The sequence below is a fragment of the Thermobia domestica genome, chromosome 4 (genome assembly GCF_964235325.1).
Source record: "Thermobia domestica chromosome 4, izTheDome1.hap1.1, whole genome shotgun sequence".
Classification (NCBI taxonomy): domain Eukaryota; kingdom Metazoa; phylum Arthropoda; class Insecta; order Zygentoma; family Lepismatidae; genus Thermobia; species Thermobia domestica.
In genome coordinates this window covers 16,021,901-16,093,989 of record NC_137457.1, presented here as the reverse complement: position 1 = coordinate 16,093,989, position 72,089 = coordinate 16,021,901, and the positions used below count along the sequence as shown (strand labels likewise).

General features: G+C 36.8%; 4 protein-coding genes across 6 annotated transcripts; 2 read left to right on the top strand and 2 right to left on the bottom strand.

The window, feature by feature from the left end:
* Positions 1–4,770: 4,770 nt before the first annotated feature.
* LOC145683638 (uncharacterized) lies at positions 4,771–7,650 on the top strand. The gene is made up of 2 exons (XM_081754977.1): positions 4,771–5,319; positions 6,511–7,650. Exons 1-2 carry the CDS (start codon positions 4,771–4,773, stop codon positions 7,648–7,650), a joined length of 1,689 nt encoding a protein of 562 aa, XP_081611103.1.
* A 2,902-nt stretch (positions 7,651–10,552) lies between these two features.
* On the bottom strand, positions 10,553–11,239 carry LOC145683637 (uncharacterized). The gene has a single exon (XM_081754976.1). The coding sequence runs from the start codon at positions 11,237–11,239 to the stop codon at positions 10,553–10,555; it is 687 nt and encodes a 228-aa protein (XP_081611102.1).
* Positions 11,240–11,271: 32 nt separating this feature from the next.
* LOC145683636 (zinc finger MYM-type protein 1-like) lies at positions 11,272–12,201 on the bottom strand. The gene has a single exon (XM_081754975.1). It carries the CDS (start codon positions 12,199–12,201, stop codon positions 11,272–11,274), a length of 930 nt encoding a protein of 309 aa, XP_081611101.1.
* Positions 12,202–30,603: 18,402 nt separating this feature from the next.
* Positions 30,604–69,786, top strand: LOC145683750 (uncharacterized). 3 transcript variants are annotated; one of them, XM_081755289.1, is made up of 4 exons: positions 30,614–30,710; positions 51,827–51,979; positions 55,440–57,125; positions 63,840–69,786. In XM_081755289.1, exons 3-4 carry the CDS (start codon positions 55,696–55,698, stop codon positions 65,908–65,910), a joined length of 3,501 nt encoding a protein of 1,166 aa, XP_081611415.1. In that variant the 5' UTR covers positions 30,614–30,710; positions 51,827–51,979; positions 55,440–55,695; the 3' UTR covers positions 65,911–69,786. The 3 variants fall into 3 exon arrangements, with proteins under 3 accessions (XP_081611414.1, XP_081611415.1, XP_081611417.1); XM_081755288.1 differs by lacking the exon at positions 51,827–51,979 and having other exon boundaries at positions 30,604–30,710; XM_081755291.1 differs by lacking the exons at positions 30,614–30,710; positions 51,827–51,979 and adding an exon at positions 30,774–30,921.
* Positions 69,787–72,089: the final 2,303 nt, after the last annotated feature.

The following is a 72,089-nucleotide window of genomic DNA, read 5'->3' as shown; positions in this document are numbered from 1 at the left end:
CTAACTAACTCTATGGCCTATGGAACCCGGAGGTTCAGTGCCGCGTTCACAAAAGCTCTCCACTGACTTCTATCCTTAGCTAATTGGATCCAGTTTCTACTTTGTATTCCTATCTCTGCGAGATCCATCTTAATATTATCCTCCCATCTGCGCCTAGGTCTTCCTAATGGTCGTTTTCCTATGGGTCTACCAGTCAAGACTTTGAAAGCGTTTCTACTTTCTTCCATTCTAGCTACATGACCTGCCCACCTAAGCCTCCTAGACTTGACGACCCTAACAATGTTGGGTAAACCGTATAAACTATGTAGTTCCTCGTTATGAAGCTTCCGCCATTCCCCATTCTCGTTCCTCTTGGGTCCGAATATTCTTCTCAGGATCCTGTTCTCAAATACTTTCAGTCTATGTTCTTCCCTCAGAGTAAGCGACCATGTTTCGCAACCATACAGAACAACAGGCATGATTATCGTTTTATATATTTTAAGCTTCAAATTTCTCGACAGAATTCGCGACGACAAGAGATTTTGAACCGAATAGTAACACGAATTCCCTGCTTTTAGTCGACATTTAATTTCTTCGTGAATATGATTTTCGTCTGTTAATATTGATCCTAAATATTTGAAAGTATCCACTTTATCAAAAGTATTATTTAATATTTTAACGCCTCCACAATTTGCCGTATTACGGTCCCGACGCACTTCCATGTATTTAGTTTTCTGTGCATTTACTTCTAAACCCATGTCCCTGCAAGCGTTTAATAATATCTCTGCATTTATTTCTACTGTTCTCCTATCATCCCCTATTAAATTTACATCATCAGCATATGCCATAATCTGGTGAATGCCGTTCAACTCTAGGCCCTGGTTGCTATCTTTGATTTTCCTTATGGCGTATTCCAGCACAAAGTTAAATAATAATGGCGACAACGCATCTCCTTGTTTCAGGCCATTTTCGACGTGGAAGCTCGTGGACAAAAATTAACCTACCCGGACTTTACTTTGGGATTCACTTAAACATATCTTAATTAATCTAATTAACTTTCTCGGTATTCCAAGCTCTGTAAGAACGTTGTATAATGTTTCTCTCCTAACCGAGTCGTAAGCCTTTCTAAAATCAATAAATAGTTGATGTACCGGGGTATTGTATTCCCACTTCTTTTCGAGTATTTGGCGAATGGTAAATATTTGGTCGATAGTTGATCGATTTCTTCTAAATCCGCACTGATAATCTCCAATAACTGAATATTGCACTCAATTCATATAGTGCTATTTGCAAAACATGTAATTTTCATTGCGGTTGGCAACACTGTTAACCCTACTGGTGGTCTCCATTTGTTCCCTATTGTGGCAAGTCTCTTTCTATACATCACTTGTCAGCATTGTATTTTGCCCTGCCCCCCTTTTTTTTGCGGAATTTGCACTTTTCCCCCTTGTCCAACCTTGCTGTTTCCCGAACTTCCACCCCTTATATTTCTTGAACCTATTTCTATGGGCAGCTAATTTTTTGGAAATGCTCATCTCTGTTACAGCTCTTTCAATTGGCATAGGCCATATCTTTCACTGCAACTATCATTTTCGGAAGGTTCCCTTGTAAGTTAACTTTTGTCAATTTTGAGATATTGGTTCTAATAAGTTCCATTTTAGCATCTCCGTATAATGAACTGAGTTTCATGGCAAAACTCCATAACTGAAATTAATTATTATCAAAAGAAAACAGCGTTGTTTTCCAAAATGTCCATAGTCAACAATATTCTCTGAAGTTATTTTGGATAAGCTTGCATATGTGCATTATTTTTATTCATATTAGTTTCATTTTTTTTTTTTTTTTTTTTTTGTATATAGTTTAGTGGTTTTAGTGAATTCTTTGTGATTCTTTTAGTGATTTTTCTGATGAGTTTTAGTGAGTTGTGTTTGCATTGGCTGGCAACAGTGCCTTCAGTGTGCTATTCAAGTTGTGTCTGAGCATTCGACAACGTGTTGTGAAGTGCAACTAGGCAAGCACATTCATTAATAGTTTAGAAAAACATATTTATTCATAGTCTTTAGAGAAACACATGTTCATTCATAGACAAGATTTACATGTTCTTAACAGTGTTTTAGAGTGCTACTCAGTTTATGTGTGATCGAAGACAAAGTATGATGGTTAGCAAGCAACATGTGGTTTAGCTAGCAGCAAGCAACAATTACTGCAGAAAGAAGTTAAGTAATTCATTGTACTAATATTTAAGTATTATATCAGTATATTAACATATGAACAAAGCATGTTATATTTATCATATTAACACATGTACCTTTAAATAAGAATTGAAGCAAGTAACAGCTAAAATATTCGTCAAGTCTTATTTCTCGATCTTCATGATATCTGGGTGAATCAGTAAAATGGGTTTAATTATACAGCTTTGGATGTGATATGTGTGATTTGTAAATAAAGTACATAAACATATCACGCCTTCATACATCATCATTTTTTTTGGTCCTCCGTCCACCGGATGTCAGAACGAGAAACGTGACTTTGCATTGTTTGTTCTCGTGTGTGTTTGTGTGGGTGCTGCTGTCATAAGCAGGACAGAGCTGTTCATATCAGTATAGTGGTGTGTGTGCATTCAACCCAGCTGAATTCAAGGTTACACGTTTGTATGTCACTCAGAAGTGAAAAGTAAAATATATTGTCAGCGGTTTGTGTAGTTAAAAAAGAAGGACTGAAACAATGGCAGAAGTGCAGTTGGGTCAATTAATTAAGAAACGTGCTTCGGTCAAAGGTCAGGCAACAAGAATACAGACATTTCTTCAAAAACTACAGAATGAAAATAAACCTAGCATACAAGAAGCAAGAACGAGGTTAGTTGCACTTGAAGGGGTTTTTATTAAGTTTGATGAGATACAGTCAGAAATAGAGCTCTTGGATGAGACGGGTGAACAAGAAACGCACAGAATTACATTCGAGGAACTGTATTATGATTCAAAGGTTAAGCTACAAGAATTTATTGATAGTTTTGAACAAAAAACGGGTTCAGGGACAGCAAATAACAAAGCTGGAAATTCTAGTAGTAGTTCAGTACAATTGCCTAAAATTTCCTTGCCCACATTTTGCGGTAAATACGAGGAGTGGTCGCCCTTTAAGGACATTTTCATTTCCCTTATTCACAATAACGAATCATTAAGTACAGTTTGTAAGTTTCAATATTTGCGCACATCACTCAAGGGAGAAGCGTTTACATTAATAGCAAATCTGCCAACGGTAGAAGTAAATTACGAAATTGCATGGAAGCTTCTTGTTGAACGCTACGAAAACAAACGGTTGATAGCTTCGACATATGTACGAGGGTTGCTCAATATCAAGCCAGTAATGAAAGAAAACGCTAAAGACATTAGACAATTTGTAAATACTGCACGTAGTAATTTTCAAGCCCTTGAAGCATTGAATTTGGACAAACCTTTGCATGACGTACTCCTAACACAACATTTAGTAGAAAAACTTGATTCGGCAAGCAAAAGGGAATGGGAAGCTGAGCAAAGTAGTGACTCCTTTCCATCGTTATCGGAATTATTTTCATTTTTAGAAGGTCGTTGTCAAATGTTAGAAAACATTCGTCCTACTCAATCTGAAAGTACTTATCACAACAAAAGTGTAGATTCCAAAGCAAAAAGAAAGAATAACAGTCAAGTGAATGCGTTTGTTACTGTGCTTCCAAATGCATGTAATATTTGTCGTAGCAAAGAAACGCATGCTGTTTTTCGCTGCCCAGAATTTCTGAGTGCTACCATTAATCAAAGAAAGGAGCTCGTGAAGCAAAATAAACTATGTTTTAATTGCTTAGGTAATAAACATCAAGTAAAGGCATGCAAATCAAGTACTTGTAAGAAATGTAATTTTAAGCATAATACACTGTTGCATGAAGATACTGCTCAGGAGGCTACTAACAAAGACAGTTCAAGCAAAACAAATAACAATAATACTAATGTACCTAAAGTTAAGGAACAGAACCAGGTTAAAGTTCAACCACAGGACTCTTATTGCTCATTTAAGATTAATTATGGTCAGCAAGTCTTATTAGCAACAGCGTTAGTTAACGTAACAGACACTAAAGGTCGTTTTCAACAATGCAGAGTGTTATTAGATGCAGCGTCTCAATCGAATTTTGTAAGCGAAGCTTTAGTTCATAGATTAGGTCTCAAGAAAACGAAAAATCGTGTTCCCATTAGAGGTATCAATTCTGTAACTTCCGAAGCTCAGTACAGTGTTGAAGTTCATATTTATTCAAGAACATGTGATTTTAATGCAGTGGTCGATTGTTTAGTATTGCCAAACATTACAGGTTGCATACCTTCTAAGGATATTGATTACAGTAATTGGAACTTGCCAAAGGATATTTGCTTAGCCGATCCAAATTTTCATCGCTCGTCGTCAGTAGACATGCTTATAGGTGCGGGGTTATTCTACAGTCTCCTTGAGCCAGGCCAGAAGACAAGGAAAGGACATTATCCAGTTTTGCAGGAAACGAAGCTAGGATACGTTGTCGTCGGAAATATGCCTTCAATACCCGAAGAAGCCAACCAGTCGGTAATTTCATGTTTTGCTCAGATGGAGACAGACTTGGATACACAATTGAGAAAATTCTGGGAACTCGAAGATATTCAGACTAAGATTTACACGCCGGAAGAAGAAAATTGTGAGAAGCATTTTTTACAAAATACAACCAGAAATGGAGACGGAAGATTTATTGTCAAATTACCAAAGAAGGAAGAGAATGCACCTTTAGGAGAGTCTTACAACATGGCACTACAAAGATTTAAGCAGCTTGAAAGAAGATTGCTACAAAATCCTGAGTTTCATAAACAATATGCCGCCTTCATGGATGAGTATTTAAGTTTGGGTCACATGCGAAAAGTTACAGAAGAAGACGTGAACAGCAGCAGCAGTTGTTATCTTCCACATCATCCTGTATTCAAGATGGACAGTACAACAACTAAATTAAGAGTGGTTTTTGATGCAAGTGCAAAAACGTCTAATGGCAAATCATTGAATGACATTCTTCAAGTTGGGCCAATTGTTCAAGATGACTTGTACTCCATTATTTTAAGGTTTCGGTTGTACCCAGTTGCATTTACAGCAGACTTAGAGAAAATGTACCGCCAAATATTAATTCATGATGAGGACAAGTGTTTACAACGCATCCTTTGGAGAAACTCAGTAGAAGAACCGATCCAGTCGTATGAGTTACAAACAGTCACGTACGGGACATCGTCAGTATCCTTCTTGGCAACAAGATGTCTGAAGCAAATAGCGGAGGAAAATTCCAAGGAATTTCCAGAAGCAGCAGAAGTAATAAAACACAATTTCTACATTGATGATGTGTTAAAATCAGTACCAAACGTGTCAAAGGCCTTAGAACTACAGAAGGATCTTATTAATATTTTAAGCAGAGCAGGTTTCAAGCTTTGTAAATGGAGTTCTAACAAAGAAGAAATACTTCAAGGAGTTCCCGAAGACTTCAGGGAAAAACAACAGCCAATCATACTTGGTCAGCAAGACGGTGTTAAGACTTTAGGAATAGCATGGATTCCATTAACAGACAAACTTATAATTTCGAACAAAATTTGTAAAAATGGAACTGCAGTAGAAAGTAATGTTGCAATGACAAAAAGACAAGTCGTCAGCATAGTGTCATCTATCTTCGATCCATTAGGTCTAATCGCTCCAATTGTCATCAAATACAAGAATTTCTTACAGAAGTTGTGGAAGACAGGGATGGATTGGAATGACCCATTAGACACAGTCCTACAAGTTGAGTGGAATCAATTAATGTCTTGGTTACCTGCGATGGCGAAGATACAAATTACAAGAAACGTAATGTCTTCGGAGAACGTTAAGGAAATTCAATTACATGGTTTTTGCGATGCAAGTGAAGAAAATTTTGGAGCAGTAGTGTACATCAGGGCTACAGACGAACAAGGAAACATTGAAGTCAATTTACTTTGTTCAAAGTCGAAGGTTGCACCACTGAAGAAGCAAACGTTGCCTAGATTGGAATTATGTGGAGCACTGTTACTTTCGAAGCTAATAGACAAAACGCTATCCATATTGAATATAGAGGTCAGTGGTATACACCTGTGGACAGACTCGACGATAGTTTTGTCATGGATCAAATCACCTCCCAATCGTTGGAAGACATTTGTATCCAACAGGGTCGCTCAAATTCAGAGAATCACATCAATCAATCAATGGCACCACGTGCCTAGTAAAGAAAATGCGGCAGACATAGTTAGTCGAGGAGCGGATCCCAATACTCTTATTCAGTCTCGAGAATGGTGGCATGGTCCAGAGTTTCTTCACACAGCGGAATGGCCATGTCAAGAACAAAATGAGCCGGCTAATATTCCAGAAGAGAAGAAAGTCATGATAAGTTTGGTGGCAGTTCATGAAACAAGCTTTATGAAAAGATATTCATCGTTAAACAAAATGTTGAGAGTAGTAGCATATTGTTTGCGATTCAAACATAATTGTCTTTCCAAGAAATTAGAAAGAAAAACCGATAGTCTTGACGCTTCGGAACTTCGTTTAGCGTTACACAGATGTATCAAGATAGTACAACATACTACCTATCATCAAGAAATATTGAACTTGCAGCAACAAATGGAAGTTTCAACAAAATGGCCAATCAAGGATCTTTTTCCATTTCTGGACACGGAAGGAATGCTAAGAGTAGGAGGAAGATTGGAACATTCAAACTTGGAGTACGACAACAAGCACCAATTCATCCTACCTGCAGGTCATCATTTCACCCATCTGATAGTCAAAGAAGAACATAAAAGGTTGCTTCATGCAGGACCACAGCTTCTTATTGCATCTTTGCGTACCAGATATTGGATTCCAAGAGCTAAGAAGATGGTCAAGGCAATAGTACACAATTGTTTGGTTTGTTTCAAGTGGAGATCAACAAGGTCATCACAGTTAATGGGACACTTACCCAAGGAAAGAGTAAATGAAGCAAGACCATTTGTACACGTGGGAGTGGACTACGCAGGATTCTTTTATGTCAAGCCCACAATTCGCAGCAAAATTCAAATGAAGGTATATGCAGCGTTGTTCATCTGTTTAGCCACTAGAGCAGTTCACATAGAAATAGTTTCAGACTTAACTTCTCAAGCTTTCATCGCAGCATTGAAGAGATTTATTGCTAGGCAAGGAAAATGCTTATCTATCTGTAGCGACAATGGTTCAAACTTTGTTGGCGCCAATCGAGAATTGCAACAATTTTTTGAATCCAAGACTAACCGAAAGGACATCCTGGAATACTCAGCTCAAGAAGGTTTAGAATGGAAATTCATTCCTGCCAGATCTCCTCACATGGGGTCATGGGAAAATTCAATAAAATCCATGAAGTACCACCTACGGCGTGTAGCAGGAACTGCAAGTCTGACATACGAAGATTTGAACACGTTACTTATTCAAATTGAAGCCATTCTAAATTCAAGACCATTGACAGCCATTTCCAACGATCCTACAGATCCAATATATCTCAGTCCAGGACATTTTTTAATGGGAGATACACTTCTCAGCCTTCCGGAACCAGATCTACTAGACGTGCCTATCAACAGACTAGGAAGATGGCAACGGATTCAACAAATGAAGCAGCATATTTGGAAACGTTGATCAAGGGATTACCTCAACCAGTTACACCAAAGAAGAAAATGGAAGTCAGCTCAGCCTAATCTACAACCGGGCATGGTCGTATTGTTAAAAGAAGACAATGTTCCTCCTCAAGTGTGGAAGTTAGGTGTGATTGAAGAAGTTCATCCGGGCAGTGATAATTTAGTGCGAGTGGCAACTGTGAAGTGTAAAAGTGGCATTTTTCGGCGTAGTGTTGCTAAGCTAATTCCTTTACCCCTAGAATATTAATTGATTGTGTCCAATCAAGGAGGGGGAGGATGGATAAGCTTGCATATGTGCATTATTTTTATTCATATTAGTTTCATTTTTTTTATATATAGTTTAGTGGTTTTAGTGAATTCTTTGTGATTCTTTTAGTGATTTTTCTGGTGAGTTTTAGTGAGTTGTGTTTGCATTGGCTGGCAACAGTGCCTTCAGTGTGCTATTCAAGTTGTGTCTGAGCATTCGACAACGTGTTGTGAAGTGCAACTAGGCAAGCACATTCATTAATAGTTTAGAAAAACATATTTATTCATAGTCTTTAGAGAAACACATGTTCATTCATAGACAAGATTTACATGTTCTTAACAGTGTTTTAGAGTGCTACTCAGTTTATGTGTGATCGAAGACAAAGTATGATGGTTAGCAAGCAACATGTGGTTTAGCTAGCAGCAAGCAACAATTACTGCAGAAAGAAGTTAAGTAATTCATTGTACTAATATTTAAGTATTATATCAGTATATTAACATATGAACAAAGCATGTTATATTTATCATATTAACACATGTACCTTTAAATAAGAATTGAAGCAAGTAACAGCTAAAATATTCGTCAAGTCTTATTTCTCGATCTTCATGATATCTGGGTGAATCAGTAAAATGGGTTTAATTATACAGTTCATTAGCTTTGGATGTGATATGTGTGATTTGTAAATAAAGTACATAAACATATCACGCCTTCATACATCATCATATTTTCTTACTTATGCCTAAAAACACTTACTCTAAAAACTAAAAAAAAAACTAAAAACACTAAAAACACTTGAAACTCCTGCTAAAGGTGATAATTTCACCGTTATCTTACGAAAAGTACGCAATTACAATTTACTTTTATGTAGATTACTTTTCTTTCACAGAAACAGAATGATGGAGAAACACACAAAAAATCGTCTCCTGAAACACTTACTTTTTCGATTTAGGCTCCTTTGGAATTTACCTCTTCAACTAGTGAGTGCGGACCCTTATTGACGCTAGTAACTCTTTCCAAATTGTGGAACTGCGCAAAGATACATGTATAAAATTATATTTAAAACAATCTCCAAGCTCTAAATTGGAAGCTTTGAATGCCTTGCTGTGCTTTCGTTATTCTATATTTGTCACAAACGTGTTCCTTTTTAGTTTTGAAGTACATACAAATGCTCTCAGTCACCAAAAATTAAAAAAAGCAACTGTAAATGTGGAACAGGAAAAAATGTTTGTCTACAGTTTCTAGAACAACAAAACCATAATAGAGCACTGCAAAAGATGCAAACCCTCTCCAATTTTGATTCAAAGTGACTGTGGCAGTGGCGTATTTACGATTTTCTTTCGGGGGGGGCTTTGCTAACTTTCGGGGAGGGCTTTGCCTGAAAATGTGAAAATTCTGCAAGATATTTCATATACTTTACTATAGTAAGTAAGATTTCGGGGGGGCTTAAGCCCGGAAGCCCCCCCCCTAAATACGCCACTGGACTGTGAACACATAAATAATGTGATTAACAATCCAATTATTAATGTTTAGGGATGTGACAACATTTAGAAACAGTATAGCAATGGAAAAGCAACGAATTTGCCTCTAAATGGCAATATTATGCATTTAGCAGAAACGTTATCTGAGCTGTCTACAGCTTATAAATCTAAACATGCTCAAAAGGTATCAAGTATTAATTACAATAATGAAAAAGAAAGTAGGGTCTAAGTAGTATCTTATACGCGAACATAAAAGTTATTCACAGAATATACACATAAATAAACAATCTTCTTCAGTACATCCACTTCTTACTCGTTCCGTTTCTTCTTCGCCATGGCGTCTAAAAATCTTTGCGGTGTGTTTCAGCCAGTTCTTGATACTGTCTTTGATGTCCTTTTCAGGTAGGCTTGGGGAGATCTTTCTAATAGAACCTGTCGAAGAAAATGAAATATGCATGTAGCCATTGTTCCATGTAACAACGAAATAGTTGGAGTGCAAAATCATGGTGTTGATCATCTTCACCTTACCCTGATCATAAAATGTAATCACTTTAAAAACATTGCAATTCTACAAACAATCGCGAAGCCTCTGGTCCCTTAATAACATTTTAGGCACACAAGCTTTCATTTATATAAAATAGGTTGGTAACACTGACAATCGGATGCTCGGCCACGGTGATACTCAAAATATGCTAGCACTCTATTAAATAACATTTATGTCAAGTTTAGTACTGCTATGTTGAATGGAAGTTATGAAAACATAATTCTATATAAAATGTTGGCAAGACAGTAAAGTACGTTGTTTTATGGATTGTGGAGCCACTCAGTAGTTTTGTATTGTACCAAATAATGTCCATGTCAAGTTTTACGAAGCTAGGTATAACTGAATGGAAGAATTTGAAGAATCAATATAAAACAAAATGGCGTGCCAACACTGAACTCAGAGGCAGCCTTAGTAGTATGCGGGGCCCCGGGCGGGGTGGCTCGGTAGGCGAAGTTCCCCCTCTAGAAGCCGGGAAACAGGTGAAAGTTTTGAGGGGGTAAGGGGTTCTTATGGCATGGGGGTCGATATAACTTACGATATTAATGATTCGGAAACATTTTACATGCATGCAAGAGCAACAAACTAGAACACATAATAAAACTATCACTGACTTACGAAGCAGCTGCTTTGACGGTCACAGACGGAAGTCCACTTTTCTGGCTTTTCGCTGTGCAAAATCGTTGATAAGGTCCTCGTAGTCCATTGTTAAGGCAACTTCCTTTTCGATGGACAAAATAGCTAAACCGCACAATCTGCTTTGCGACATTGTTGATCGTAGATAGTTTTTGATAAGTTTCAACTTCGGAAAGCTTCTTTCCGCGCTGGAAACTGTCACAGGAATTGTCAACATAAATATGTATAACATAACGATGTTGGGAAATGAATCTCGAATGGGCCATACGTACTGAAGACACTCTTGGGCGACATTAATGTTATCAGGAAGAATTTCTCGAAAAATCTTCAATTCTGCGCACAAGTCAATTCCGTCCAAATCGCGTGAATCTTCTGCGCGTAACATGTTGTCCAAATCCATGCAGCACTTTAACAAATAATCGTCGTTCAATAACCGCAAACCCTTCAAGTTGTATAGAAATCCAAAGATTGAAGCATACTCTTCCAGTTGTTCGAATCTTTTTTCCACTGAGGTAAGTGCTTGACCCACTATCCATAAGAAATATCCTGTTCTGAAGGACTCCTCCGGCGAAGATGTTTTATCGTCGTTACCCTCATAATCGAATTGTTTTTTCTTGTATCTCACTCTTCGTTCCTTGAATTTCTGAGCTACGTTCATTTCGGTCGCAATTTCCTTTGCTGCGATCATAGTATAGGAAAATCCGGTTTCCCGGTACTTTCTCAAGAAAGTAACAAGGCTTTGATTTGCTGTATTGCCACATCGAGCTGCATGTCAGCTGATTGCAAAGTTTTGCTGACAGCATTCACAGCAAATAAAATGTCATACCACATGATTAAGCTCAGAATAAACTCGAAGCTTTCGAGCTCATAATTTGCAAGACATTCGGCTTCACTTTTTACTAGCGGATCATTGGCGGTATCTGCGACAGTCAACAGTGTCTCCCTGACTTCTTTCGTCTGATAACACAGCGCTTTCACACTTTCCAGGCGGCACTCCCACCGCGTTTCTGAAAGTGATTTTGTAGTCATGAAAGGCACGGTTTCTCCCAAAATTTTCCACCTTTCAGCCGAGGCAGCAAAGCATTTATATATTCTCTGTATGACACCAAAAAACGTCACTGCTTGGGAGTTGCATTTAGCCATGTCTCCTAAAACAAGGTTCAAATTATGGCAGCCACACGGAGTGTAAAATGCTCGACTGTTCATGCGAAGAATGTGCGCTTGAACTCCTTGGTGTTTTCCCTTCATATTCGCACCAAAGTCGTACCCCTGGCCACGACAATCGGCGATGTCCAGACCGAGGTTCGCCAGTGCGGCAAGAAGAGCTTCAGACAACCCCTTTCCTGTTGCGTTGTCCACATCCAGAAATTCGATGTAGTGCTCCACCACCTTCACTTCCGGATCTGATACGTCCAGAAAACGCAATATTAGGGACATCTGCTCTTTGTGGCCAACATCAGGCATGCAGTCAAGGATGACGGCAAAATATTTAGCAAGTTTCACTTTATCAATAATTTTCCCCTTTACTTCTGACGCCATCAGGTCGATAAGCTCGTTTTGGATCCTATGCCCGAGGTAATGGTCGTGAGCCTCGTCGTTCTTAATTCGGCGGAGATGTTCTTGCATGGTTGGATCGAATTTGGCCAGCATCTCAACTAAGTCTAAAAACTAACCATTGTTCGGTGCATAAAGTTTCTCCGTTCTCCCACAAAATGCGCTGTTGTTTTCGGCAAGGTACTGTACAATCGCTAGAATTCTTGTTAACACTGCGCGCCAATGCAGCTTTTCTTTTCTAAATTCGTTCTAGCATCATGTTATGTATTACGCTACCATTGGACATTCTCCGAGCTGATTCCAACCACGCTGTCATGCACTTAACGTGATTTACAGAAACTTCGTGGTGCTGAAGTTTACCGCCAAGATGCTTCCAGTCGCAGCAGCCTTCGTTTGCTAACTGGCCTCTAGTAGCTGTCGTGCCAAACAACTTACAAGGAAAGCAAAATACTCTGTCTTTGATCTTCGAATAACTTAGCCATCGCCTATCCACTGTTTCTCCGTTCGGCATCCTCTGTGTAAAGAAATTGTTCGAAAAATGTCTGTTACCTTCGTCCTTTGGGTATTCACAGTCACTTAGCCTGATTGGACCCTTCTCCACTAACATAACACGCACTTCACTGTTAATATGTTTCCAATTACCTGGATTGTATATGTCCTCGAACAGTGTGCTCGTCGTTTGAAGAGTGTCAGAAGTATGCAGAGGAATGGTCGCGCTTTCACAGAGAGGTCACTTTCTGGGTCTGTTGCAACAACGTTGTCCCCAGAGAATTGCACCAAGTTTTCATTGTTGCTTGTGGGACAACAGGGCGTAGAAACAGTTTTGTTGCCGGCTAGTTTATTTTCTTCGTCGGACGCAAAACTTGGTATCATAACCTGGTCTGTCGCATCACACCGGTCGCTCACAGTCACAGACAAATCATCATCCGTGTTCTCAAGTTTTTGGTGTTGATCCGCTGATTTTACCGCTACAACAAACTTGTCCAAAGATCCCTTTTGCTTCTGAATGAAATCTTTATATTTCCGTTTCTTGGCTTTTGCAGCCCCACTTTCATATTTACGGAATTTGTCTCTGTCCCTGCCACTCATGATGGTCACTTATTCTTTGCCCAATAAACGAATAATCGGAAGACACACACGCATTAATCATAATATTACGTATCCACATCTCACTACGACCGCGCGGTCCGAATTCCGAAGCCAAACTGAGGTGCTACACAAGGCGTGCAATAGGAGCTATTTCTTGGAAGCGATGACTCAGAGGTGTCCGTAGCAACAGGACCACTCTTTAGACCCAAAAGCAACAAACAACATGACTTCTCACTCTATTTCGACAACAAAGAAAAGTTGAGATAAGGCAATTTAGAGTCACGTGCATGGTATTAGCGTCGCCTTGTTTGCTGACCCATTGTTAATCCGAAACTCAAAGGTGTAATTATTTCGGTACTTTAAAACCAAAAATATCATGCTAAACGCTTTCATAGTAATGGTGTAGATTTTTGGAATTTAAGGCTTCTAAAAGTAAAATATTGAGTAAGAAGTTCTGGTTTATGAAAACTGGTTTCCGAAGAAATCCACCACACGTATTATTGGCCAAAGTATTCACTTAACTCTAAGCGACGGTACATTAGAATGTTGCAGAGGGCCCGCATATTTGAGCTGACTGTGACAAGAGAATATCCTATCGCAGGGCCTGGGGCGGATGCCCCAGTCGTCACCCCCAAAGGCCGCCTCTGCTCAACTATTGCACCAATCAAGACGCTTGCGACGGCTGTGTATGAATTGAGATTCATTAAGTAGCTAGTATCTACATGAGCGTAATAGCAAAGGCAGCAGTAAAATAGGTTGGGGTAAATGTTTCTGAGCTATAATGTATCTAATAGCTTCCGAATGACATCTGAAGACTCTCTCAGGATTTACAGTTCCTGATATTTGATTTCTGGACACGGGCAAAGACAGAAAGGAAAAATAGGATTATAAGGTTCCGTTTGCTATAGTTTCACTATGAAGAGACCTAAAACATACGTCAGAAGTTAAATAGGGATAAATACTTTCAAATACATTATCGATGCTTCAAAGCGCTTTATTGACCAAACTTGGTGAGGGAGTAGTGTACATCAGGAAACTACGAATTGTAGAGTACAGTTGTCTCGTCTTCGGCTTCTATAGAAGATCTCTTAACATCATTGTTGCAAATCATCTATGTTAATAAAAATAGTAATAATAACAGTTATACTATAAATTAAAATATTTCGGCCATTACTAGTAAAAATAGTGCTTGCATTTGTAGCACTACAAACGTAGGAACTCAACTACTAAATATTACTACTACGACTAAGGTTACTATACGTCCGTATTTTGTACGGACAATCCATATGTTAAAGTCCGCTCCGTATCCATGCTGTACGTTGCGAAACTGAATTAAATGTCAGAATTAGTCATTTAATTAGTTGTTTCATTTAAAATTACGTCTTTTACAAGTTTGTGAGAGCGTACGGGGGGTTACAAATAATCGTGAACAACAAATTAAGTGAAAAGTACGAATATTTGCACAGTACAGCACAGACACGGACAGATGCTTTAACACACGGAGTGTTCGCACAAAATACGGACATATGGTAAATCTAGTAGTAGTAGTGATTATTAGTGCAGTTCTTAATAATCTTAATAATAACAACTACTAAAATAGTAATAATAATAATAGTGGCCAAATGTTTATTATTTATAGTGTCACTGTTACTAATTACTAGACTTATTAAAGATAGATTGTTTGCAATATTGATGTTCACAGGTCTTTCATAGGTACTGAGGACGATCAAACTATGGTTTTCGATTTCCTGCTGACAAACTCGTTTCTAACGTATCGGCCGTCCATCCGTACAATATCCGGTTAAAACGGTAACCCTATGGTTAAAGTCTGAGAAAAGATGAACAAACAAAACTCCGACTTTTGCCCTGGCCGATAGAATTTCAGAACAGTGTATAAGCGATTTCAAGGTGGCAATACGTTTACAATGTGAAGAACAATGACACACCAGAATACACATACCTGTTACACGTTCCGTTTTGTTGCACCGCTTCGATTCTTAGCAACATATCTGCTGTCTTCCAGTGACGATTAGGAATTATTTGATTCCTCTTCAGTACAGAATGCGTCTCCAGTGGTTGATTCTGTGGACGAAACAGTAGGTCGTCTCACTGAGCCTGGAGAGATGACAGTGCCTAAAATTAATATGAAACAAAGTGTATGACTAGTTGTAGTTTTCATACAAGGTGTTTCAAAACCACCGACAACGTTTGGAAGGTGATTCCTGACACCAAAATAAGACAAAAAGTATAGACCAACCTGGATGCACAAATGCTTCCTTTGGGAATTATAGGCTGCCGAAAACATGAAAAAAGGAACTTTAAAGGTCTATAGCTCGGAAACTATGGAACCTACCGTAGTCGGGTCACGACTTCAATTAGGAACTAGTATGTGCGCCATCAAAAAAAAATACATGTTTCAGAATGCTAAGGTACTGAAGCAACAAGTTTTACGGGTGCTTAATTTGAAAAGAATTTTCAAAGAAAGCTGTGTCGTCAGAGAGAGATTCTCGGGATGTTTCTTAAAGGTAGAACGGGACCTGGGACCAGACGACACCCGTCTGATTTTAAGAGAAATAAAAATAAGGATTTTAGCTTTTTTTGGAGTGAGAGAGAATGGATAGGAGAGAGGTAAGGAAAAGAAGGAAAGAAATCTGATGTCACAGGACCTGTAGCTTCATCTTCTCTGCTGGGCTTCCTGCTATCCTCCTGTTGTTCGTCCGTCGTTCTGTACGTCGACAACCGAATTACAGATTGTTCGGTTCGTTTTCTAAGTTACTTTCAGAGTGCCCAATTGACTGCCGTGCACTCCCCGGACCGACTCCGTTGTCAGTTTTTTGACAACTACGCGACTGAGTCCTAAGATGACTCCGAAGACCGAGTCTCGACAGACTCTGGAGACTAACTTTGATAACCGACTCCAAAGTCTCCGTGTGACTTCAAAGGCTCCGTGTGACTCCCTGTTTCCGGGTTGGAGGGAGTATTTAAAGACAAAGATCTGCTGATAATCCTGCTGACTCCAGGCACGTGTAGATGAGATGTTTTCGTCTCAACAGGTACTCAAGACGTCAGAGATGGACAGATAGTTGGGAAAGGAGCTCTCTCAGCTTTATTACATAAAGTACACATCGACATAATACATTATATAACATAAACAAACACTTCCACGATTTAGCTACGAAAACACAAAATTACGGAAGAAAAAGTTGACTAAATTCTCAGACATAAATGAATTTCATTAACTAAGACTTCCGAATGACTAAAGTTCTTTGACACATAAGAAATAGTTTTATGTAATTGGGAAGAAAAAAAGAATAGCCTCTCAACACCGATGTTAACTCTTAAAGAATACCATGTTTCTTATTCAAACAATAAATGATTTTGTGGGAGATCAACGAAAGTCAATAAATAATAAATATTAGTCTCTTCACACTCCCACCGCTAAACTTAGACATGCGGTTTTAAAGAAAACACGCATCGTCGTAACCACTATTTTGATAATTGTCTGTATATATTGTTTTGATTAATGTCACTATACGATAAATAAAATACATGAAGTACACTGTAACAACAAAAAAGTGAAAAGAATGACTTTCTGTTCTTCAGTATCTCATTTTTTTAAAAAAAGAAAAGAAATCACACACAAAAGAAATCGAAGATAATCAATAAATCATTTACCAAACACTGCACATAAACACACAAAGCATAAATAACATTCCATGTTTCCAATGTAACTAATAAGACTTGATGTCAACAAAAACATATGGAAAAGCACGTGTAGTTGTTGAGTGAACTTGAAAAACATTTTGGTCAGCAGAATTGAACAACTTCACTAGGTCAGTGTTCTGAAGATAAAGCAATTCTGAGAATGTACGTGGCCTTGTTATATGAGAATTATCACTGGCAAGGTGGCCGCAGGTTGGCAGCACTAATCAAACTTGTTGAGATCCGTTGAATGAGAGGGAGGGGAAAAAAGTAACGCTGGCAGCCATCTTGAAGGAGTGTTCATCTTCATGACCTTAATCATTCAGGGCGGAGTGTGGGAATAAAAAAAAATATTTCATTAATCGTGGCTGTGAGTATTTTGTTGGATGAAGAGAAAAAATGGTGGCCAACGGTAGAATAGGTGACGTCTTCGCTGATAAATTAGGTGAGAAAACTGAAGAATACAGTTAAAACTGGTGGGCGGGTCTGACGCTAAGTGTTGTCATGTTGAGAAGTTCTTGGTTCGGGTCCATCCAAATTGCGGTATGGAGAAGAATTCGTGTCCTCTTCTTCTTTTCTTAAAGCCGTGGAATCTTCTTGGCTTCAAACAAACTGCGTACTGTGAGGGTTGAAGAGGGTAATTGTTAAAAATAAGGAGGTTATGGATGTGAATAGGTCCATGAGGGGGTGGTAATTTGAAATGTTAAGATTTAAAATTAGGGTTCATTTGGTACAGGGTGATTGAAATATAACGAGGAAGAGTTTTCATATTATACAGCAGAAGTGTGGTGGGAAAATAGAGACAGAAAATCATGAAAAATTAATGGTGGGAAAAAACGAAAAAAAATTTCTAAGATGGCGGCTGAACGTTGATGCCTGTAAACGCAAGGTATTATGGGCTTAAAGATGGCGGCGACCATGAAAGTGCAAGGGTAAATACAAGAACCAGTAAATTAATGTAGGTAGGATTTAGGAAGGAGGAGGGAGTAGAAAAAGAAAAGATGAACTCAAGCAGATATGAATACACAAGTAAATCGATAAACGTTGTGCCCAAATTATTTATAGATAAATCATACAACTATTTATAATAGAATGACAAAACTCTAATTTCGGGGGAGGGGGCAGAAAGGAATTTATCTCGACCATAACCCCAAGGCATTTCCTCCAAGGGGGGTGAAAAGGGATCTGTGTTTGTTAAGGTCGCACAGCACTCGACCTGGTATTTATTATGGTCAAAATAAATAATAGGAAGGGAAAGGGGGTTGCTCGGGGAAAAAAATCAACAAAAGAGAAAAGAGAGTGGGTTGCAACGACACGTTATCACAACATTTTTGCCTTCAGTGCCAAAAAATTTCGACAATAATCTGGCAGTCAGTGAAAGACAATGACTCGACAACTAACTTTCAACAATAAACGATGTAGTTATTCACATACGAATCCTGTATGTTAGCGTTGGAAACTTCAATGGGTGGCGGAATGGGCGGAAAAACTTCTGTTCCGTGTATAATCTCGTGTATTCTAATTTCTTCGGGAGGTGGAGAAAGTGATAGATCAGATACTGATGACGAAGTGTCACTCTTCTTGTCCAAAGAGGCTGACCTTTCTGTGACCAAAACATCTCCTAATTCCAAATTTTCACTGTCTCGAACGTTGACTGATTTCCGTGCCACTTCCTTCAACAATTTTATCATTTTGCACAGAAGAAAAAAGCCTACAATCGTACAAATCAATTGAAAAATGTCAACATGACCAATCTCTGTCATCGAAATCTCGGGCTGTGCATTACACTTCTAGCAAAACAATAGAGAACGCAAAACTCCTTGTTCTCATAACAAATATACCACCAAAAGAGTAAGAACAATGTTCCAACATAACTCCTGGAATGAAATATTCGTGTTTATAGATGGGCACTGGCGTAGGCGTTTGATCGATAATAGTGAAGGCAGATATATGTATGTGTCTAACACTCGATGTCCATACTTTGTTAAGAAGAGAATATGTGTTAAAAAATAAATTTGGTTGAAATTTTTGATTTAGCTGTAATAGATCGTTTGAGGCGAGTTGGGCGGGAAACAGATGAAGAAATACAGGTTTTATCAGTTCGTTCTCAAAACATGGAAATTCTGATCTTACAAACAAATTTCTATCCACGATCAGTTTCGTGTTGCATGGTATCTTAATCTTGATAGCACCGTATAGCATCGACGATTCAGGAACACTAATCGAAGACGTATTGTCTTTTAACTGGACTGTTAACGTTGGTGGCGGATGCGTGATAACAAATTCATGGGAACCAATGTCCATATTATGCGTTAATTTTGACTGAACGCAAGTATGATCACAGCTTCCGATAACTTCTCAAACTGTTTGTCCCATCCAGGCAGAATGCAAACAATTGGCTAACCTTGAATTTGAAATAACATGAGACGGGGTCTTACATAATTTGGCAGAAGAATATCTGCAGAACAAAAGATCAGATCCAGCTACTAGTATCAGGTGTTTTCCATTCTCCACTACGGAAACCAAAGGTTGTACGTCAATACTACAGGTCTGATTGAAGACTGCAAAAGGTATCGGTTTAACTTCATACAGTTCAAAAGAAGATTGATGTTCTACAATGGGTATCTTTAGTTGCAAATAAATGTACGACTCAGTTATCGAGCAAGATAACACATTAATCGAATAATACAGTTCCAAAAATTTCTTGTCTATAGCCAATCGGTACCCATTTCTTAAGACTATGTCTTCAAATTCTGACAAATGGGCATACAAAACTTTGTAGGGAATGATATTATGGTTTAGCTTTGAAATTCGACACATCTCTAAAGTCAAGTCATATCTGAATATCTGTAGAAACTGAGTAAACTGTAACAAAATCTGAAAAAATTCTGAAGTGAAAGCTGTTGCTTCTTGTTGCATCTTGTCCACTAATTGGTTCAAATGGTCGGCGGTATCCTTTTCCTGGACCAAAATTCGTGCAGAAAAATTCCGGATCTTTTCAAAATTCTCTTTAACTTGTGTCTCAAAAGTCAAAAACTCAGACGTTGAATTTTAGAAGAAAATATTGTTCTTTAAAAGTTGCTTTTCCAAACCAAGCACGGTCTGTTCCAAATGCGTTTCTCTCTTATTCATATGCGTAACGGATGAACTGTCTGCAACACCGCGACAGTAAGAAAGGAAATCACCAAGAAAAGACAAAAGAGCTCTAGGAGATCTGCTCGACATCTTATGAAATTTGGGGTTTGGAGGTTTCAGAAAGAAGTCGTTGATATGTGTGTGAAAATCCTGTAATTTTACTGCTGACTGACAAACTGGTGTCATTAGTGGGTCGTCGTTTTTTTCACAATAGAGATGTTGAAAAAGAGAAGAAGTTGGTAGGTCGTGGGGAAAAGGAAAAGTTAGGTGGAAAGATATTGGTAAAGAATGTTGATAAAGAATCACATTAGGTAGTTTCTTAAAATGCTGATGGTAAAGTCAATGTCATTTGTTTCTGCGGAAGGTAGCAAGGTAAAAAGGAATATGCAGCTTAAAAGTTTGTTGACTATCTGTAATGTAAACAAAGAACTTAGTCAGAATATTAATTTTGCAACCTTTTCTTTCTTCCAGATAATGCATAAAATAAAATATTTATGATTTCTTTTTTACTAAGTATTATGTACTAATTACATTTTTCTCTTTTCTTTTCAGGTAAGTGGAGAATCTGAAATTTCCAAAATAAAGTTGTCCCAAAAAAAATTGATAATAGGAGACGGATATGGTGACGAGAGGAAAGAAAAAACTGCATAGCACTGATGATGAATAACTATATCCTTTCTCTTATTCTATATATATTGCTAACGTTAAGATTAAGTCAATTAACCAGTAACATACTAATACTTTTTTCTTCCAACTATTTTATTTAGGAAAATAGAGGTGCATGAGTTGTTCATAGATTTTCTGATTCTCTTTGTCATACTGCACGAACACTATTCTTTCGATTGAGTCAAGATGTTCTTCCAGGAAAAGACGTACTGTTTGTAAAGCAACGCGACATGCATCTTCTTATGAAAACCAAAAATTCCTGTAGAGATGTTGGGGAAAGCAATAGAAGTTATATCGTTGTCTACGGCTAATTGCAACGTTTTTTCGTAACACATTTTTAACTTCTTGCGATTTCGATCATCAGGTGCGCTTACGTGAATCACAAAAAGGCTCAGGGCACCTCAGCAGAGATATCTAGTGTGCTTTTCACATGCTAGGAGTAACCCCGAGGAACGAAGTGATGTTGAAGATTATTATAATAAAGGACTGGTAGAAGAGGTGGTACACTCAAGTTCAAAGATTAAGGTTAAGGTAAACGGAGTGACCTTAGTCTCTCTCTTAAACACCGGAAGTGAAGTGTCATTGATGACTCAAGAAGCGTGGCAAAAGGTGAGTTATGATGTGTCTCATCCTCGGTTATTTCCTTCATCGGATATCACTTTAGTAGATTACTCGAGTAAAGGTAGAAAAGTTCTTGGTCAAATTGAAATATTGGCAAACATCGAAGATATTGAAATGAATATACGAGTGTTTGTTATGAAAAAGATGAGCCAGGACTTGCTATTAGGATTAGATACCCTGAAGAAGTTGTGAGCAATTATAAATTTCCGAGATAAGATTGTAATATTGAAGTCATTGACAAATGATAGTATATGCAAGATGATACCTATATTACCAGATGCAGAGAACGCTGAAGAAGTCTATCTGTGTAATAATCAGAAGAAGGGCAAGTCATGCCAGCCATTGTATGACATGCCGAATGAAGAAGAGCTGAAAGAAGAGGTTCGGAATGCAGACGCCTTAGACGAAGACCAAAAAGGAAGATTATTTAATTTACTTAGTGAATATCGTGATATATTTAAGGATCATCCAGGACGTTGCAGAGGTTATCAGTATAAAATGGAGGTAAAAACGGATGGTGCAATTGTACGCCGGCAATATCCCATCCCTTTGAAGTATCGCCCACAAATTAGACAAGAGATACAGAAACTTTTCGCAGCAGGGTTAATTCAGCCCAGTGGGTCTATGCATTGTCATCCGATCCTTGTCGTCCCAAAGAAGGGAACGGAGAAGATAAGAATGTGCTTAGACCTCCGTGAGGTCAACAAGCACGTATCATTGAAACCTATTAAAGCGGAGCCTATTAAAGATATATTTGCTAAAATCCAGTATAAACCGTACCAGGCACAAATTGATCTCATCCAAAGTTACGATGGGATACCATTACATCTCGAGTTTAGACAGTTTACCGCTTTCAATTTCGAAGGTGAAAATTGGGAATTTACCGTCCTGCCCTACAGTTATGTTAATGGGTCATCGGCTCTGGCTTTGGCATTGCAACAAGTGCTACAGGTCCAACAACTGGGTTCATCGTTTGTCAGGTATATAGACGATCTTCAGATTGCAGATGACAGCTTCGATGAAAATCTAAAAGACCTCAGGATATTATTCCAAGCTAATCGTGAAGCCAATCTTAACAAGAATTTAAGGAAATCAATTTTTCGTCGAATGATTAAGCGTTTCCTAGGGTATGTTGTAACACCGAAAGGGACCAAGAAGTGTCCGGAAGCCATCAAGCCAATACTTCAATATCCTCGGCCCACCAGTACAAAGATGTTACAACGCTTCTTGGGGTTCATGCAGTACCAACATCGGTTCCTAGAAAATTTAGCTGAAGTAGCCGCACCTCTCTACAGTCTCCTGAAGAAAGCCAAGAAAAGGAAATGGTTGGAACAGAGTGAGCAGAACCACAATGGACGTGCGTAAATAGTAAATGTTCGGACAGTTCAGAAAATAATAAGTTGTATGTAAAGTGTGTTATTAGTGATTTTTCCGTGTACCTTGCTTGTCCTTTCTTTGTTTTTGTTTATTTACGTTAGTATGTTCATATCTTAGTTTAGCAGTATTTCATTATGTTTCATACAGGGTGTCACTAAAGTAAAAATATTGAAACATGTTTATCCATGGTAAGGAGTATGGGTTCGAATCCACGAGGATTTATTGATCATCGTGGATTAGCCCCGCTGGGCACCATTTGTCGCAGTAGGTCTACACCCGTAGGTGGGGACAATACTCAGTCAGTAACAAGAGAATAAAAACTAACCGGGTAGAAGAAGAAGAAGAGGGAAGGAATGGGAGGTTTCTTTCGGCCGACTGATGTGCAAAAAGCAAACTGAAAGTATTAAGTTCTCCTGGCTAAAACAAAGACTGTGTTATTGTGAAAAGTAAATATAGACAATGTAGGTTGTGTGAGATATGCAGTCTGCCAAATATATAGTAGTGTAAAGATTGTGAGTAAAATTTTGTGACAGTGGGAAGAGTGTGTAAGTATTTCATGGCACATACACTTGTGTAAGCTAACTGCGTAATTCCAATAAATCAAATGTGTAACGGAGTTTACATAGTTTATTACAACAAACACAGTCATTAATTTATAATAAGGTAAGTAGTGTTTCTGCACTGAACTACCATAACAGATTATCACACGCTAACGGTGAGTATAACAACGTGTACCTGCTGCAGTCTTTTCATATATTGATTTACTCATGTAGCACGTGATCTTCACTGGCTGTAACTTTCATCTACCGACAAACTGCAATAAAAAGAAGACTTATTATTTTCATCTTCAACGATTTCAATTATTTTTCGGAGCATTTATTAATAATGTTAACATTCCGTAGTATAAACTGAGTATTTAAAATCATACAATTATTAAGCTATTAAGTAATGTGTTATTATTATTATAAGTAGTAGTAGTATTATTGATCAATTATCAATCCATAGATTTAAAAGGTGTAGCTGTTTCTCGAATACTTCATTTCTACGAATTATCATAATTTAGTATTTACAATTATTTCTGAATGAAACCAAATACAGTGGTTTGTTTGTACGTTATTGAAGGTCGAGAACTACGCTATGATCAACGTAAAACTGAATATGTCATTCACTTTTTAAGATATAATAATAATATTTGTACCGTTGGAAAGGTCAGATTCTGCTAAATCTCGTTTATTTCATACTGTTTTACCTATCTCTAGCAATCTTATAGATATTTGCCATGAAAGGAATACAGTGAAGCAAAAAACTAAATTCTAAGCAAAATATGCGCCATATTCAAAAATGGCTGCAATGTATGTAAAGAGCAATAATTTGCTATACCTAGCACATCCATTTCCAATAATTTGGAACTAGAACGAACTTGCAGAATCTAGGACAAAATCCCTCCTGTGCATAATCTCCCCCGATCATAATCCCCCTGGATATTATCTCCCACGGACGTAATCCTTTTGACTGAACATAATTCCCCTTACATTTACTAGATTAAAAATCAACCTTACTTGGACAAAAAATGAACATAGCCAAATACACTAATTGCAAGAAATGGTTTTACATAATTTATTATATAAGCAAATAACGATCAAAATTATAAAATTCAATTACGTTATTTCGCTTACCTTAAAAGTTGAAGACTGAACTAACTTCTTTTAGGTGAGTAATATCAGTCATTCTGATATACCAGTAATCTTGGAGCTTTTAAAAATACCTGACCATTTTTGAAACAAACTAAATTAATTTTCACAGCCTGTCAAATAAATACTCAGGTATTACTTTTATTTCACCATTAGTCCACTCTACTTGCAATCCAAATCTGCCCATCATCCAAGTCTACTCGTCATATATTGTTTTTTCCAAAAACCCACCATTAATCCTCTAAACAGAGGTTACAGTCTGAACGTTCATACTGAACATTTTCTTACAAGCGAATTCTACAGACTGTAACAATCAGCTTTCATTACACTAAAAAGATGTTTAGAATTTTACATTTAAAAATAACTCATGTAATGGGCACAGTTTACAATACGAATACATGCACACATGAACAGGTTAGCATAACACAGTTCATCACATAAAACCGGAACTAATTTTCTTAATCTGTTATGATTTGAACACGGGAAACAAATTCGAAGTCAAACATAGAGCAAAGTAAACCTATATTAAACTCAAATCTATTCGTCAGTAGTAACACCAACACTAAATACACACTTTTTACAGTGTACATTTGCAAAGATTCTATACCTTGTATATTTTTGGTAATTCGTGAATAATGAGTTAATTAGTTAATTAGTTGCTGTACAGTTTTGATAAAAAGCAAAACATTCCATCATTATCATGATACAACATAAGCTGCCGGACAACATGGCCTACAGTTTTGAGAAACTGGTTCACACCAATCTCTTTACGCCTATACCTGTTGCAAATTTCGACTAACTGCCGTTGATAAGGAAGTTCCTTCTTTACAGCAGTATACCTTCCACAGTTTTAATAGCAAACTACGGATGCGCCTTCTACGTCGCATTGGAGCGCATCAATTAATTTCCATATACTGGGCTGAGAATACCCAATTATCTTCTTTATTTTATTATTCCAGCCTTCGCTGATGTTGCTTGTCCTGCTTTCCCCGTTAATTGTAGAATCATGCAAATTCCATATACATGTAGAAAACTTTGGAGGTATCCTTTACAATCGGATAGTATCATCTGTTGGGATGTGCCCTGGCGATCCACTTAAGTACGTTATATCAAAAAATTGTAGTAGCTCTTGTCCCTTTTCTTTAGAAGTTTCGATTAAGTGTCGCATTCCAATTCCAACATCATCCTCTGGCAGAAACGCAGGGGCATCCTCTTTCTCAACAAACAACCTAAACTCCAGATCATTCTTACAATGGTTCAACTATCCTAGTTCTTGCACTTTGCGCCAAGTAGATTGTCGTAAATGAAAAAAGCACCCATGAATTCTTACGTTTTCGCCAAAGACTTCGACAACAGCGTTCATTGCAGCAATTTCAAAGTCTATAACAACTAACGAAGGAGATAACTACAGGCCTTGCCGAGAACAGTGATTCAAAAGTTCAGTAAATAATTCGCGATATGTCTCCTGATTCTTTTTGTGCCAAAGAGCGTATATTACTGGAATATCCTTTACATTGACTTTTATATAGATGATATATACCTGTCGGATTTTTTTTGGTGTCACTTGATAAATCCCATCCACACACCAAGTATTGTACTTACTTAATTCTACCAGTATACCTTGTTGTGCAAACAATATCTCCCTATTCTCACTTTCAGTCTCATTATCATAAATAAGAAAAGGCTCCTCTTAAACTGTTCCAGTTGTTTTCCACAAGGAAAAACCTTAGGAGGGTTTTGTGTGCGGGGGGGATTTTTTCCGAATACCAAGTATCTAGCTTCATTAATTGAAAAGTTACTCTCATTTAAAGACTGTGCTATGAATTGTGACGGCGGCCATATTGATGGCATCATATCTCATGCCCCCATCACTGATTTTTAATAAGGCTTCCACATTTTGATTGTGTATGTGGTAGGCTTTCAGAAAAACACTATGTCCCCTTTGGGTTTTGTAGGGTAAACAAATCGGTTCTAGCTTTTGGACTACTATAATCGCGGGAAGTTTCCCAACTCGCTCAGTTCGTCCTTGATGTTCTAGCGTCGTCTCATTCTACTACATCATATGAAAGAGTGTTCTCAATGGTTAACTTAACCCACAAACGCCCCTTGTGCCACCAGTGACCCACTTTATTTTTCACTACGTTACATGGGCTATATCATTCATTTAGCCAAACCCCCGTTGTTCCACTTCAGGCACACTACCCGTTCTCTTGTACGAATTTCGTTCAGTTTTGTTCTCAGGTTTTCGATGTAACACGGTATTGTTCAGGCAGTTGCTAACGAATAAAACTGGTCTTGGGCGTTTGTGAGTTAATAGATACAAAGGCAAGAAAGAGGTTGCAAACAGAAACTCTAATTGCCTATTATTTTCGTCTCAATTTGTCACAGCCAATAGTGGACCCAGTGAGTTCAAACCTTTAGAGTTCATGCTCTGATCAATGAACAAAACTAAGTTGTATCCATCTTAGTTACTAGTGACACATGAGCAGAACATAGTGAGGGTGATAATGTTTTTTAAATTAATTTTCTATGACATAATGTATATAATGTACAATGTATTTAAAATAGTATCGTTAGGTACAGTGTATTTAAAATACAATACAATACAGGTGTACTACAGTGACCATTACAACTTGAAGCAGTGCCTGGTTTATTCTTCGTTGAGCATCTTCCGCTACTTTTAACATTAACGTACAGTCTGGTAGATAAGTGATTGTATAGTGTTTTTGTACCGGAATTTAGATTAGCTTTAGTAGTTAAGAAAAGTAACGTTTCATTAGCCAACCAAAGAACGTGATAATAAGTTGCACCATTGTTTGCTTTGCGGGTCCCCCAGCTTCATTCCGCCTGAGGCCACTATGCAATAATACGTTTTTATTGCATATTGGTTTCGTGCTACAATAAACCCGAAGGCACCCACAGTTTACCTGATCCAATCACCATTTCCAACCTGCTCAACCCAAAGTACCGGGCGCGATTTCTGTTTGTGTTACCCCTTGTAACGGTACAATATTAAGTTGTATTACTAATTTTGACATTACACATTAAATTATGCGTTCATACCGACCTTTTGGCCACATGCACATTAAAAGATTATATTTTCATGCCTTTGGAAACAAAAACCCAAAAGAAACCATGCATAATTAGCTATTTATATATAATGTAAGACAATTCAATTCCATTACACATTCATCACAATTATTTTTATATTAATTGTAGGAAATATACGCATATTTGAGGCCCTTCCAACGTGAACGCGGTCGACACGTCTGGATAATGTTCATGTAGGGAAAAACCCTTTATCCTTTGTACTAATCTGATTTAGTTGTTTACGTCCATTCTATTTTCTTAGGTAAGAAGACACATCTCATTAGGCAAGCACCATTATATTTGACGAGTTTCCAATTCTCCACTTCATCGTTTTCGAGTTATTTAAGTGTACTTTTAGGAATCTCATTCTTTGAGGCACCAATAATTTTTATGCAACTCTCTCAATCCTCTACTTCTTCCACCGTCGTCCATCACTAGTAATGTGTCGATCATAAACGATTCCATTATTATGAACGAACCCTGGCGTGAATCAAATGAATTATGATTTTTGCCAGAAATGAATCGATTCTTCTAATGAATAATTTGTAGTTTTCACTGAATTGCTTGCCGTGATCGAAATGAATTGAAAATCACAAATTGCCAGGACAGCTTGTGTGAGAGAATTGGTAGGGTTGCTTCTGCGAATGCGCTTGCAGTTCACGGGGAGTGAAAAAAGGAAAGAATATCATACGCGCGCTTTTTCTTCCTGCTTTAGTAGGTGCATGCGTTTTGTGTGTGTGTGTGTGTGTGTGTGTGTGTGTGTGTGGTGTGTGTGTGTGTGTGTGTGGATGGATGCTACGTTGTTACAAACCGATTACTTTCAAAATAAACTTTCCTGTTGCTTGTTTCTCGTCGTGAAGTGCTGACAGTGTTGCTCAATTAGATGTAATACGATTTCGTAGTTACTATCAGCATACTCTTGATAAGCATATATCCATTTTATTAAGATACTGTACGTATATTGGATAAAACTATTATCCTCACTTTCAGCTACACTAGCCACAAAGGTCAAATTTAATGTTTCATAATCAACTCAAAGTATTATAGGCCTATTATATTTAATGTAAATACAGTATTTACACAGAAAAAGTGCCCTGCAAAATATTTGTATTGTGCATAATGGATTTTAAAAATGTATATATAGAAAGACGAACATAGATTCTTTCTCGAAGACAGTATATTGATCTTTCAGTAGAAATACATGTCCACATGGAACAAAGCTTAGTAGTACCTACTTTTTACTTTACTACGTACTATTGAAACAGACGTGAAGATACAAATGGTTTTCTGAGCTTCCATGTAAACAAGGGGATCGATTCTCGACGGGAGCTCGTGTGGTTCGGATTTTATATGTAATCAGTAGTTCCACGTCTCATATAGCCTCGCTGTTGAACAGGACATTAAACTAAAAACAATTCAAGTTTAACTAATAGTTTTCTCTTAGGAATATAGACAAACTGTGATGATTTCAGGGTTGGCAGAGGAGAAAATCCTGCGGGTTAAGAAGTTTCCTCAGGGGCATTTCTCAGATTGGGTTCAATTTCGGTTACCAGTATTTTCGCAAATATATGTTCACCTTTTGCTTATTGAGGCAGTGATAGCTCAGGGTAAAGCGTTCATCTCTAGTGGATGGGATCCCTGGTTTTCTATTTGCGCCAATTGTTGCCTCAAGCCCTAATATGAAAACAGGATGCCTAAATAACAACAATGTGAGTATTGTTAGCGTTAACTTCATAATTGCACTGAAGCTTACAAGTTCAAGAGATATTCCACTCACTTCAATGCAACGCTGTCCGTGTCATTTGGCAAAGATGATACACAAGATTGCATTTCCTCACAATGCGCAGAAAAGAAGTGCAGTTGCCCAAGCGTTTCATAAGATCGAATAATTCCCACTAAATTCATATGTTCGAATAACTCATGTGCGCAAAATAGATGCGCGAAAACCTAACTGATTCAATGAGCGGGTTATTCTCAACCAATTCACTTGCGCGAAGGGGATGCGCTGACGGCCAATTCATATGAACGAATTAAATGATCGAATCATTTTAGTGAATTAAAGTAAATGAATTGAGTCTCCGAAATGAATCATTTTGCCGAGCACTATCCATCACCTATTGAATTCACTGTTGCCAATCACTTTCCACCGTTGTGCTCTCAACCACCACAATGGATAAAGTAATAGTTAAATATAGCCATGAAGCACTGTGGTTAAGAATGCATAGGAAGGAAAACTTTACTCTTTGGGTTACATTCCATAACCATATTTGGAGAAGTTAAAGGATTTTCTGCGTCGCAAAGGCGCACACATACATATACACTTTGGTCTGTTTGCGAAGAGAAAGTTCTCAGAGCTGCCTTTATACGAGATTCACTTAAAAAGTTAAAATTTTTATCACTAATCTTAAATGAGTTATCCTTTAGTGTTATAAAATGATATATTAATAATTTAGCACCGCGCTTGGTAAACATGCCTATTATATATTAATACTATTACTACTACTAACTATTATTATTGCAGTGGTGATAATACTATCAATGGCACAACAAAACCTGAAATTTCTATTACAAACAAAGCTGTACGGAAATTTCACGTGAAAAACGATAATTTTCCTGCATTGGTACGATAACATCGTGTAGGGTACTTGACAACGTTCGATAATGCTAAGTTTAAAACCCTATAATAAACAAAGACGCGGGGAGTTCGACAATGGCAGTTACTGCCAGTGCCGCGTATGTTGTGGTGCGATGTGAGGAAGAGAGTTCAGTGGGATTTCCTATACCTACACTACACTTACATTTTCTTTTACATTTACACGTACATACATCCCCTCCTTTTTCATACTCTATCTTTTTTCATTTTATATTTCCCACATTTCTCTAAGCTTTTGCGTTGTTCAACTTGGCTTACAGCCCTCTTTGATTGTCTGAACTTCTTTCCCGATTCTGACCTTATCCTAATTTTGATTTTCTTTCCAGATTGTGTCCTTTGTTCCCAAATGTGTCCTGTATTTTATTCAATTTTGTTCCTGAATCACATATCAACAATGTGAGGTGCAAATAATACAATTTTGCAATTGTAGCACATAAGATTTTTGCACCTATCTTTTTGACCGATAATGCTCTAAGATAAAGACAAAAAAAAAAAAAAAGACGCGGCAGTCTTTTGTGGAGTTTATCCAGCAATTGTGGGTGAAGTAGTTGACAAAGTTTTCATTTTTCAATACGATTCAGGTTAGTACTTCATGTCGAGCATTATCCTTAATAGTCAGTTAAATAAAAGCTAACGACGCTGGCAATAATATAAATTTGGTAACATTGTTTTTACATGCGATTGACAGTTTTCATCCAGTTTGTTATATTTGGGATAATTTTAGAACTAGTTGGCCAAAAGTATGTGAATAACAGCGTGTTTACATGAGAAATGAATTCATGTTACATAAACGTAAGTACCGTATGAAGGTTAATTATTGCAGGTACTACTGTATACATGAGAACCCCCTGATCTGCGGTTCTTCTGTGTTCTATTACCACTTCAACATGAAATACCATAAATTTTCTACGTAGTGCAATAGTAAGAAGTATCCATGTGCACAAGACATGCGATATGCGTTAAATTCCCCCTCCCCCCACACACATATAGTCAGATAAAGTACAAGGGCACTACACATGCAGATACAAAGTAAAGGTACGTTCTTTTTTATTTTCGTATCACTCGATAAGTAAATAAAAGTCGCTTTGTTACGCCCTTGGTAAGTACGTAGATACTCAATGAATAATCCCTAAAAGTATGAGCGTCCTGCTCCTTCGGGAACTGACGCGGCTTTACGTACTATATTCCTTCCATTTAGCGGAACAGTGCATACCAGTATAAAAGTATGAAAGTAAAGTGTGTGAATATTTATTTCAAGTATCACAAGATCCTACATAGCATGCGACATACCAATTCTGAGTTGATTTTGAATTTGGGGGGTGCGGTGGCTCAGTGGTAGAGCGTTCACCTCTGGTGCTTGGGGTCCTGAGTTCGATCCCAGCCCACGCCAAGTGAACTTTGTGGTGGACAAACACCGTGCTCGTGGGTTTTCTCGGGGTTCTCCCACTTTCTTCATTGCACCATTTCACTCATCATCACTGTCTCCTTTAGCCTAACCGGCATAAACGTGGGACGTAAAACTCAGATTTTTTTATTTTGAATTTAACGTCCCGTTCAGCAACTAGGCTATATGAGACGTGGATCTACTGATTAACGTGGAATCCGAACCACATGAGCTCCCGTCGGGAACTGAAACCGGGTTTCCCGCGCCAAAGGTACGTACGCTAACCGCTTAGCCACGAAAGAGCTCATATCAATTCTGAATTTCGTACCTCTTTATGTAGGGGAAAAAAAGGAAATACAGAACTTTCTTCAAAGACACGGACTAATCAAATTAAGAACTGAATGCGGAAAGTGATAGGAAATTGAAAACAACAATATGAGGAGTACATATTAATTTCATTGTGAACATCGCCTAAACGGTAAGAAATGCTGCTGGAAGAAATTTCCGTCCGGCCACTCTGAAAACTGAAAAAAAACACGTAAATGTATTGCATTTGGTTATATTTGGTTGAATTAAAGGCAAATTTTTACTTTGACTCAAACAGTGACTTCAACCGATTCATCTGAACTAAACTACGTTAGATTACGTTACATTTGCCGTGCAGTATTACTTTAATACGGATCCATAGTATACGTCTTAGTAGTAGTAGGAGCAGGAGTAAGAGTAGTAATAGTAGTAGTAGGAACGGGTTACAGGCGGTTGGCTGGGTTCTCTTCTCGACATGAAATGGGCAAATTAGAGACTTCCGAACTTTTATCTGTACATTTTACAATTTATGAATCCGTATAGTAAAACAAGTGTGACCTCTCCGCGAAATAGTCCATCCGCCTCCACATGCAGTGCCGTTAACATCAAAAACAATCAACAAATACAACCACTTTTTTAACTTTTACTATTTCCCTTACCTGCCTTGTCTCATTCTTCCTCACAAACTTAAATAACTTCTTCAATTGACCCGGTAAATTTCCTAAAGTTGGTCCCGCGTTACGGCACGTAACCCGAAATTGCTGTAAAAGGAACATCCACTTCTTTTTCATTATCCTCGCTTACTGGTATACCCACCATCGCTGACGCGCGTGTTTTCTTCGGACGCGTAGGCCAACCAGCTTCTCCGTACCCTGACTTGGTTAGATAGCATTCGCTCTTTTTAGTGGCCATTTAGCACAGGTATGCTTTTGCACTCTCTTTCTTATGTTGTTCATCCGAAAACCGTATTTGTAAGCAAATCGAAAGGGTTGTAATTTTTCAAAAGAATAGAGCAAGAAAGTATGAATTTTAGGCAAAAAATTCTGGCCTGCCAGATCCGAACTAAGGAACCGAAATTTGCCTAAACTAACGTTACATAACCAAAAGTAACCTACATCATAAAATGGGGAAAGAAAGTTCGAACTTTAAGCAAAGAGTTCTGGCCCCCCAGTTGAAAAAATATGCCGTTATATTTTAATGGCGCGCACGCTATAATGACTCTGTATTCGCTTTAAATAGTCACACTTCTTAATTTTTGTTCTGTGTTAATACTTTCATTACTTCTTCAGCTCTTTCAAAGAAATTACGATAACAGTTTAAAGTTGAAGGCCAAAACTAAGACAAAAAAAAAAAAAAAAAAAAAAAAAAAAAAAACAGCTGAACTGAGTTGATAGTGGTTACTGGCAGTTGATATTTGGGTATGCAGTTTTACTATACGGATCCACAGATTGTAAAATGAGTGGAGAAATTTGGGGAAGTCTTTAATTTGGGCATTTTGTGTCGAGAACAGACTCAAACAAACTCCTACGGGACTTTTAACCCGTTCGTATTACTACTACTTATAGTATGGATCTGTATAATAAAACAACGAATATTTGAGTTCACATAAGTCTGGTGAACATTTTAACTAATTTAGCGCCAGATTACCGAACTTCAATTTTATAGTGACTTATGTGGGAAAAGAAAGCGAACTATTCCTCATGAAGACAGAAAACAACGTGCCCTCGGGAATACTATGTGAATAAAATTTTGGAAACTTAACTCAGCCTAATTTCATGTAAGGAATCAAAACGTTCGAATTTGAGTAGAATATCGCAAAAAAGTTGGTGAAAAAGCTGATCCCCTATCGCTAAACAAAAGCCGAAATGATGATGTGTGAATTTACTCCAGTTGAGGGTTAGTAGTTTCCATCGAAATTAATATGAAATACTTTTTTATTCCTAATTTCTAAGTTAAATATTGCTTTATTGTTACACTCTGCATTCAGTTTTAACGAGAGCCCGGAAATCTAAATTCTAAATCCCTAAATTTTTCCGATTGTCTAGTATAATTAATGCATTCCTATAGTGTATAATAATTTGTAATTTACTTATGCTTCGATAGCAAGTACGGAAGTTTAATTATTTCGAAATTCACCTTTAGATCGGAACAGAGCGGAAGTGAGGAGAAGTGAAGTGAAGCGTGTTGGTTTGCTTCAGACCAAGCAGTTTTCATATCGCGCCCTAAACGGAGGTAAAAACGAGGGAAGAGAAAAGATAATTTAATTTTCTGTTTTGAAGTAGTAAAGAAAAATATTATGAGATCGAGTAATATTCTTTCGTCCCTTTAAAAAAAAAGGGTATTGCTTGTTTCTCGTAGAACTTATGATGAGAATATTCAAATATTCAGAAAGAATATTAATTTGTAATATTGAGAATAATTTTAAGTTTTGACATGCAATGAAAGGGTTAATGGACCGTTATCTAACGTGTTTTATTTTATGATAATTATAACAACAAACAATGTCACATTTTGCTTCAAGCTATTACAAAGCACTAAGAGAGGAAATATTTAATCCTTTTTGTAGTGTTGGTGCCGTTAGCTCATGCAGAAACATTTCAAACAATTGACACAACAAATTAATGAGAGCCTTAATTTTTTCAATGATTTTACGAACAAAGTTAACAAATCTATTGACTTGTAGTGATAGTGGAGTATTTTGATCTGTCTATGAAAAACCTTCCAACTATCTAGCAATAGCCAATATCATTATAACAAGAACAGAAGGAGAAGGAAAGGAGAACTTACTTGCCCAGGAGAGTGTGCTGCCATTCGTGTACTTCAATAAGCCAATCTAAGTTCAGGTATCCAAATCTTAACGTGTTTTTGGAAGAGTGGCTTTTTATACTCTTTAGACAGGACACTTTCCCTTTCACCAGAAGTTTACAATCTTTTACAAGGCTGATGAACTTCCTGACGTTTATGGAATATTGCTATTTCTTTTATACTTTTAATCTTTTGAAATGAGACTTAAAATGTTTTAATTATACTCAAATAAAATTGTCCATTATTTGAGTATAATTAAACAACACACAGCCCTACTTGCTTGAAGCTAGTTCTTAGTCATTGTCGTATGGACATGACTGAAAATAACAGTTTTTTTTGTTTTTTTTTTTTTTACAAATTTTAATTGTACTCAAATATAAAGAACAAAGCAAGTAGTAAATCGTAAAATTGATTAAAAAGTGCCTGTGAATATAAACTATAATGCGAACAAATGCAATTGCCTAGGACTTGCTTGGTACTAATGGTTGCAAACCTTTTTTAATGAAACTTTACTGAATACATATATAAGAAAATCTAGCAACCAAGTATTTGAGTATCAGCTATCAAAATGCTGAGAAAATATATATATATATATATAAGTAAAATAATAATAAAAGTCAATACAAATGAAAATATACATGTAAAATTAAATGTCTAAGTGAAGTGAATATTAGTGAGCAATATATTATGATTTGTTAATATACCAGTATATAAATTAATTAAATTGTGTGTATACTATATAAATTAAGGTGCAGAAGATATAAACGCTGTTAATCCATAAGATGAAGATTTGTATGCTGCTGTAGTTGAAAGTGGTCGACATCTTGGAGTGATGTTCTTCATAGGTTACGAAGATTATAATGGAGCATCCGATGAGATGATGTATCTGTTGAAAACTTCTAAGTTGCTTGAAGAGAGTCTCATCAGAGGGTAAATGCAGGCATTGATAAGATGATATGTTCATGATGGGCATCGATGAAAGATGAGGTGACAAATCTCTGCAGGAAAATCTTCGAGCGTGTCCCACAGAATCACGCTTAGAGTAGAATCAGGCAGGGGCGTCGAGACGTGGAAAATCCATTGACAGCTGGTCTTCTGGGTTGATCAGTCCCAAAAGCTCGGCGTGGGATGACATCCTGAATATCATGTAGGTGTTGACTAGATGACTTGAAGACCCTCACTGGAGAACATCTGGAGATGGAGAATTGTAGAAAACTGACAGGGATTCATTTGATAGTTCCTGTTCTGGCTAGCAAGAACAGGGATGCTGTGATGCATTGAAGATGGCGTGAACGAGAGATGAGCATCGGAAGTTTGCAGTATCTAATGCAGTGACGTAATTGCTGCATCTATGGAAGAAATTTGCTATACAGGACAGTGAAACGTGAAGCATAGTCTGGTGTCTGCTGCAGGTGTCTGGAAGTGGCTGGAATCTTGCAGAGTCTTAGTACCGCGGCAAACTGACAACATACTGCAGTTAATGAATTAAACGAATCCTTTTGCATGTAAGTTCATATCAATATGTAGGTCAAAGATTGATATGGAGCCACTCTAATTTCTCTCCAGAAATCCAAGATGGCCGCCATTTTAAAAATGGCCACTTTTCCAGATCTGCTCAGATTTTTGCAAATAACTGCAGATATATAACAATTCTGTCACTTTTTTATTTTGTTATTGGTAGAAGATGAAATAAGCTTTCAACTGATTACAAACAATTGTATGTTTGCTTCACAAATATGGCCGCTACTTTCCAATATGGCGGATCCTTCCATATCGCCTTTGCGGACTTTCGCTAATAACTTAATTTTCATAAAAGTTTTGCAGTTTTTTCCTTTTGGCGTCGATAGAACATAAAATAAGCTTTACAACGATTACAAATATATGTATATTCTCTTAACCAAACAGCTGTAATTTTTCAATTTCGTTGTTCAGGTGCGCTACTGTGTTTATTTTCTGTCTCTTTAGAAGGTGCTTTTAAAATGTCAAGAGGTGGCACCTAATCTTAAGTTATTTTTATTTGCATTTTTCACACAATTGTTCCACTAGCAAGGTACGCGCGATGTATTATCTTTAAAAATAAATACTTTCGTCAGCAATGTTTTCTTCTTGCCCTTTTTGCAACTTTTTTTTAGAATTATTTGGTACAAAACAAAAGTTTTTACAATTATAAGGAGCATTACATAACATTTTAGTTGACACGCGTTTCAACTCATCCTACCGTAAGGGAAGACAAAATATTCTGTTATTGATAAAGAAAGAAAGTGTGTAAAGAAGGTAATTACAAATATTGACAGCCGAGTGCAGACTCAGACAGGCACGACACATTCGGGAGCATGGACCTTGAATGGACTGTAAGAGCAGATCCTTGAGGCTGCCATAATGACAGCCAGAGATTAAACTACACTGATAATCGACGTTTATTTTGCTATAAATATTTTGTTCTCTGTTACGCGACAGAACAAACAATTATTTTTATTAATTGTAGCTGCATCTTCATTTTATATTGATTGAATGGCGTCTGAGAAGAAGTTCAGTTTGGCAGCCGATGTTCCATGCTTGAAGCCAATGAACTGGTCTCTCTGCATAATATGTCAAAGAAACCGCAAAAGTGAATCTTTAGTGTGTCCAGCTGGAAACAAGAGATCCATGGATCTAAATGCAGGATATGGTTAACTTCTGGGAAACCTTACAAAATTTCAGGAGGGAAATGCCCTTCCAAGGGATATTCATTTGGATTGTGGAAAGAAGGGCAATTAAGTGTAGTTGAAACTTTAGCTAAAACTCTGCTAAATATCATAAATCCTGCCAACTGAAATTCAGTAACACAAAACTCGACAGACTTTTGAAGCAGAAACGTAAGTCAGGTACCATATCCTTCGAAGAAGACAACTGATGATATAGTTAACACACGAGAACAGCCAAAGCGTCAGAAACCCAATGTCCCATTTCAAAATATATGCTTCTTTTGTGTCAACCTTCAACTACCAATGATCCTTTTCGGCGCATACAAACCAAAAGTATCGAGTAAAATATTCGTCAGTGTGTGGCAGAAACCGCTAATCACATCCTTTCTGGAAAACTAGCAGAAGGTGATATGGTGGCACGGGAATGTATGTATCATCTTAAATGTCTCAACAAATTAAATAATTCTTGTCGTCCTAATACTATTAACCCTGAAAAAGAACTTTGTGATATTCTTCAAGGAATAGCATTTTCAAATCTAGTTAACTTTATTAAGGATGTGCACCAGAATGCTGTTATAAATCACAATTATCCCGTATTCCAGATGCCAGAACTTGTATGTAGGTATACTGCATGAACTAACTACTTTGCACGAAACCCAAGAATACGTCAGCCAACCACACTCAACTCGACGGAGAGAAAAAATATTGGCTCATTTTGGTGACATGCGAGAGGAACGGTCTGGCAAGGAGTATGTCCTGATATGCAATGATAGTGTTGGTTATAGTATACGCCAATCTTTTATCAGTTGTGATACTGAGGCAATTACTATTTCAAAAGTAGCAAAAACAATTAGAAAACCTGTTTTGAAAAGAAAGTATCACTTTGACGGGACATTCTCGAAACAGTGTCAAGAGAAAGCTGTTGATCCTTTTTTACTTTCCCTTATAAGTATTATGTTGTACGGCTCCTCCTCAAAATCATTACAACCGACACAGGAAGCTTTAACTATTTGCCAGCTAATTGCTCTGAATATGACATCACAGAAAGAAACTGAGCCAGATGACCGAGCTAGAGGCAAGAGGCCCCAGAAACAAAAATATATGCTTTTACCAATTTATGTTGCCTTAAACGTCCACGTTAAAACCAGGAAAAAGGAACTAGTAGATAATCTTCACTCAATGGGGATGTCCATTTCATATGACAAACTTCTTCGAATTTCGTCATCTCTTTGTAATGAAACGGTAAGACGGTTTGAAAGGGAAAATGTTCTGTGTCCTCCACATTTGAAGCTGGGTGTATTTACCACATCAGCTTATGATAACTTAGACCACAACTTGTCTAGTACAACCAGTGACTTTTAGTTTCATGGAACCAGCTTATTCTTATTTCAGCACCCTGAAGAAGGTAACCTCGGATCAGACCGATCTATTGAACCATATGCGTTTACTAAACGTAAGTCTGTTCCCAAGATTCCCCAAAGATTTACTGCTGTAGCACCTGACTACTTAGTCCTCTCAACCATCGATACCGGACGTATTGCAGGCAGATTTCTCCCCAAACCGTGAAATAATAGACAGACATACTGCTACTGAGCTTAACTGGCTTTCCTCTTGTACCCAGAGAAGTAGAAAATCCTGGTCAGTACATCGTGCTCACTATGAAGCGGTTTCTCGTCTGCAGTCAGTAACAGGTATGTTACCTCTCTTCAATGAGGACTCAACATCTGTGCCAATGATGAAACATGGGTTGGATATGATTGCGGATGCAACCGAGTTCCTTAATCCTGGCCAGTCGCCTGTAATATGTATGGATCAGCCACTGTATGCAATAGGAAAATCTATTCAGTGGAACTGACCTGACAGATATGGTGAAGAAAAAATGTTCATTATGTTTGGATCCTTACATATAGAGCAAGATTTTCTGAAAGTTTTAGGAAAGTATTTAGACGGAAGCGGATGGACCGATGCTCTTACGGATGCTAATATCACAATTACTGGAGTTGCTGCATCTTACCTGAAAGGGACTGACATTACCAGATCTAGGCTAGCTCATCAGATATCCGCAGGTGCACTATTTCAATTAATGCAAAGTGCACATCAGGTAGAATTCTCTGATGGTATTACAGACTTAGCATTTGATGAGTGACAGTTGCAGATATCTTTGCTTTTGTTTGTTAGAGCGCATCGGTCAGCTAATTTTCAGCTATACCTAGAGTCTCTGAAGGCACTGATTGGGGAAGTCTTCAATTTGCCTATTTTATGTCGAGAACAGAACCGAACAAACCCCTACGGGGCTTTTAACCCGTTCGTAGTACTACTACTTATAGTATGGATCTGTATAGTAAAACCACGGATATTTGAGTTCACATAAGTCTGGTGAACATTTTAACTAATTTAGCGCCAGATTACCGAACTTCAATTTTATAGTGACTTGTGTGGGCAAAGAAAGTGAACTATTCCTCATGAAGACAAAAAAAAAAAAAAAAAAAAAAAAAAACTTGCCCTCGGCAATACTATGTGAATAAAATATTGGGAACTTAACTCAGCCTAATCTCATGTATGGAATCAAAACGTTCGAATTTGAGTAGAATATCGCAAAAAAGTTGGTGAAAAAGCTGACCCCGTATCGCTAAACAAAAGCCGAAATGATGTGTGAATTTACTCCAGTTGAGAGTTAGTAGTTTCCATCGAAATTAGGGGGCCTCGGTGACTCAGTGGTAGAGCGTTCACCTCTGGTGCTTGGGGTCCCGGGTTCAAACCCTGCTCCCGCCAAGTGAACTTTGTGGTGGACAAACACCGTGTGCGTGGGTTTTCTCGGGGTTCTCCCGTTTCCTCCCATCTTCATTCCACCATTTTCATTCATTACTCATCATCACCGTCTCATTTAGCATAACCGTGGGACGTAAAACTCAAAGATTTTATTTTCCATCGAAATTAATATGAAATACTTTTTTATTCTTAATTTCTAAGTTAAGTTTTGCTTTATTGTTACACTCTGCATTCAGTTTTAACGAGAGCCCGGAAATCTAAATCCTAACTCCCTAAATTTTTTCGATTGTTTGGTGTAATTAATGCATTCCTATAGCGTATAATAATTTGTAATTTACTTATGCTTAGATAGCAAGTACGGAAGTTTAATTATTCTAAAGTTTACCTCTAGATCGGAACAGAGCGGAAGTGAGGAGAAGTGAAGTGAAGCGTGGTCGCCTGCTTCAGACCAAGCAGTTTTCATATCGCGCGCAAAACGAAGGTAAAAAGGAGGGAAGAGAAAAAATGATTTCATTATTTTGTTTTGAGGTACTAAAGAAAAATATTATTAGATCGAGTAATATTCATTATGTTCACACCGTAACATTAGTTTCGTAGTAAGTTATCTAATGTGAACTAATCTGGGAACGTCTCCGATCAATGCTGTGGGATTTTCGAAAAGATTATGTGAATGGAGAGAAATGCCAAATATCACACACACAGCAACACGGGAAATCTGAATGAAATACACAACGATAAAATTTAATCAATCTAATGAATAATGACATTTGTAGTTATGTCAATACGTATAAATCATATAATTAAACAAGAAGTGTCACAAGGGGATCTAAAAATTTGTGATTTATTTATGAGCATGTGATAAGTGGCTAACTATGTTTTCCGATATAATTTTCCGTGTACTGGATTGGTACTACAATATTTACAGAATACCGTATACATCGTACTGGTCTTTTATCATTTACCGGGTATGGAGGTCCTTAGAACTCGGCCAAAAGGGTATTCTGAAATTGAAAGCCAAGGACTGCCTTACTCGTGGACGGTGGCATATTTACGATTTTGTTTCGGGAGGTTTTTGATAACTTTACTGCTGGAAATGTAAAAATGTAGACTTCATCTTCTTGCCCTAATATTTTTCAAGAACTTGTGCTTATAGTTGTCCAGTCCTAAAGGGAAAAGTGGTTTCTCTTTCCCTTTCGCATGTGAAATATATACCAGTAAAAAGATATGTGTATTTGTATATATTATTCAAGAGATGAAACACTAAAAATTTCTTTGTTATCACACATATTTCTGAAAGTAAGGTACAAATGTTGAAGACAGCCCTGTTCCCTTGATCCTCCGCAACATCGTTTTTCTACTTCATAATTATATTGACCACCACTTAAAGAACTAGATTGTGCGGTCTTCCCCGCCAATATTGATATCTAATCTTTGCCCACGGTACCATATGAAGCCCATGAGGACCGGAAACGTTCCTATATTCTTTACTATACATTTGTCGAAAGTATTTCTGCTTCATGATCTTAATTGTCCTCCAACTATTGCTATAGAAATTCTAGTAATAATAATATCCATAAGAATGATGAAAATATTAAAACTGTTTGTGAGTGTATTTTTATTTTTTCAGAATTAATTCAAACTTCAAATTTATATATTTAGGAGGAAGAAAACTTACTTTTGTCTGCCATCTCAGGAATTCGGTCGTAATTAAAATAAATTTCATTTAATGTGGGACAAAATAAAGGGTAGAGTGCATATCACACGTCTATGTAATAGTTATTTTTCAGTTACATTTTGATGGATCCCCTTTCAAAGAAGTAACTGGTATGTTGTCTAATGCTGTTTGTGGACGGTCAAAGAAAGTTTGAACAAGACCTCAAATTTACACGTTCAAAGAAATATTGTTCAAGACTATAATACTAGCATTTCTGTTCTAACTTTCCTGACAGATCAGTTGAATTTGTAGCAACGCAATTGAACTTTCACTTAGTATTTTGTCCCTTTTACATTGAATCCGGGTTAGGTTACTATATGTTTAAACAGTAAAGTACTGCTTGGTTATAAAATCCTTCCCTATACAAAGATTTATCGACCATATCTGCATCAGACTTCCTTCACACAAATCTATCCTATCTTTGGTACTGGTTAAGAATAACTCGTCAAACGAATAGTAATTTTATTTTAAAATGTGTTAGTGCATATGAAAGAGGATAGTTTGGTATAATAAATTCAACTGTTAAACTATACTTATTTATTCATTCTTATTCTTGTGTTTCTTGCACTGTAATCTCCGCCGATAACGAGCCTGCTCCCTATGGACGTAGTCTTGCGTGAGGCCTCTTCTACTCTCCTGGTCTGACACTGTTAAATAGCATTCTCAATTTTAAGTCTTTTTTTGGGCGGGGGTACTTTCGAATATGTGGCATGTATCTGAATGCGCTTTTCTATTTAAGGGGAAAGCCCTCGTTAACTTAAATGTGAACGCATTAAAGCAACTCGTACCTTAAGAAATAACTTCGCAGGTACTTTTCAAATACTACATGTGAATTTCTTGATAAAATAATTTGATGGTTTAGAGCCAAAGGGATGATGTGTATTAAAGTTTGGGGGCTGAATTTTAATATTCTGAGTTAATGCCGTGAGGACGTATATCGTGGATTGAATTCTGTTTGTTACAGAACGGCTTAGCTGAAGTTCTCAAGCGTCCGAAAGGGGCCGCGGTGGCTCACTGGTAGAGTGTTCCCCTCTGGTGCACGGGATCCTTTGTTCGATCCCGGCTCGCTTCAAGTGAACGTTGTGGTAGAATGTTCGAAGTGTATTACTTTTCCGTAATAATTTTAAACTTTTGTAAATTTATTCTGTATGTGGCCACAAAGTTCTATTCTTGTAAGGTAAAATATATTTAGTGAAATGTAATGTAAATTCGGAAAGAGCCTTTTTTACGAATTTCCCAATATTAATCGATGGAAGTGAAGAATATGTGTAATGTTTGTATTTAAAATCCAAAATATAGGTTGGTTGCTACATATCTTTGAAATTATAAGAATTACTTAATTTCTTAATGAATGTAAGTTCCGGATTGAAGGTTATTATAATTTAACATATTAAAAATACATTAACACGGACCACGCACATTTCGTGTATGTGTGTGTGTGTGTGTATTTAGGCCTGGATTTGTTTTCTCCACGTTTTTCAATCCTTAGCTTCCTCCTTTAACTGGCAATATTTTCTTCTGTTTCTCAGATCATCGATCAGTTGTGTTCTTCCTATTCCTCGCTTACCTTCCGACGCGGTATGAAGACAATTTCTTCGCAAGATGTGTCCAATCCAATTAACCTTCCTCCGAAGGATGCTGGCTAGACATGTCCTCTCCTGTTTTAAAACCTTTTAGTTTATTGCTGTCTCTGTCCATTTTATCTTCTCCATTTTTCCCAACACCACACTTCGAAGCTCTAGATATTTCTTCTCCAGTTTCCGTAATGTCAAAGTCTCAGAACCATACAGTCCAATGCTCCAGATATACACTTGTTCAACTTCTTCCTAAGTTCAATATTGAGCTTGCTAGTTAAGAGTGATATTTTCTTGTTGAATGCTTATTTCGCTATGGCAATACTTGGCCTGATCTCTTTGGTGCAGTAGGCGTCTGTTGTTAAAACACTTCCCACATACTTAAAATTCTCGATCTCTTCAAGTTCTCTTTCTTCTACTCTGACCCGTAAGTAGGGATGTTATCGAGACGAGACGACACTATACAGTCTTGGTCAACAGATGCTTGTCTCGGTCTCGTCTCGAAATAAATAGAGTGACATTAAAATTGTGAAAGTATTTTTATCGTACACTATGTTTCCGCTTTTTTTTTTTTTTTTTTTTTTGCCTTCATTCTTGACTTAGAATTATGGTATGATGTACCTCTTCGTAGCTAATTTGGTAGCGCTAATGCTTTCCATGCGTGTGTTCCAGATTCAATCATCAGTGGGTATAACATACCTGGTATAAAACCCTAATAGTAACACATATTTCAGTTTCAACAATATAGACATTGTCTCAAATAGCCTCAGTACTGCCTATACAATTAAACTCGATTAAATTAACTCCAGTACTATACAGTATTTTATTTCCTTGCTTTGAATCAGACTTGTTCAATACCTCCTAACGAATAACGCAAAACATAGCAGCACGAATGTATTTAATCGCACCGAAATTGAAATTTTACAATTTCTCAGTTATTATCCAATATATTCTGCTTTGACTGTCGTTTTAAAAACAGAATATAACGTTCGTTATCTTATCGAATCGATAACGAATAAATTATTACTACAACAAATCGAATAAATTATTACTACAATATATTTTGTTTCAAATTGATCAAATGCTTTATTAACGTTTCACATCTCATTGTTTATCTGGCATTTTAAAACAAGCACTTCCTTAACCTTGTGTAGGAGTTCCCTCGTGGCTAAGCGGTTAGCATACGCGCCTTTGGCGTCGGAGACCCGGGTTCAATTCCCGGCGGAGCTCATGTGGTTCGGATTCCACGTTAACAATAGGTACACGTTTCATAGCCTCGCTGTTGAACGGGACGTTAAACTCAAAATCAACAACTCCTTAAGCTTATGGTGGAAATACGGCACTCATCTTTGCTATCTGTGGTCTCAGGTTCGATCACCAAATAATTTAGATTCAAAGTCCGATGTTTTCGTATAAGTTCGCGTCTCACTGTAAGTATATTCTGTTTCTTATACAAGTACATAATGTCATAATGTATTACATAAGCATATATCCAGTGCCGTAACATACATTGCTTATTCCTGAGCTCTCGGCGGTGCATGTAATCTTTACTCGAGAAAACTAGTCATCGTTTATTACGTTGAAATTTTATATTGATTTAAAATTACTTGCAAATCATGGACATACATATTCGAAATATATAAGTATATTAGTAAGTCGAGCTATCTGTATCTATTTTCACTGTCCCGGCAAAACAAGTAGTTCTTAACTTTCTAGTTTTCTTTTGTATTAATTTTCGTAGTTTTGCTGCAATATGAAAAATCAAAAATATTTTTTTCGCTGTACGAATTTTGTTAAATTTTGGATTCGTTTTTACCCTACCTTACCTAGTGAGTTATATATATAGGGGTAGACAAGAAAATCTAAAAACTTCATACAGGACACGTAAGTTTGGCCTTCCACTGTACAACACGTGTTGCGGTTGCCTATCTTTTTTTTTGTTTTCAATGTGTCATGTGGACCTTCCTCTTCTGTCAGCAGTAACCAGTTCACCTGTGAGTGTCGTGGTGTGAAAGTGGTGCGGTAAAATGGGCGACCTGACAGACTTCCAAAGAGGCATGATCGTTGGTGCCCGTCTGGTTGGAGTTTCAGTGGCAACAGTGGCGAACATTGTAGGGGTATCGAAAGGCACTGTGTCCAATGTCACGAGGGCATACACAATTCATGGGCAAACGACGTCTGCAAAGCACAGCTGTGGTCGAAAGACAATCCTGTCAGATAGGGACCGGAGGGCATTAAAACGGATTGTAGCAGCTAAAAAAGACCACTGCAATCAAAATTACACCTGAACTCAATTCCGTCCTACAGAACCCGGTTTCATCGAAAACAGTACGACCGGAACTTCATAAAATGAAAATTCATGGCAAAGCCGCTATCCAAACCCCTGGTTACAGCAGTAAATGCGAAGAGGTGTATCCAGTGGTGCAAGGACCACAAGGCGTGGACTCATGAGCAGTAGATACACGTAATTTGGTCCGATGAATCGACCTTTACCTTGTTTCAACAACCGGTCGTGTTTACGTATGAAAAACACCGTCGCAGGCCTATGATACAGACTGTCTGGTCCCAACTGTAAAGCATGGGGGTGGTTCTGTTGCAGTATGGGCAGTGATATCGTGGTTTTCTGCAGGTCGCATCATAACCCTGCATGGAATGATGAATGCTAAGGCGTATGAGGCCATTTTGGGGGACCAGGTTCTACCCATGGCCCAAATATTGTTCCCTGATGGTGATGGCGTCTACCAAGATGATTTGGCACCCTGTCACGCTGAAAAAACGGTGAAATCATGTTTTGAGAAGCATGACCAGGAGCTATCACACCTCACCTTGGTCCCACAATCACCAGATCTTAACATCATTGAGCCATTGTGGTCTGAGTTAGAAAGGCGTGTTCGGTCTCATTACCCTCCACCAGCATCCCTTAAGGAACTGAAGCATGTTTTGGAGGAACATTGGTATAAAATTCCACACACCACGATTCAGGAACTGTATACTTCCATTCCACGTCGGATCCAAGCTTTTGGATGCAAAAGGAGGCCCCACACCGTACTAGGTATGATTTTCACACTTTTGCAAACGTTTTAGATTTTTTGTTCAACCCATATATATATATATATATATATATATATATATATATATATATATATATATATATATATATATATATATGAACTTTAGAAGTAGAATATGCTAAGTCACTTTCTGGTCGAAATTGCATTAAAAAGGCATTCTGTTACTTTGTAACTATTTAGTATAGTTTAAAAACAGTACTATAGGTCTTACTTTAAGAAACCGGTTTTTCGCTTCTCGTGTAAAATTACGGAATTATGACTTAGTTTAGTTTGTCTCTAAGGTCTAGATATAATAAAATCATAGCCATCATCGTAATCATTATCAGTCCACTGCTAAATGAAGGTCTTTCCACGTCTTCTCCACGACTATCTATCTTAAGCAATTCTTTTTTAGGTTACTCCCTAATTCTAGATTTCGTCAAACCTTGTATAAGGACGTTTCCTAGGCTGTTTTTATCTCGTGGTATTTTGTCTAGAATTGCTTTTGTCCGTCTATCATAATTTCTTCAAACATGTGCAGCACATTTTCCAGTCCATGTTAAAAATTATTTTATTAGTACCAGTCATTAATTGCCAAATAATTCATTTCTACTGTATACATTTGGCCTACGAATAGTTCAAATCCGCAACTTTTGGAGCACAGACACGTTATTTTTTGATCTTCGAATCTGGCAACACTGACTCAGTGATTTAAATCAACACAATGTGAGGACCTCCATTTGGTCTAGCAGGTAGCACGCTTGACTTCCGTTCGCGTGGTCCAGAATTCGATTTCTGGTTGGGGTACAGTTGAACGACCGAAGTAGTTCGGACTCCATTATAATTGGGACAATTTACTTTTAAATATAGAATCTGCGTAGCCTCATCTACATTTGAACTTAATTTCAGCCATTTTTTTTTTTGTTGTTTGTTTTTTAAGATAAGTGGAGGAATTATCTGCTTTTCATTGATTTTCCATTGACATGAATGTTAATGTTTCATTCCTTTTTGGCATCCATTTTAGGAAAATTTGCCTTTGAATATAGAATTTGCATAGTCTCTGCTGCATTGAAGCTGAATTTCAGCCATCTTTCCGAAAGTTTATTTACATCATTGAAACCGGATAGGCACTTACGGACGTTCGATTTCTCTCCTATTTCAAACTGCACTGCAAAGAAACGAACTTTCAATTTTTATATTACAAAAGCACAATTTGTCGTAGGGTATAGAATACATTCAGCTACCATTTAAATCTGATATTTCTATATGCATTTACCAATACCTGCTAACTTGAATGCACCTTTTGCAGTAAGTATACCAACGTCTGTCAATAAAATGATCAGTTCCGGTCACAAATATAACCAAACACTTTTGAAGCGTATATCCGTAGGAGCTATGACTTTAATGCCTGCAGGACAAAATTTGTATGGTGTTTCTTCTTGGAAGCAATGCATGGACACACAGATAAGGACTCCAAGAGAAACACGGCGGAGCGGCTAGCAAAAATTAAGGATTGCATTCGTCTTAAATTCAGTAACATTCCAGCTCTTTCTTCCTCACAGAAAGCAACGAATATTAGACATTTTACAAAGAAAGGTTACCACATTCAAAGTAACAACAATGGCTTTTCCAAAATTAAGATATTTCAGGAATCATAGGATTTAGTATACAAAAAAAAAAAGATGAATCAACATACAATTCTTCACAAATTCAGAGAACAGGAACGTGCATTTTTTTTTATTTATTTATTTATTCTTAAGGCAACAAGGCATAACTGAAACTTCTAGTAGAGAATACTGGAAAAAATATTTTAACTGTTTTGAAACCAAACAGCAGAAACGACCTGCTTATAGTAGTTGATTTGAGAGAGTTATCTAAGTGATGCCAGGCTTGGGCAGAGCTAATCCTACCAGTAAACTAAGTTCTCGATAATACGGCAGGTGCCATGTAGACGACTGATTTGGGTTTGGTCCAATCCTTTTCCCAGTGCAAGTTAGATCAATAGAATAGGCCAACCACTGTATTTTAACCGCCCCTTCGCATGCAGTCACTGAGTGACGCAACTGCTTGTGAAATGTTGCTTTAAATTGTTGCCTTCGTACGAGGCAAGTGCAGTTGCCGTCACTAAAACGGTCGCCGTCACCGACCGCTCTCCCGCAACTGTCTCGAGCAACTCTCCGTTACTCGAGGAAAAGCATTGCTTTAAATTGTAGCCTTCCTGCGGGGACACTGTAGTAACCGTCACCGCACGATGTTGCCAGTGTATCTTGATGTCAGTGTATGTATATGTTAAAAAAAGTGCTGATCAGTCGAAACAGGCACACTTGATCTTTCCGTAACCTGCCCTAGTCGCGGGGTGTGTACCCCTTCCCGATGGGAGAAATTTTTAACAGTAGAAAATAATGAAAAAACTTATTTTATGCATACCTTTATTTCGTTTTAGTATAAATTTTAATGAATTTTCATTTTACATATGCTGTGAAGAAAGACTTGAATTATTACAAATTCACGATCTTTCCTTGTATGAAATAAAGTTACAGAGAATGGTGAGTCTGAATTTGGCGCAATAATAAAAGAAATTCGTTTTGAATTTTCGTCCGTAATAGTTTGAATACTCCAACACTAAGAATTTCATTGTAATGAATAAATTAATCGGATTGTTGAAATTTATCTAAATTGATATTGTGACAAGGTGTTGAGGAGCACATGCACAGGAGAATTGCGAGGGAAGTGCAGTACACAATAATTACCCGACTCTTCGCTACTGTCTACTGTGAGTACAACGTTAAAATTCTATTTAACTTCGACGACCAATGATTGAAGCCAATAGACTTGCTAAATCAATTATTATTTGGAGACTATTAATTCGACTTCTATTATTATTATTATTATTATGGTTATTATTATTAAATTATTAAGGAAAAACGTAAAGGACGGAAATATGTAGTTGACAAAACCAAACATATATTGATGGGATTCTTTGTGGCTAAATGCTTAGAACTTTGCAGCCCTTGCAGGAGCCGGGCAGCAGAACTTCATTTTGTCTGCACACAGATCACAATACAAAGTATGATACAAGCCAGTTTGCAATCTCGTTAATAGCATAAAATGCACAGACATTCTTCTTTTTGAGCAGCAAAATAACAAGTGCTTTCTTACTATTAACAGCCATTTCTCAAAGTGGAATAACTTGAGACGGTGGAAATGCTTCTACAAACTATATGAACCGGATAGTCGCCGAATAAACACGGAAATCTCGAAACATGAACGGCTATATGTGTGTTTCTGCGTGTTCCATGTATTTCTGTGTGTCCTGGGAACACCATTCATAATGTGGGCAATAAAAGGGGGGGAAAAAGGACAAGAAGCCTCGGTATCTGCTGTCAGTCTTTTCACAAGCAGTGACCAACTATATCACGTCACTCAGTGACTGCGAGCGAAGTGACCCTTAGTTCGAGAATACCTATTACCACACACACACATACACACGTATATATATATATAATCCGTTTCACTGTTCGGCTCAGCACCGCAAATAAATCACTGAACATCCAACGCATACTGCTTACCACATATAATCCATCTCTAAACTTGTCTGTACGTGTCGATGCCTTCTCTCTTTATTCATATTCATACTAATATTTACTGGAATTATTTGACTGTTCTGGCAATCCATTCTTATTTAGTGTTGACAAATCTGAATTTGGATTAATCTCTGTCAAATACTTGAGTCATATTGTTGAACAAGTTATGATTCGCCGAAATCCTGAAGAAATAGAAGCAATTGCGCAAATTTCCAACTTATAATAGTAAAATAATCGTGCAGGTGGTTAGCAAATTTCATTTATTCTTTCGAAATTCGTTTCCTACATTTTGCTAAAGTTAGAACTACTCTAGGGCTTGCTTGGAGGGCTAGATCTTTAAAATGGAACCCATATACTTTCCAGAGATGAAGGAAATGATTGTTCAACCTTCGGTTCTTCAGGTATACAAAGCTGAGAACAAGAAACATTTAGTAGTGATAGATACCAATACTTATGCGTCATTTCCAGATAAGAGTAAGCGAGAAAAATTACCACCCTGTTTGTTACATGTCACTTTAACATTGACTGCTGATATAACCAAATATATAGTGTGAAGTGTCATATATATATATATATATATATATATATATATATATATATATATATATATATATATATACAGACAGAGAGAGATAGAGAGGACACATCTCGCTCTAGTTCCTGAAAAAGAGAAGGTCGTTGCATTTAAAAAAGTCAATACCAAAACACATTCGCAGTTTCAGTTTTTGAAATGATTCAGTTTCAGTATTTATATGAAATCGCTTATGAATCTAATCACGAATCCATTCCGTTTTCGTGTATAATACGAGGAACTTTTGGACACCACAGTTCATTAGTTCTACTTATTTCCTACAGAGAAAATGCATAATTTTGCACAATTACGTAGAGCAGATTTTTCGTTTGTTTCAAAGAATATCGAAGTTCTCACCACAAAAGATCCAAGGCAGAAAACTTTCAATACTTGGAGCAAACAATACAAAATATACGTAATTTATTATACAGAAACACGCAATCTCCATCTTTGCTAAGTAGTTCTATAGTGTTCCATAATCAGCGATCAATCCAGTGTTCACCGAAATTCGAAACAAATCCCTGATTCATACTGGATACATGAAGTTGTCTCATACGCACCACATATTGCATTCCAAATTTGAAAAATTGGTTATATAGTCAAGACATGCCTTTATTCTCGTTACTTCAAGCGAAGTTACAAATATCAATTAAGTTCAGAGGATATCATGTACATCCTTATTCGAAAGTTGGGCAATTGATATTTGTAGAAAATTAACAGCATCCTAAGTTAAGTGAGAGGCCTACATTTATGCTCCAGTAGAACAACTAAAATCTTGTACAGTGACGCGACCCATAAAGTAATGATTTGGTAATACAGTCATACATTCTGAACAAATTTAGTTACTTATTCGTTTATAGATGTTTTTTGACAGACGTGTATAGTTAAGTTTAGAAGGACACACAGATATTCTTTGAAAGTTAGTTCGTTGGATTTCTTTATTATTAAAATTATTGACAATAAGAAATCATCAGATTATCAAATGATTAAAGTACTTACGTTAAAGCGTATAAGCGGCTGATATAAGGCAATCATAATGGAAGAAATATGGAATGGTGAAGTGGACCTTTCCTGGTAACACTCACATTCACAATTACAAGTTCCTTTGAATCACCTTTATTGCTAACGGCAACTGTGCCCTAAGTTCCAATGACTTAAGAATCCCCGGAGATATTAATTTTCGTCTGCTATTCATCTCAGCCCAACCCTGATCATAAACCATATTACTAAGCACTTTTTTTTTTTTTTTTTTACAGCTAATACATCTTGTAATAAGTCTGGCTAGCAAAAGTAAAGCAAACTCCCGCAGCGTCGATAATGGTTTGGAATCTCTGAGGAATGCATGCAACCGAGTTTTCCACATATTCACGTGAAAGGCACCTCCAAATGCGTCGAACTTGCGTTGACAGGTGGGTTAAAGTGAAAACCCCTTTGCCTTGAAGCTTCAGCTTGATGTATGACCAGACATTTTCAATGGTATTAGCGTCAGGTGGCTGTCAGGGCCAATCCAGTGCCTGCACTCTTTTCTCTCTTTTCCAGTGAATGCAGAGTTTGCTGCGGTCCTTAGTCATTGTCCTCGTGCAGTATCCAGTCGTTATTTTTGTCGATGAACCAATGTTTGGCAGTCGGTAGCAAACATCTTTTATAAATTTGTAACATCTTCCGTGCACTTAATGTGCAGTTAAACACCTGCAACGTACTGAAATCCAATTTGGAGAAACACTCCTAGGTATGCATCTTTATGGGATGTTTCACTGTCCGTTGGACCAACCTATTGGCGGCAGTTGACCAGGCCTCTCGTATCCTTACACAACCCTACAGAAAAGATTTGTTGGTAAAAATTGCATTGTCCCACTCGCGGTCCAAGTTGTCCTTTGCCCACGCCAGTCATTTCGTAACGTGCTTTTCACTTAATAAGTTTTCTTCACTGTAGCTCGATATTTAATGTTGTGAGCCTACGCTCTTACTTAGCAGACTTTAATAGCTATATTATAATAGCTATAATATTTTACAAAGAAAGAAAAAGACATTTTTAAATTACTCGAATTGTATAACGTTCGAAGGGTAAACTAACATTTTTTCATGACTGATTTTTATTTTTAGTTGAAACAATATAGATCGTCTCAATCTACAGACCTTCCTTTCACTTTTCCACATTGCCCGTTTTTATGCACACATTTTCCCCATCGTTTTACTAGTTTAAAAATACCCTTCCAATAGAATTCTTTTCCAGCTGCCCGTCGAACTGACGCTCTGCTTGATGAATATCCTCCAGTATCTCGTAGCGATGACCTCACATCTGTTCCCTCACAAAACCAAAAAAATTGTAGTCGCAGGGTGTTATGTCGGAACTGTAGGGAGGATGTGGAATTGTTTCCCACTGAAATCTGATATACTGCAGAGTGGCACGTGCAGTATGCAAACGCGCATTATTCTATTGAAGGATGATCTTTCCAAGACGTTTATCACGCAAGGCACTACGGAGCTTCAAAAGTATAAGGATGTAGCGAGTAGAACTTATAGTTTGTTCCGGCTCAAGGAAGTTAACCAGAATGCAATCCTGTTCATTCCAGAACACGCTCCCCGTAACTTTCTCTACCGATTGCACTGTCTTTGCTTTCTTCTTCGGTGGCGAATTCAAGTCGTGCCCTTTGCATACTCTCATTTTGTTTCAGGTTCATAATGATGGAAGCAGCTTTCATCTCCAGTCACAATACACGTCAAAATGTCATCATCTGCATGTCCAAATCTCTGAACAAAGGTTTGGGCAATAGTTAGGCTCTGACGTTCGTGGTTAATAAAAGTGGTACCCAACGGGCACAGATCTTCCGATAACCTAAGCTGTGAATCAATTCTTTTACCGCGCTGCGTCCAAAAACAAGTTTTTCAGCGATTTTATTCAAAGTGATACGCCTCTCTCCCCTAATCACCTCACGAACCCTTGTTGCTTACCGTGGAGACAGTTGGAGGGCTACTGCTGTGAGGTTCGTCTTCGATAGTCATGTTTCCACCTTTAAAATGTTTCACCCACCTCCTAGCAATGCTGCCACCCGTGCACACATCTTCATATACACGCTGTAGTTTCCGGTGAATTTCAAAAGCAGATTGGTCCTCTTTAACAAGGAGTTCAATCACAGCACGCTGTTAAAACGAAAAATCGCTACCCGCCATTTTGGAAATCCTGCCTGTGGTCGCGTGCTAGCAACAAACAGCGTCAACGTCTGGAAAGAAAGAAACAAGGGTCTGTAGATTGAAATGATACGCTTGGTTTCACTTACAACTAAAAGTTACCGTTGTTAAAATATGTTGCTCACTACTTTTAATATGCCCCTCGTATTAGGGAAGTGGAGTGTGTAAAGATATATGTATTGCGTGAAGCACGAGTAATAAATAATGAAACATGTGTTCATAGTGTATGCTGAAAATAGATTTTCTTTTCAATATTGCTAAATTGAGTTTTCCTGTTAAAATTTTCATTTGGGCCTACTTTTTGGAACATTTGTACTGATATTAACTTTCGTTGTGATATTGAACGTTAGTTTTTTTTTTTTTTTTTTTTTACTACTTCCTGCATACTGTTTGTATATAGTTTCCTTTAAGATACTCCAAACTAAAGAAATACGTAAGCGGATATCCAGTGAACGTAAATAACGTATTCCTTTTGAAATTATTGAGATACAGAAAAACTTAAGTAGGAACTTTAGGTCTTGATTGGGTGCATAACGTGTGGCAGCTGGATCCAGCAATCTCGTTCATCAAATTCAAGAGACAAATAAATTTTATTGGAACCATGATACATTGCACTGTTAATTGAAATTTTAAAGAAATTGAGGCACATTATTCGACGATGAAATACATGATATGATTCTATTATTATAAAATGACTGCGGTATATTTCTATGTAACACATGTGGATATTTGAACGAATAAAACTTAACTGTTTCGTTGCATCTAAAGTAAAACCACGTTTTGTCGTTGTTAAGGTTGAGAGAGAGAAAGAAGCATCGACGGCTTTAAATCAACGTCAAATAGGAATGAACCATGCTTTATGTGCTATTTTTTCGGTATTTAGGTTCTTTCGTTCTTGCGTACAGTAAACATCATACACAAAGGTATAATTTCATTGTTACTTTGGGAACACTTTCGTTCCACTTCTCTGTACTGATAATCACCTTAGAATTTTTGATCGCGAGCATATTATTCCCTAACTTTCTGGAAGTTTAGTTCCTGTCGATAGGTCTAGTCTCTTAAATAACTTCATTTTGCAACTTGGCCGCGTTCCCAAACTCAGATGAATAAGCTTATTATCGTCAGTTGTGTGGCACTGCCCCATCGGGATTTCTTTTTGCATAAGCTCATCTCGTAGACGAGAAGCAGTAAAGCAATGATGTTCAATAATAAAAATTCATTGTTGTTGGAAAATTATAAACCATACGAAGATCTCATATAACCGCTTCACGACAGATAACATCTTTGTTATACGTACTCTTACACTGTTATCTATCGATTAAAATTATAATCATATTAGTACATTTAAGACTATGCGTTTCATTGATATGCACGGCTTTTGGACCTCGCTGCATGGGAATGAGGCTAATTACTACTACAATGTTTAAATTAATTTGGAGTTAAGCGTCTCCAGTATTTATAAACTAAGTCATATTTGCTTTAACATATTTCATATTGGCATTGTTTATCGGAATAACATGAGTTTAATATTCAGTTTACAACAAGGTATTACTTTCTACATAAAATAGTAGTTAAGTGATCATAGGTGCCTTCAAAAAGTAGCTCAGTTTAGTTTTATTAAGTCTTGTTTCGTTGAAGATAATGCTTTACGTTAATACTTTTCTCTTTTGTGTTTTCCAGATTTCTTTGTTCCTTTTAAACAACCTTCGATGGAACTAAATAACCCTTTATTACGTCAAATTCACTTCAATCAAAGGAGAAATGAAAGCACAACTTCAAAATCCTCACTTAGTACATTTGGGATTTGAATATAAACAAGAAACAGAAAGAAGATTCTGGTTCGATTCCCGGTGGGAGCTCATGGTTCGGATTCCACGTTAATCTGTAGATCCACGTCTCATATAGCCTCGCTGCTGAACGGGAGGTTAAACTCAAAATGAACTTAACTCAAGAAGCAGAAAGTGAAAAGGAAGATGATGTTGGCCCTAAGCCATGCATGCTAAGAGAAATTTCCGAGCCTAAGAATAAAATCACCGTAAAGGAGAATGAACATGATGTAGTAAAAGATTGGAAACTAACTGCAAGAGTAACGTGTTTAGTCAAACGCATATCAATGTCTGATTTATGTTTAAATGCCCACAGTAATTTGAATCCACAAATTGATACTTTCAAATTTGCTCCAGTGAAAGACAAAATGAAAGTAAGAAATAAACCTAAGGAAGATAGTAATTATAAGCTATATAATTCTGATGCCAATGAATTAGAACATAAAAATCCTCTTTTAGCATCTTCAGAGGCAGGATTTCATTGCAAGCAAGATACAGTAAATAAAATGGTGGATAAGGACATTAAGCTGTCCATGCTAGGAGAAACTTTGGAACCTAAGTTTATAGTCGCTTTAAACAAGAATGAACGTGATGCAATAGAAGATTGGAAACTAACTGCAAAAGTAACGTGTTTAGCCACACGTTTATCAATGTCTGATTTACCTTTACATGCTCACAGTAATTTGAATCCACAAATTGATACTTCCAAATTTCCTTCAATGAAAAACAAAATGAAAGCTCAAGATGAACCTAATCAACATTGCAATTACGAGATATATAATTTTGATGCCAATAAGTTAAAACCTAAAAATCCTGTTTTAAGATCTTCAAAGGCGTGTTCTGAATACGAGCAAGAAACAGAAAGTAGAATGGTGGATAATAACGTTAAACTGTCCTTGGTAGGAGAAACTTTGGAACCTAAGATTAAAATCAATGTAAATAAGAATGAATGTGATGATATAAAAGACCGAAAAATAACTGCTAAATCAATGTGTTTAGTCAGGCGCATATCAATGTCAGATCTAACTGTAAATGCCACCAGTAATTTGAATCCACAAATTGATACTTTCAAATTCGCTTCAATGAAAGCACGAAATAAACCTAATAAAGATTACAATTATAAGCTATATAATTTTGATGCCAATGAATTGGAACATAAAAAACCTCTTTTAGCATCTTCAAAGGCGGGATTTAATTGTAATCAGGAAACAGAAAATAGAATAGTGGATAATGACATTAATCTGTGTATGCCAGGAGAAACTTTGGAAACTGAGTTCAGAGTCGCTGTAAACAAATATGAACGTGATGCAGAAGATTGGAAACTAACTACAAAACCAATGTGTTTAGTCAGACGTATATCAATGTCTGATTTACCTGTAACTGACAATGACAACAGTAATTTGAATCCTAAAATTGATAATTTTATAGAAACTATAGATGAATCAAGCGATCATATGTCTGACATTATTGAATATCAGAACGAAGAGAATTTTCAAGAAGTTGATTGTCAAGAAGTAAGTTGCAATCGTCAGGAACTCAGGTACGTTCACGTGTGTTCATTTTTTAAAGTTACGTTGAATATATTTTGACATCAGGAAATCTTTCTTTGGCTTTTCTTTTAGTACGTTAGTTTGCTATTAAATCTCATATACTTGATTAAGAGTAAGACGTAGTTTCTTATTCGCCAATTAATGGATTACTACCTACACCATGTTTAAAAAAAATACACGTATTACAAAGAATTATTTTGTCCAAACTATCCATCGCTGCGCCTCGGCTCGGCTATTGAAGAAACGAGTATATAGTCTAGTTTATATTAATAGCTGCTAGATGTCAGTTGTCTTATGTTTTGCTTGGTAACCGTCGTATGTTTAAAACGGCTACTCCGCAGCAGAAATCATTTTGTGTTCTCGAGTTTGTGAAGTGCAATTCCGTGACTACAGTGCAAAGACGTTTCAGGTTGAGGTACCAAATTGATCCACCAAATGAGTGGAACATTCGCAGATGGTATCGACAGTTTGTAGATACAGGATGTGTATAATGAACAAACTCCATGGCTCTGGATAAGTAGCTTAACAAATAAAACACAGTTCTGACCAGAGCAGAATAAAATATATTAAAAACTATACCTACAATGTGTTACAGTTTCAAGGACCTAACGTCCTCTTCATCAGACACCAACACTGAGAAAAGACAGGTGACAGCAGATCTTATATACACGAGAAAGTGAAAGGCCACGCCCTTTCTTCTCTCCCATTGGTCGGGAGAACCAATGAGGATAAAGGCAAATCCGCGCAAACAGAAAAATATAATGAGCCCTTTCACTTTTTCTAACAGTTCATAAGAGCGCTTAAGACTTTGTGGGAAAATAGCTATTGCATAATTGGAGAAAGACTAGTGAAGATAAAAGAAGGCTTAAGCATTGGATCCAAGCTGAGTCCAGTTCTAGCGGAAATAGTAATGAACAAGTGGGAGAAAAAAGTTACAGAACAAGCAGGAGGAAAGTTACTGTTCTTTTGCAGGTATGTTGATGATTGTTTAGGCATATGGACAGGGAATAGAAATGAACTGGAGAAATATGTTGAAAGTATAGAAGACCAAGAGAAAGGCATAAGGTTAGAATTAGAAGTTGAAGAAAATAACTCTATCAATTTCATGGATATGAAGATAGAGAGGCAAGGTGAGAAAGTGATTACCAGTTGGTATCAGAAACCGTGTTGGGCAGGTATTTATTGCCACTGGAGAAGTGATGTAGACAAAGCAACTAAGAAGAATTTCATTAGGAACATGGAAAGGAAGATAAACAACATCAACAGCGAGGAAGAGGGAAAGAAAAAAGATTTGGAAAAATTCTACAAACAATTGAACAATAATGGATATAGGATAGAGCAGTTTAGGAGAAAGAGAAAAGAAGATAATATGGATAGGAAAGAAGAGGAAGACAAGAAGTGGTATGGAATTCAGAGCATAGGCGAAAAAACAGAAGTGCTGAAGCAGTTATTAAGAAAAGGTGGTGTGAAGACTTATAGAAAAGGAGGAGAAACTTTGCTGAAGTGCATAAGGAAGAAAAGGAAAAGGAAGGAAAATCATATAGAGGAGCAGGAAGAAGGAGTAATATATGAAGTAAAGTGTAGTGAGTGTGACATGAAATACATAGGGGAGACCGGGAAAAGGCTTATGGACAGATTAAAACAACATAAGGATGATGTTAGACTGAAAAGAGATAATAACGCTATATACAAACATGTAAAGGAAACGGGACATAAAATAGACTGGGAGGGGGCTAGGGGTTTAGAGAGAGAGAACAGGAAGATTATTAGAAAGTGGAAAGAGGCTAGAAGAATAAAGAGAGAACAAGAGGAGAACTTAATGAATTGGACAAGCGGTATGAATATACACGAGCAATGGGAGAAATTGTTGGATGTGATAGAAAAGCAGCAAGAAAAGTGCATATAAGCTATAATAATTATTTATTTATTTAAAAACATTTTATATATATATATATATATATATATATATATATATATATATATATATATATATATATATATATATATATATATATATGTTATTTATTTTTCTTATTTAATATTTTCTATTTGTAATTTACTTTTCTTTGTATGTCATCTGTTTAATGAACTGTTAGAAAAAGTGAAAGGGCTCATTATATTTTTCTGTTTGCGCGGATTTGCCTTTATCCTCATTGGTTCCCTCCGACCAATGGGAGAGAAGAAAGGGCATGGTCTTTCACTTTCTCGTGTATATAAGATCTGCTGTCACCTGTCTTTTCTCAGTGTTGGTGTCTGATGAAGAGGACGTTAGGTCCTTGAAACTGTAACACATTGTAGGTATAGTTTTTAATATATTTCATTCTGCTCTGGTCAGAACTGTGTTTTATTTGTTAGGATGTGTATGTAAAGGAAAGAATCCTGGCCCCCTCGTGTTCCCGAAGAAAATGTTGCACGAATTCAAACTGCTTTCCAATGTAGTCCTTCAAAATTAACTGGTACCAATCGGGAGTTACGAGTACCGACAACAATAATTTGGCGTCTTATCAGAGATCGGTTGGTTATGAAACCGTACAAGTTACAGCTGCTACAAGCTCTGTGTTCTGATCATAAACGTAAACGTGTGGCATTTTGTAACGAGATTCTGGATGCTATTGACAATGATAACACTTTTGCACAACGCATCGTGTTCAGTGACGAAGCGACTTTCCGTGTTAGTGGTCAGGTAAACAAACAAAATGTTCGAATTTGGGGCCTACAGAACCCACATGCAGTCATCAAACATGTACGAGATTCGCCCAAAGTCAATGTGTTTTGTGCGATATGCCGATCATCTATTTACGGCCCAATCTTTAATGGTTAATGGTTAATAGTCAGCAGTATCTCGATATGTTACAAAACTGGTTGTTTCCGAGGCTCCACGAAGATAACTTCATTTTTCAGCAAGACAGGGAACCCGCTCACTGGAGTCGCCACGTGCGTGAATATCTGAATGAAACTACCGAACCGTTGGATTGGTCGTCAAGGAGCTCGTGACTTAGCATGTTTCAGCTGGCCTCCACGTTCACGGGATTTGCCACCCTGTGACTTCTTCCTGTGGAGTTTCTTTAAAGACAACGTTTATGTACCACCACTCCCACAAAACCTGGAAGAGTTGAAGAACCGGATCCGTACTTCCATAACATCAGTGGCGCAGGACATGCTTGCCCGAGTATGGAAGGAATTTGAGTATCAATCTGATATTGTTCGTGTCGCTGGTGGATGACATATTGGACATCAGTAATTTGAACTTGAGAGGTTCGTAAATATGTGTGTAAAATTTCATATTCGTGTGTCTTAAAGTTTAATAAATATATGCATTCAAAATACGTGTGTTCTTTTTGAAACAGGGTGCTTCTCGACCGCTGCCAATTTTTCTATTTGGATTCGTCGCGAAATATTTACGAAAAGATGTTAAATTTCAATAAAGCTTTCACACGACGCGTGTTCTTTTCTTTCATTAAGTTTCATCTGATGTTAAATGATTCCGAATGAATGGCCACAAACACAGGTCTCTTTGAAAGCAGGGAAACGATATCCTTTCCGTTTTATTAATTTATAAATGCGTAGGCTTGTCTTAAAATTTTTGTTCTGCTGTCACAAAGAGAGAGAACGGCATTACTTCAATTTGTGTAGAAAATATGAAACTTTGATTTCAGTTCTAAGTGAGTTAAGGAGAAAGCAAGTTCAATGGCAGAGACATCCACGCATATGTATTTTGCATAGAGACGTAGGTTGCGAAACATTTTTTTCAAAATCAGGGTTAAATTATCGAATCAAAAGTTTTAGCAATCTCTAATATTAAATATATACATTACTGTGTCAAAATATCTCGTATATGGAAATATCTTTCCTTTCCAACTATTCTTACAAATCATAAGATCCTTATCATATGCATTTAGCGAATTAATTATTTAGTTTATATTAACACTACAAGTAATAGACCATCTATCAATTCATATCAATTTATTTGCAATACCAACGAGCCGAAAGAGAAATTGATGATCTCTTTCGAACGTCTATAATAGATACTAAATCTATTTTCTTCAATACACTTCGCTGCTTCGTTGCAAATTAACTCTGCTAATTGAGACCTCGCGTGATAAATTACTTCATGTTGTAAGGAGATAAACTTATTTGATCACGCAACACACAAATAAGAAAGTCTTTCAATTTGTGCGGCTATAAATGATCAATTAATATTTAAAGTGAAACCGTTTACATCATATCGTACAAAAATGTCAAATATACACATATAGCAATACTTTCAAGCTTGAGGCCTATTTGGTGGTCAATTCAAAACAGATAATGCTTTTATAATTCCCATTGTTTTAAATTCTAAAGAGGCGCCACCACTTTAAAAGCAACGGAATCATCATTCGGATAGTCAGTTCATGTGATACAGTAATTAATATTAAAAGTATATCTTCAGTTCTGAAAAGTATGTGTGGTTTTATTCTGAACCAAAATATTAGGTTGGATCGTAAGAAAAAGAATAGTTCTTAAACGAATAAGCTGAAAAATCACCGTAAATTACCGCATATTGTATTTTAGTAATTAGTTATTTCCTTATCAAAAGTGGAACAAGAAAGTAATCTTCCTTTATGTTCAACGGCCATCATTATGATTTTTTAGGAAGTACACGTGCTATTGGCATATCTTATCCCGAGGTTACATAATATAAAAAAACGGAAGTATCTAGAAGGCCAGAAAGTAATGTTTAAATTCAATTGGCTAGTAACAGATTTAAATAATTCCATTCCAACAGATAATTACACCATCATAATTAAAAGCTAAAAATAATGGCCTTTAGGTTATTGACTGATTACTTACTTCATCGGATCTGATTTAGCAATTCTTGATCTTCACTTTCACATAACTGAGATATTTTTCGTTAAGTCTACTTCACCTTGTTGACTCAAATACTTTTGCAATCATCCATTATAAACTTTAGTAACATCAAACGGCCAGCAATGCCATTTACCAATGAAAATTTATATTACTTACTCTGTAATTTATAATCACTAATTCGTTGCCGAAAACCGTAAATTTTGTGGATACCTTTGATGATGTATGGTAGGCTTGTATCAGTTTGAATATCATTGAATTTCATATGTGTATTTTATATAACGTCAGATTCTATTATTTGTGGTTCAAATGTTGATAGGAACGTGTCGGGGCTCTATTGATAGGAACATACCTTAAGCTCTAGGTGTATATATATATATATATATTAAAATGAAGGATAAGTTACTACTCGTCTCTATTCCACATTGTCATGGATCTAATTCTTCTTGCGGTACAGATATTGATTTAGTGTGTATGTTCATAGTTTCTGTAACTTTTCAGTTACAGATGTTTTTAGTTTCGTTCCATTTCTCTTGGTCAAATATGGTTTGTAATTCAAATATATCTTTGGACGTGTAAATAAAATAAGATTCTGCCTAAAACTTCCTCCGAATTGAAACTTTGAGAGCATGCATACAAGAAAGCCTATATTGTGAGAGAATATATTACTTTACTTGTTGCAATATATGCTTTTCATCAACATGCAAATTTTACATCTGGCCATGTCATATATGTATTCGTGGAGTAAAAAGAAATATATTTTTGAATCTCGTGACTGAATAGTCCATTTCTTCCGAAAAAAGATGAGCCACGAGACAACATGAGTTCAAAACACTTCAAAATACTATTTGAAAAGGTGAAAACATTATAGTGCCTAATTATAAATATTCATCTTGGTTTTCTGATGGCCTATATACTTTAATTGCGAATTACTAATAATAATTCACACGACATACTATTCGAAGGAAATAATATTACTTGAAGGTTGGTCCTACAACTCAACTAAAGGCGCAACCCATCTTTTTAACGACATAAAAGACTAATATATAAGGAAAACAAAAAGTCCCTGTGGCGACAAAGGCAATGCTACTTAACAATTTTTTCAACTGATCGCTTTCTATTTTCATTGATGTCTTTGTTAATCACTGGAATTTTATACATTGTTAGAAATAATGTACAGGCCAGTAAGATGCAAATCCTCGATGTAAATATTTAGAATTTAATACTAAGGCTGAAAGCTTTTTGCTGGGAGTTGTTTTTTAACGATTGCTATATTTTAGCTTTCTTAGTTTCTTACCTTTAAATAAGTATGCCATCATATATTTTCATTCAATATGTAGATTTGAACAATGTCATATCGTAATGCAGTGTCGTTTGAAGAGGTAAACATCCGAAAATCCTGGTTGCCGAAAAAAAATCCTCTTTCTGGTATCCGAATATCAGAATTTCAGTGTCTACCAACGTATTTAACAGATAGAGGTCCCCTTCAAGAGAAATAGTCTAAATTACTAATGTATATACAGGGAGCAATCTAAAATTAGAAGTACAGTAATCTGCTTCATTTAGAAGGAAAGATAAAGATATCAGTGTGTAACTTTCGTTGCTGTATTACTACGTATATTACACAAAATCTAATATCGCCTTCTGTCTCTGCATTTGTCATTACTATCGATAGTTCAGTTTGAAGTTGAAAGACTAAGAGTACTCTAGAACTAACATCTTTCTTACTTCTTATTAATTTGTAAGTCTAGTGCACAGATTTATGTGCGATCTTCAGTATTTGTTTAGTACTATGTATAATCCTAAATATTTTTAATTACATAAATTACTTGAAATTTCCTTAAATATCTGTTTTCCAGAAGAGGTAATATTCTTAGTCCAGGTATTCAAGAATTTTCTAACCACGTTGGAAAACCTTGTACTACCGAAGCTTTCGATGGGAGGTTGATTCAAAGGTCGGATATAACAGATAAATTTCGAACAGATACTAGTGAAGAACGCTATATTTGTCATGTGTGTCAGAAAGTATTTACAGTTAAATCTAATTTCATAATTCACGTGTTAAGTCATGCGGATAAGAAATATCAAAACTGTCAGAAGTGTGTAGAGGAATTTTGTGAAAAATTATGTATGCGAAGACACTTGCTAAAACAAAAATCTAAAACACCTGATACGTGTGAGGAGTGTGGAAAGAAATTTAATCTATGGACATCTTTCCATACCCACATCTTAGTGCATATACGCGAGAATAATCGCATCTATAACAAATACAAGAAGGAATTTAGTCGCAGATCGACTTCCAGAAGTCACATAACACTACATACGGACAAAGATTCTCATACATGTCAGGAGTATGGTAAGGAATTGAGTGTTGGATCATCTTTAGCTAAGCAAGTATTAATACACATAGGTAAGGTTTCTCATTCGTCTGGAGTGTGTGAAAAGGAATTTAGTAAAATTCTAGACGTAAAAAGACAAAATAATATGTTGGTACTTACAGGTAAAAAATATTTTTCATGTGAAGAGTGCGGCGAGGAATTTACTAGTAAATCACAGTTAGCAAATCACATGTCAATACATTTAGGTGAAAGGAATAAAAAATGTGCCAATTGTGGTAAAACCTTTAAACTGAAGTCCCATTTGAAAAGCCATATGCTAGCTCATACTGGTGAGAAAAATTTTACATGTGGGGAGTGTGGTAAAGGATTTGTTCTCAAATCAAGTTTGGCTCGTCATGTCTTATTACATACAGGCGAGAAACCCCATCTGTGCGTGGAATGTGGTCAAGCATTTAGAGAAAAATCAACCTTGAACAGACATATGTTAATACATACAGGTGAAAAGCCTCTAACATGTGAGGAGTGTGGTAAAGGATTTAGGCACAGAACAAGCTTATATCACCACTTATTAATACATACACACTTAAATCCTCAAACGTCTAAAGAGTGCGGTAAACGATTTAGCTGTACATCACGTTTGAAAAGTCACATTTTAAGACATACAGGCAAAAAAACTTTTGCATGTAGGAAGTGTAGTAAAGGATTTAAAGAAAAGTCACAATTGAAATCACATATGTTAGTACATAGATGCGATGAAGCTTTTACATGTGAGAAATGCGATAGGCGATTTGTTTATAAATCGAAATTGACAAGTCACGTATTAACACATACAGGTGAGAGCCCTCATAATTGCATAGAATGCGGTAAAGCATTTAAACTAAAATATCAGTTGAAAACACACATGCTAGTTCATACTGGCGAAAAACCTTTTAAATGTGAGCAGTGTGGTAAACTGTTTAGTCAGAAATTACCCATGATGTATCACACCTTAATTCATAAAGGTGAGAAACATGAGTGTGCTGAGTGTGGTAGAGGATTTAATTATAAATCATCTCTCGCAAGGCACGTGTTACTACATACAGATGAAAAAGCTCATAAATGCGGGGAGTGTTTTCAGAGGTTTAGGCTAAGATCTACCTTGGTGAGGCATATGTTAGTGCATGCAAATGAAAAATCTCATACATGTGAAGTGTGTGGCTTACGAGTTACTCGCAGATCAATCCTAAAACAACATATGTTAATACATACAGGGGAAAAACCCTATACGTGCCAAGGTTGTGGTAAAAGCTTTCGGGCTAAATCAAGTTTGGCAAGGCACATGGTACTACATACATGTGAGGTACCTCATATATGTGAGAAGTGTGGTAAAGGGTTCGGCTCAAAATCATCTTTGATAAGCCATATGTTGCTACATAAGGGAGAAATGTCTCACATATGTGAGTTCTGCGGTAAGGGATTTTGTTACACATCATCTCTAAAAAGCCATATGTTAGTACATACACGTGAAAAAAATTTTACATGTGATGCTTGCACTAAAACATTTAGTCACATAGCAACCTTAAAAAAACACGTGTTAATTCATAGTCGTTAGAAATTTTACACATTTCAGTAATTTAAAGCTAAGATATTCTAGTGCTTACGTGACCAAAACCAAAAACGTGTTTCGTACATGACCACTGTTACAAGACAATTTCTTACATAAAGATAAAAATCGCTTTAGAAATAAGGAGTGTGCTGAAGGGTTCAATAGAAAATCATGTTTGCCAACATATATTTCTTCATAGAAGTAAGGGTTCTGATACGTGTGTCGAGTGTCATAAAATATTAAGTAAAAGATGTCCTAGAAGAAATATAGACATTTGTTAGTTTTGTTGAAAAGTCTCATGCATGAGTGCAATAAAGTAAATATATTTTACCAACACATAGTAAGACACGTGTTAGAATATACAAATGTGACACCCGGTGCAAGTGTTAGAAAGGACTTGATTCTGGATTACATTTTGCAACCCCTTTCTACATAATAGACAAAATTTGGGATCAGGTATATTTTAAATGTTTATGGTAGGACAGGGTTTAGTTAACTTAGTGCAAGCAGAAAAAATAAGAAGTCTTTTGGCTTTAAACACAGGTTAGTTCCAATTTAAAAATGCGTAGAATAAATTATCCGTTCGGAGAAGACCCCTATTAAAATATCTTGATGTCTCATAAATCTAGTTAGAATGTAGAAATGAAACCAAAGTTTGGAAACACCAGACAAAACCTATTTTTTATGCAGGAAAATTTGAGGGCTCTGCAACCACAAACCCCCTCTGCTTCCTACGTAGCATTGGTGAATCCTTCGCCACCCTGCCTAGCCTGTTACGAGCCTTTATGGAGATCCTGTCTGCGACCTCTCGGTTAAAGACTATATCTAACCTAACAAATTTAGATAAATTATCATTGTTGTATTTTTCTAAAATGCAGTTTTAGTGAGTTTTTATAATAAAAACCGGTAGTGGGAGTCGATTCCAGACATTTTTTATTAACTCGCTCTATCTACAACCTATATGGGACAGTGTTTTACACGGTGGGGGCGGCGGGTGCCAATTCCGGTACCTCTCGCACGAGGTCGTCTGCTTCGTAGGAGGAGCCAGAAGTCCGTCGTCTGCATATTGTAGTGGATCCATGTGGTGTATAGTAATTTCTCGTAAAACCATTTGGTGGTGCTTATAAGCAAAAGCGTAAAGAGTTGTTTGCAAACAACACTATGTGGGATATTAAAATATACACAAACACAATCATCCTTTTCTAAGTTCTAATGGAAATTGAAACAAATCGTCTTAAATATGTTTTGAAGAGAAAAGAGCAAAAACGTTATTGCACATTCTCATAATGTTGTCAACTGGACCCGTATTTATAACTTACAAAAAGTCATGTTTACTTCATGGCTTGATAGATGAAGGGTTAGTGAACGAGATTTCTACGCTGGTGTTCCTGAGTTCAAATGTCCATTTTTGTGACTTTTTGTTTCAGCTACACTTAGTTTATGCATTCCGCATCTTCAAGCTTGAAGCAAATATAATAGTAGCTAGTGAATTAAACGTAGCTATCATTGTTTTAAAAGTTGAATATTGTAAGCTAGTGATAAGCAAGGACTGACGTGTCTTATTTAAAAATGTCAGCTACAATTAATTCACTGGCTGCTATTATATTTGATTCAAGCTCGAAGATCTCATTGCTTTAACTAAGTGTAGCTAAGAAAAAAGTAACAAGAACTGACGAAATTCGAACCTAGGTCCACCAGGGTAGGAATAGCGTTCACTAAATGCTGATCTGACAAGCCACGACGTAAACATAGATATTTACTACAAGTTATAAATTTGCATTAATTTGTAAGTTACATATATTACAGTAAAAATGTTTTTTTAATTACCATCCGACTGTCGTCGTCGTGCAAATATTCAGGATGATATGACTTAGAGAAACTAATTACATTAAGGTAATAGGCTTTAATTTCAAAGTTGAAACATCGCAAGTTGAAGAAAAGCATGTAATAACAAATATCATATTTTAAAATAATTTCGTCTTAAACTAGCTGCGACTACATTTACTTCAAAATGAACTTCTAGAGTGCACATTATGAGCGTAGCTAGAGGAAAAACTCAATAAGGACGGTCGGGATTTGAACTTAATACCATCCAAGTAGGAATCCCTTACACTATATATTCTTGTAACAGACAACGACGCATTTATTTGGCATTACATTATTAGATAGTTCTATCAAATATTAACACAATATAAATAAACTTACTGTTTTAAAAAGTGTTCCTGAACAAGAACTTCATTATACACCATGTGACTGAGCTGCAAGAGGTCTGCGTCCCATCTGAACGGCGCATCCACCGAGACAATTTTCGAAATATCCCATTCTAGTACGTAATGGAAACATGTAATGAACTACAAAGAGTTCTCCATGGCTGAGTGAATAAAGTCTTGGGTCAATAACTAAAAGGTTCGTGGTTCGAAACCCGGCTCTCAAGCTAGTTTTTTTTTTATTAATTCCCCAGATGTTCAGATCTTTCTCCTTTCGCAGTCATTTGATTCTCTAAAAAAGAGCTCTCCATCTTAGTTCGACACCTGCCTAATGTGATCCTCGCAGTTTGGAACCTTTCCTTCTGTTTCGCAGTCACAATTTTCATCATTATATGGATGGTGTCCGATCTTTTTTCTCCAATTCTAACCTTGTATATGTAAATCATTCCTTTCTACTCCATATTTGAATCTCTCTCTCTCAATGTCGTCCGTGAACTCATATGGTTTGGGATCAACTCTTCGACTTTTGAAACCAAAAGTAAACTCTCTAGCAATGTGATATCGTAACTATATAGGTTTGTTGTTAAAAGCAGCGTCATTTTGGATTTTACCCGGGGGCGAGGGGAGGCAGAGATTCTCCGTGACATAATAGTTTTATTTTTTATTAGTAAAAAAATGAAATCTTTCAGTTTTCCCTCCCACGATTATACGGTGTAGGCTAAAGGGGACGGCGATGATGGGCAATGAAGGAAATGGTGGAATGAAGAAAGTGGGAGGAAACGAGAGAACCCACGCCAACGGTGTTTGTCCACCACAAAATTTACTTGGGGCGAGCTGGGATCAAACTTTTTTATTAGTATATTATTATACATGTTATCAAACAATATGTATTTATCAAGCTCAAAGGAGTGAGGCAATTACACCCTTTTGTTATGCCCAAATGATGCCAACTCGAACATTTGCTTGCAATTACTGAAAGGAAATGAATCACACTCATTTCTGTCAGTAGTTTTTACAGCTCTGCTCCCGCATTACAGACTTTGGAAAGCACAAAACCTACTGCCATGATTAACAATTTCCATAGATTTTACAAGGAGCATCTTTCTAGGTTCATGTGATATTCAGTCTTTAAAGAAGAGAAAGAATGTAAATAAGGGCTTTTGTAAAGCTATACCGAAAATAATTATTCGATAAGCAGTGTACTTCTGAATGCATAAGCACACGGCGCAAGAGTTTGTCCCTAAGTTGGTCTTAAACTTTTTGTAACACTATGCATCGAATTGTACATACCGTTTCTTAGTAGAGAGACTTCCCCTAACTGCCGTGTGGATATAGGTATTTCCTGAATAATATATCGCGACTCATTATATTGTAAACATAAGTTTAAAACATCAAGCGCAAGTTCGTTTCTGAACGACTTTGTGCGTATCGACTTGTAAATATCTGTTATGTTAGTATTATATTTGTTATTGAAAATTGGAAACAAAACGTCTAAATAAAATATATTTTGGTTGTTTGTAGTTTTCCAAAGCTAGTTTATTTTGTTTTTCAAGTGAAGTGGGGAAATATTTATTTCGGGTATTCATTCAAAGAGACAAATTGTTATGATCAGTAATTCTGAAATAGTTTCGTTTCTTATTTTGCTTTTGTAGCTTCACGCAATACTCACTGTTGACATACATACTATGTCGTAATATCGTAATATAACTGAAAAGTGTGTTGTACTTCTGCTAAATATTTTGAAGAATATATTGTTTAAAATATTTTTCTATCTATTGGGTAGTTTCATAATGTCTATTTGTCTGCTTCAAATACACCTGAGAGATCTATAGGGTATATTCCCCCTCGTTTCGGAGATAGGGTGGGGGTAACTTTTTGTCTCTTGCACTTGCCGATTTCCGTTTGAAACATTCTAGCACGCCCCGTAGTTGGGGTTATGTTACATACTATGCCTCGTTTGAAAGCCAATAAAACAGGCTTGCAGATGGTATACAAATTGCCCCAGTATTGCATACAAGAGGGAAGTAACAGAGGGATTTTTTCGTATTTCACTATAAAATTTCCTTTTTAAAACAATTTTATACTGTTCTTGAGTGGAAATACTGTCGCTAGAGGGATAGTATCTGATTAGGTGAAAATGATACTGTATATCAAAGATCCAGGTAGGCGTCAAGTTTTTAGCTTTATTAGAAGCCGTAAAAAAAGGCATTCTTCCTAACTCCTTACTCTAATAACCTAACAATATTCTAACTTCCCATAGATGACAGCCGTTACGAATATTAATAAACAAATGTTTTTTTTATGCAAAATTGAAGATACAATACTATTCCCTAACATACGACAGCTCTTCATTTCTATGCAGGAACACTAATTACAGACCAGAAAAACCGATGGCAGTGAAACTTGAATTAAAGTTTTCGTACAACATAATACCTCAGAATGTGCATTGCAACAGGGTTGTCGAAATCATGAATAATTACTTCTAATGCACACAATCATTTTGCTTGTCTCACGTACACCCAAAGTTGCCACTGTTATGCCCAATTTTGTTCCAATTCCGTTGCCAATGTTATGCCCCAATCTAGATGCATTCAACACCGTCAAAGAGCGCCGAGAAGACATCTGAAGAGCAACACTGCATGTACTGACGTGCAGTGCAAAGTGCATTGAGGAGGATAGTGATATGATTCAACATTTGCTGCACGCGCAAAGTAATTACGTTGAAGTTTGACACAAGTAGGTTTACGTCTCTATCTGTATGCATTAGAAGTAACCATTTTTTATGTATTATAAGTAATTATTGCAACAGACATTCTGGTGTATTATGTTGTACGAAAACTTTAATTCAAGTTTCATTGTCATCTGTTCAGATCTGTAATTAGTGTTCCTGCATAGAAATGTAGAGCTCTCGTATGTTAGGGAATAGTATTGTATCTCCAATTTTGCACAAAAACATTCGTTTATAAATATTCGTAACCATTGTCATCTATGGAAAGTTCGAACATCGTTAGGTTATTAGAGTATGCTTTCTTACGGCTTCTAATGAAGCTAAAAATTTGACACCTAACCTCGATCTTTGGTATACAGTATCATTTTCGCCTAATCAGGTAGTGTTCCTATAGCGACACTGTTTCTACTCAAGAATAGAGCAAAATTGTTTTAAAAAGGAGATTCTATAGGGAAATTCGAAAACTTTTTCCTCCATTATTTCCCTCTTGTATGCAATACTGGAACAACTTGTACACTATATGCAAGCCTGTTTCATTAGCTTTCAAACGACGTATAATATGTAACATAATCCCAACTATAGGGTGTGCTAGAATGTTTCAAATGAAAATCGGTAAGTGCAAGAGGCAAAAATGTTACCCCACCCCTATCTCCGGAACGAGGGGAAATAGACCCTATGTTCACATAAGCAATTTTGCTTAGAATGACCTCCCCTATCACCTCCCAAAATCTTTGACTTTCCTCACCGGACACCCTGTATATTAGATAGATATTAGAGATTAGCGTTTTTAGTATTTGTATTTTTTAAAATATTTTGTTCCTCTTTCATGTGTCAATTTTCTGGAAATATTCGGTGTAGCCTTGGGAAAATGTTCCCTTGTGCGTAGTATTGCAATTAGTATGCATATAAATAATAATGATACCAATGCATTAGATATTTTATGATATTGGAATATGTTTTATTTTATCAATTCTGTTTTAAGTCTAATATATTCTTTTATTTACTTATTAGTACGTTCAATCTAAGTTTCTACATTAAGCACCACTTTAAAACTATTAGTGAAGACAGTATTGAAACGATTGGCTTGTCTATATGTATAAAAATTTATTAAACGTTTTCATTTTCTCTTTTTATGGCTCGGAAAGAAATCAACTTTAACACACTGATAATAATTATTTTTATTGAGTAAATATATTACTTCTTTGTATGTAAAAGCTAAGACAGTATCTTTTTTCCAGAATCGTCGGTTA

What these genes read in the sequence shown, in the direction of transcription:
- LOC145683638 (XM_081754977.1), top strand. Translation starts at nt 4,771, where the DNA reads ATGGCACTACAAAGATTTAAGCAGCTTGAAAGAAGATTGCTACAAAAT. An exon ending in AATTTCCAGAAGCAGCAGAA is followed by an intron (nt 5,320 to 6,510) that starts GTAATAAAACAC and finishes TGTCTTTCCAAG; the next exon opens with AAATTAGAAAGAAAAACCGA.
- LOC145683637 (XM_081754976.1), bottom strand. Translation starts at nt 11,239, where the DNA reads ATGATCGCAGCAAAGGAAATTGCGACCGAAATGAACGTAGCTCAGAAA.
- LOC145683636 (XM_081754975.1), bottom strand. Translation starts at nt 12,201, where the DNA reads ATGCTGGCCAAATTCGATCCAACCATGCAAGAACATCTCCGCCGAATT.
- LOC145683750 (XM_081755288.1), top strand. Translation starts at nt 55,696, where the DNA reads ATGAACTTAACTCAAGAAGCAGAAAGTGAAAAGGAAGATGATGTTGGC. An exon ending in TGCAATCGTCAGGAACTCAG is followed by an intron (nt 57,126 to 63,839) that starts GTACGTTCACGT and finishes TCTGTTTTCCAG; the next exon opens with AAGAGGTAATATTCTTAGTC.